Raw genomic sequence first — 72,089 nt, forward strand, 5'->3', positions numbered from 1 at the left:
CTAAACACACTAAGTTTAAATGCTTTGATTTATTATACTAATGTGTTTGTTCAATGTTGAGTTAAAATTGTTTATAAGACATAAAGAATAAAAAGCCCAAGGCCCATACGAAAGTCAAGGCCCAAGTCAAACAGATCAAGACAACTCAGCCCGCGTGTGCAAAACGCTGTCGTTATGTACAAAACGCAGCTCAGCGGAAGAAGGATCGAGAAGACCTTCGTTGAATAACTTCGGAACGAAGCTGCTGAGTTGAATCGACAAAGAGTACAAGACAGCAGCTGAGCAAGAACAACTTCCAGACAAAGTCTTTCCACTTTGGGTAAAGTTCAGAAGACACAGGACGTTGTCTAGTTGACCTTACCATAAATGGAGAGACATTTTTCCAAGCTGACTAAAAGCTGCTCAACACTGACCGAGGACAGAAGATACTCAAATCTGATTGGCCGAGAGCTCTGAGCAAGACTGAGTGACAACGACAGGAAGCCATTTCCCTCCAACGGTTATTTCGAAATTCGAAATGATCGATGTCTCAGACGTCTCTATAAATAGAGCCCTTCAGTTGCTTCATTCCACACAGAACTTTTATCAAGCCATTACGCTGACCAAAATTCTACGCAAAGTTCTGCAAGAAAAAACAAAGCAAATTCTTACACCAAATTCTATATCTTTTGTGTAAAAGTCTAGAGTGATTATTCAATCATCTAAAGTGTCTTAGCAATTATTGTTTAGGACAAATCTTTATCATTTCTAGAGATTAGAAAGGAGAGGTTGAGTACTCGGTTATAGTACTCAGCGTGAGTTTAGGAGTGAGTAGAGGTATAGAGGAAGGTACTCTTGTTATACTCAGCTTCTAAGTTGTAAAAGGTTTGATGCTCTACCGTTAAAGAGCTCAGTAGAGAATTCGAAAGCTCGGAACGTGTTCCGGGGACAGGACGTAGGCTCAGAGGCCGAACCTGGATAAATCTGCTGAGTAACATCTTTCTAACCTTAAACTCCTTAATATATATATTGCTTGCTTAAACAAAACTGACCAAGTAAAGAGGTCAAGCTGAGTTGTGTGTATTGAGTGTCTGAGTTCAAGAATAGACTCAAAGTGCTATCTCCTGACTCAACGAAAGAAGCTGACTTAGTCACTAGTTGACTAAGCTAGTGTCTTATCTACCCAGCGCTCTGTAATCCTTTTTCAAAGAAAAGAAGTCAGCCTTAACGTACTTAAATTTTAAATAGTTCCTATCCCCCCCTTTGGAACTAACTTGTTACGTTATAAGGGACCAACAGAGCTCGCCATAAATTTGTTGGCGGTGGAGAATAGACAAATCTGCTCCTAAATTCCACGCCTCTGATACCTTATCACGGCAGTTCTGTTCGAGTAGCCAAACATTTTCGAAGTGAAATGATCTTCTATTCTGCGTTTGGGGTCTGACCATGATTGACAGTGCAAGTGCCAAGTGATCTGAGTAATGTGCATCCTCGTTCTGTACCTGAGCCATAGGAAACAAGTTTAACCAAGCCGAATTAGCAAAAACCCAATCCAATTTTTCCTCCATAAAATTTCCAGCCCCACGGCTCTTTTCCCATGTAAAATGGTATCCCGTTGTTGTTACTTCAAATAAACCACACACTTCAATAGTCGCACTAAAACCCCTAAGTAAGGGATTAGGGTGTCGTTGTCCCCCCCTCTTATCTGAGTGGGCCATCATGTCATTGAAATCCCCCATTACCACCCAATGGAGGGGAGAGGAAGAGGCCAGAGCCCGGAGAAGGGCCCAAGAATCTGCCCATCTAGACCGCTCAGGAAGCCCATAAAAGCCGGTTAATCGATACTCCGGCAAACCCAGTAGAGACACAGATACATCAATATAATTCTTCGAGAAACTAAGCAGCTTAACAGATGAGGGAGCTTTCCATAAAAGAGCCAAACCACCCCCGTTATTAATCGGATCAATAAAAAACATATCAGTATAATCAAGTCTCTTTCTTATTAATTCAACCTTAGCTCTCATACATTTAACTTCCATCAAAAAAATAAATACAAGTTTAAATTTGGACACAAGGTCCGACAGCATCCGAACTATCCATGGATTCCCCAACCCACGGCAGTTCCAACATAGCGAACTCATACTCCTGGGGGGGTTGTTTCTCAGTGCCCGCCCTAGTTTTGGTGATTGAATCCTGGAACTTGGTAGGTAGTATAGGCCCCTCTCCACTAATATTTCCTCCCTGCAGGTTCTCCTTAGACGCGCTCATCTCTTGCCTCCTGCGCTTAGGCTCAGTTATGTCGATACCATCTGCTTCCTTAGGCAGTGGGGGAGAACTCTTTGATGCTAGAGGTGGTTGCTAGAAGTTCGTTATGTTTGCAAGTCTCGGAGAGGCTGGTGAACTCGTTGGTGGGGACTGAAGGGGCCATTTCGACGGAGGAGGTAATGCTGCACGGTGAACAGGGGCCCATAGCCATGGGCCATAGGCCATTTCCGCAGTACTCGGATTCTCAACTTCTAGTAAAGCCACACAGTACTTATCGGCGTGGCCAATGTGTCCGCAAAAAAAGCAAAATGTCGGGAGACGGTCGTATTTAAAGTGGATCCACGAGGGGTCGCCGCCTGCCTTGCTGATTTTCATCTTCCTTTTTAGTGGCTGAGTAACATTCAGGGTGATTCTGATACGTATAAAGGTGCGGCTCATTCCCGTAAAGTTGTTGCTATCGGATTCCACGAAGGTACCAACAAAATTCCCAATGCTGACAGCTACAATCTCGGACATGAACCCGTGTGGTAAGTCATAAACCTGAATCCATATGTCTGTGCTTGATAGAGTGATGTCCTGGGGCTGTTCCCCTTCGCCCAACTTCTGCGTGAGCAGCAGGTGCTGGTCAAATGTCCAAGGGCCTCCCTTAATGACTCGATCCCGTTCAAAGGGGTGATAGAAATCAAATCTGAATAGGTTCAGATTCAGTTCTTCGATATACAGACCTTTGGTGGGGCGCCATAAGTCGGCTAGGGTGTTTTTCATGATAGGAACGCGGAAGGGCCTATCCGTTAGCAATCGTCCCACTAAACTCCAGGTGCTGGGTTTCTGCTGCTCCGGCTCGCAGCCGGTAATAATCAATCCCGCTGTGTCTTCCTCAGCTAGGGTCAGTAGAGAACCTTGATCAATCAGTGAATTCATTATCGGAAAGGAGGAACTGGTAGATTGTTGAACGGCGGCGCCGTAAAAGGTAGGTCATGAACTCGTCAAAAGCGAGAGGGAATATGTTTAGGATTTAGAATTTATATATTAGAATTTAATTACAAAACTAATCTAATCTTAACCTAATCACTTAAATAAATACCAATAGTATTTATTTTATGCAATTAGTTACAATTAGATTAAATTTAATTACCTCAATTAAACAAACAACACTAATTAATAAATTGACGTATTAGTTTAATTAATTATTCATTGAATACAATTTTATTAATTTACAAATTAATTAATTATATTCCAAAAACTAATTAATCAATTAAAAACTCAACTCCTAAAACCATTAATTAATTATCTTGACACAAAGTATCAATTAATCAATTAATCAACCACTAATTAATTACCTTGACATTTTACTGGCAATCAATTAATTAATTTCATCTCTCCAATGTACCATTCTATAAGTTCTAACTCAGATGTTCAATGTGCACGATCCTATGGGACTGTCCTTAGCTAGTAGTAGGCTCACGGCCCACAGACAGTAAGTGGGTTCTAGCAAACCATTACTGCCCCTAACGAAGATAGAGTTTCAGCAATCTAAAGATGCAGAGACCCTGTAGTTATCTCTTAATGTCTTTTACCAATTGATATCGATATGATAAACTAGAGGCATTGCGGCTGTCATCCTTTCTGTTGTTTATGATATTTCTTGATCTTAAGTAGATTAATGAATCAGATAAGTAAACTACTTATCAGGGTGTGGCCACACACTTATCAATCTCACTTTTGGCATGTAATATCGTCTCACTATTATGTGAGTGGTAATTCCATCACTTCACTATCAATACTAATGTTTTCACCTGTTTACCCAATCGTACCCGTATTTAGCATCCTGTTATAGACCCGTTAGGCGTATGTCAAAGTGAACCGGATCCCACATTGATATTATAATGAAATCTGGTTTGAAGAATATTAGAGACGCCTTAAGAATCCACAGGTAGTAAGATCTCTGTAGCCAGATGCACGAACAACTATTGAGCTAGAACCGGTGCTAGCCAAAGAACGGATGAAAAACTGAAGAGAAAAGAATTTTTCCAAAATCCCACTATCTCAATTTTTGTGTTTCTGACGAATTCACTTTTGTGAATATGTGTAGTGGCCGAAAATCTATTGTGTGTTTTTTTAGGTTAGGAAGTTTAATTTATATATATATAGTGTATTTCTAAAACTAGTTGGTTTAGGGTTAATTGGTTAATTACAAAACTAATCTAATCTTAACCTAATCACTCAAATAAATGCCAATAGTATTTATTTTATGCAATTAGTTATGATTGGATTAAATTTAATTATCCCAATTAAACAAACAACATTAATTAATAACTTAGCGTATTAGTTTAATTAATTATTCACATTGAATGCAATCTTATTAATTTACAAATTAATTAATTACATTCCACAAACTAATTAATCAATTAAATACTCAACTCCTAAAACCATTAATTAATTACCTTGATAAAAAAAAGTATCAATTAATCAATTAATCAACCACTAATTAATTACCTTGACATTTTACTGTCAATCAATTAATTAATTTCATCTCTCCAATGTACCGTTCTATAAGTTCTAACTCAGATGTTCAATGTGCACGATCCTATGGGACTGTCCTTAGCTAGCAGTGTGTTCACGGCCCACAGACAGTAAGTGGGTTCTAGCAAATCATTACTGCCCCTAACAGAGCTTCAGCAGTCTAAAGATGCAGAGACCCTGTAGTTATCTCTTAACGTCTTTTACCAATTGATATCGATATGATAAACTAGAGGCGTGGCGGCTGTCATCCTCTCTGTTGTTTATGATATTTCTTGATCTTAAGTATATTAATAAATCAAATAAGTAAACTACTTATTAGGGTGTGGCCACACACTTATCAATCTCACTTATCAAGTGGCATGTGATATCATCTCACTATTATGTGAGTGGTAATTCCATCACTTCACTATCAATACCAATGTGTTCACCTGTTCACCCAATCATACCCATATTTGGCATCTTGTTACATACTTGTTATGCGTATGTCAAAGTGAACCGGATCCCACATTGATATTATAATAAAATTTGGTTTGAAGATAGATAGAGGCCTACTTAAGAAAACTAATGATACAACCACCATGTAGTTTTCTCTTGCAGATCGATCTAGTCACATGTATACAACATGTACCCATATTCAGAACTGACTTATCAAGTGCTATGGCTAGTATCAATTACTACCATACAATCGTCGAATATACAAGTCTGTGGTCCTAATCATTCCCATGATAGAATAGACTTGGGATATGGTTTTACGATTATCAATCAATGGATTCACTATTCATAGTATAGTACAATATATAAATAAACTAGATTAATGCCTTTATTAATGTAACACAAATAGTGTATCTATGCAAGAATAATCAAAAGCATAATATAATATACATGAACCAATGCCTAAGAACTAGAGCACACTAACAAATTTTTCCTTGTCTCCAATCATATGGTTAGAGCATCCAGAGTCTACTATCTAATCATCATTGTAATTGATAAATTTATTACTTACAGCGGTAAACGCTAACTCATCCTATGCATCAAATTTGGAGGGCATATGATTGGTACTAGCCGAAGAACGGATGAAGAACTGAAGAGAAAAGGAATTTGTCCAAAATCCCACTATCTCAATTTTGGTGTTTCTGACTAATTCACTTTTATGAATATGTGTAGTGGCCGAAAATCTATTGTGTGTTTTCTTAGGTTATGAAGTTTAATTTATATATATATATATATATATAGTGTATTTCTAAAACTAGTTGGTTTAGGGTTAATTGGTTAATTACAAAACTAATCTAATCTTAACTTAATCACTTAAATAAATACCAATAGTATTTATTTTATGCAATTAGTTATGATTAGATTAAATTTAATTACCCCAATTAAACAAACAACGCTAATTAATAAATTGACGTATTAGTTTAATTAATTATTCATTGAATGCAATTTTATTAATTTAAAAATTAATTAATTACATTCCACAAACTAATTAATCAATTAAATACCCAACTCCTAAAACCATTAATTAATTACCTTGATAAAAAAAGTATCAATTAATCAATTAATCAACTACTAATTAATTACCTTGACATTTTACTGTCAATCAATTAATTAAGGCTTAATGCTTCTCCAGCCCCCTTAACTTGTCCAAATTGGTCATTTTACCCCTCCAACTCATCGAATGTCCTATTTACCCCCTTAGCTCCATAAAAATGGTATTTCTCACCCCCTTAACTTGTCCAAATTTGTCATTTTACCCATTCTCAACTCATCGAATATCCTATTTACCCCCTTAACTCCATAAAAGTGGTATTTCTCACCACTTATAATCATATTTACCCTCTTAACTCCATAAAAATAGTATTTCTTATCCCTTTATAGTAGTCAAAAAAGTTGAAAAGAGAAAGAACGAATAAAAATACAAATAACAAGAACATTAGTATAAACAAGTTAAATACATTATATGTAGGGATAATGTACTAAAATAGGCCTATGATTTTTGGAGAAGTATCAATTTAGGTTCCACTTACAAAATAGCATAAATATAGGTTTAACATTTAAAAAAAAATTATCAATTTAGGCTTCGATAACGGATTGTAAGTGGATGAAAAATACCACTTTTATGGAGTTAAGGGGGTAAATAGAACATTCTATGAGTTGGGGGGATAAATGGACAAGTTGAGGGGGTGAGAAATACCACTTTTATGGAGTTAAGGGGGTAAATAGGACATTCGATGAGTTGAGGGGGTAAAATGACCAATTTGGACAAGTTAAGCATTAGGCCATTAATTAATTCCATCTCTCTAATGTACCATTCTATAAGTTCTAACTCAGATGTTCAATGTGCACGATCCTATGGGACTGTCTTTAGCTAGCAGTGGGCTTACGGCCCACAGACAGTAAGTGGGTTCTAGCAAACCATTACTGCCCCTAACCAAGACAGAGTTTCAGCAGTCTAAAGATGCAGAGACCTTGTAGTTATCTCTTAACGTCTTTTACCAATTGATATCGATATGATAAACTAGAGGCACATTGGCTGTATCCTCTCTGTTGTTTGTGATATTTCTTGATCTTAAGTAGATTAATGAATCAAATAAGTAAACTACTTATCAGGGTGTGGCCACACACTTATCAATCTCACTTATCAAGTGGCCTGTGATATCATCTCACTATTATGTGAGTGGTAATTCCATCACTTCACTATCAATATCAATGTGTTCACCTGTTCACCAAATCATACCCGTATTGGGCATCTTGTTACAGACCTGTTAGGCGTATGTCAAAGTGAACCGGATCCCACATAAATATTATAATAAAATCTGGTTTGAAGACAGTTAGAGGCCTACTTAAGAAAACTAATGACACAACCACCATGTAGTTTTCTCCGGCGAATCGATCCAATCACATGTATACAACATGTACCCATATTCACAACTGACTTATCAAGTGTTATGGCTAGTATCAATTACTACCATACAGTCGTCGAATATACAAGTCTGTGGTCCTAATCATTCCCATGATAGAATAGACTTGGGATATGGTTTTATGATTATCAATCAATGGATTCTCTATTCAAATTATAGCACAAGATATAAATAAACTAGATTAATGTCTTTATTAATGTAACACAAATAGTGTATCTATGAAAGAATAATCAAAAGCATAATATAATATACATGAACCAATGCCTAAGAACTAGGGCACACCAACAAATTTTTCCTTATCTCCAATCATATGGTTAGAGCATCCAGAGTCTACTATCTAATCATCATTGTAATTGATAAATTTATTACTTACAGCGGTAAATGCTAACTCATCCTATGCATCAAATTTGGAGGGCATATGACTGTATCACATGTCATTGGCTCTATAGTTGCACACGAAGCCTCGAAGTCCCAATCTTCCTTTTTTTCATCTTGAGTGTGTGTGGATGTTGTAGTGTCTCCTTCTACTTTTTTGTATCAGCAATCTTGAGCATAGTGACCTCTTTTGCCACAATTATAACATTGATTGTTCTTGTGCCAATGTGTCTTCTCGTCCGCTTGGTTGTGGTTATGGTGAGATCCCCTTTGTTGCCAACTCCCTCCTTGTTGCTTTTTCTCCCATCCATGTTTGGATCTTCCGCCAATTCTCGGTCTCGCGGTTTTTGGATTCTTGCTCTTTTTATTGCTAAAAAGAGATTTATCTTCATCCTTAACTGAGACTTTAGAAATTTGTTTGTCTAAATCCTCTTGATTAGCCAAGATGTTTTCTAATTCATTTAAACTTGGCTCTTTAGCCCATCCACGGACTGTTGTGACAAGTGCGTTAAATTCTGGATGCAACCCATGGACTATAATTATTCTAATTCTTATTTCAATAATTTTATTTTCAGTATCCAATTTTGAAATTTCTTTACATAAAGTTTTAACTTTAGTAAATTATTGACTCACTGTCATGTCGTTTTGTGAGACCGACAGTAACTCGTTCTCAATTTGTTGGAGCTTGGCATCGTTCGATCTTGCAAATACTTCGGCAATAGTGTCCCATGCTTCTTTGGGGATTTTGGCATCTTTGATGCGTTGCAGCAAATCATCCTTCACTGAAATTGATAAAGCATGCATAGTTTTACCGGGTAAATTACATACAAGGTGTACAACCTTTACCTATTTTCACACTTTGGTGTACAACAAAAAATTTGTCACACTAAAGTGTACAGCCAGTCAACGCAAGTCAACATTGCCACATCAGCATTTTGACCACTTTAAAAGTAAAAAATTCACACCTCTAATATGGAATTACTAAAATACCCTCATCCCTTTCAAATTGAAAAAAAAAAGTAGAACTCACTCTCTCTCTCTCCCTTCATTTTCTATATATCATCTCTTTATCTTTCCATTTCTCTCTCACTTGTAATAATTATATAACACTAAAACGATTGCAAGATTTGTCACTAGAAGGTTTGAGTCATTTTCTGCCCTAACTTCTTTCTTCTCAAACTCTGCCATTGATTTTATTTTTTCCTTTCTCGCAGCTCTGCATCTAACTTTGCTTCTCTTGATCGGTAAGTTCATTTTTCTCCAGGTATTTGTTTTTGTAATATATAAATTTGATTTTTCTTGCTCAAATTTGCGCTATTATTGATTCATTTCAGTCAACTATACAATATCTGCTTCATTTTCTGTATTTTAGCATTTTTTTCGTTTATGCACCAGGTGTTCGGTTAAATGTCGATGAGAGTGTGCGAATTTTTTGCTTCAGTATTTAGATAGTTTTTGCTCTTTCTCTATTGTTTGGCTTGAAGTAATGGATTTCGCGCGTAGTATCCAGCAACCTAATGTCTTCCACGGCTGTGATGGTGGTGGTTATAAGTTATCGAGTCAATTGAATTCGAGGTCGAGGTAGAGAAGTTTCCGTTGTAAAGAGAGATTGAAAGCTTTTAGAGAGAGAGAAGAGTTAGAGAGAGAAATGGAAAGAGAGAGATGAGATAAAGTGGTCGAAATGAATATTAGGGGTGTGAATTTTTTACTTTTAAATTGGTCAAAATGCTCACGTGGCAACGTTGCCTTGCATTGACCAACCATTTTTACCAGTTGTACACATTAGTAGGAGATCACCAGAAGGTTGTACACTTTAGTAGGAGATCACCAGAAGGTTGTACACTTTAGTGTGAAAAAATTTTGGTTGTACACCAAAGTGTGAAAACATGTAAAGGTTGTACACCACGTATGTACTTTACCCTAGTTTTACCACACTTGACCTTCCACTTTTTAAGGTCATTTTGTTCCGTCACAAGCGTTGTTTCATTACTTACAATTATTATTATTGAGTTTTTTCAGAGTGTTTACCAAGGTAGACATGTCTATTCCTTATCTCCTTTAATTAACCAAGTTTAGTCACTGGTCAATACTTTCTAGAATCTCGGACTGCGCACTAAAAATACCTCATACCACCACGATCCCAGGTCGCGAACTCCTAGCACTCGGTAACGAGTCTCTGACTGTCCGCTCATACTTGACCACGTACCGATCCCTGACCGCCCACTCTGATACCGCTTGTTAAATATAGGGGACTTAATTCAATAAAGAAAATTTTATTATCAATAACATATGACACAAAAACTCACACTTTTAATTAGGCAAAAAGCATAATTAAGCTCTTAGACTTTACATGTTTTAAGGATCAAGCCCTTGATCAATTATTTTGCCACATTGAACCCTTGATCATTGCTTTTGTTATGGATTTGGTCCTTATTTAACTTTTCCATCGAGTTTAGAAGATGAGAAGATCGATTTGACAATTCTAATGTTGAAAATCACAAAATGGGAGAAGAGAAAATCGAATTTGGACGAATATACTGGAAATTAATTTCTATAATTTCATTTTAGTTTTTAATTTTTATCTATGCTAGTCAATGGGTTCTTATTTTTATTTATCCATGTCAACAAGCTGAATCGCCCTGACGATGTCTGAAGTCCAAACTCGACAAAAAAAAAGATAAATAAGGGTCTAATCCATAATAGAATCAATGATCAAGAGCTCAATATGGAAAAATAAATTATCAAGGACTTAATCCTTAAAACTCGACGTTGCAAGTATTTTATATAAGCATTCTCTCAAATTGGTAAGTATTCTCATGTAGCGAAGGAAGTTCTAGGGGAATCTAAAGGTATCATGCCACCGGGTAAGGACACATCTTGGTGGATCGAAGAAGTGCGACAAGCAATAAACAGTAAGCGAGAATCCTATAAAATATTGGGAAAAAGCAGGAGTGATGAGAACTATGAAAAGTACAAAGAGGCTAAAAGGGAAGCAAAGAAGGTCATACGAGATTCTAGAGCAAAGGTGAATCGGGATATGTATACAAGATTGGATACCAAGGAAAAGGAAAGAGGCATATATATAATTGCCTGTATGAGAGATAGGAAGACATGAGATCTTGGAAAAGTTAAATGTGTGAAGGATGTGGATCAACGAGTCCTGGTTGGAGATAAGGATATCAAGGAACGATGGAAGTCCTATTTTGATAACTTATTTAATGGAGATCGCAGACAAGATGTTGGAGATATAAGTATCCCTCACGATATGATAAATCGTGACTGCATGCAGATAATTCAAAAGGGTGGCATTAAATAAGATGAGATTTAAGAAAGCAGTAGGACCTGGTGGCATCCCTATTGAGATTTGGAGATGTTTGGGAGAGAGAGAGGAATCGAATGGTTGACGACATTCTTCAACAAAATTTGAAGAAACAATAAGATGCCATCAGAATGGAGGAAAAGTATCCTAATCCCTTTGTATAAGAACAAAAGCGATGTCCAAGATTGTGCCAACTATCGAGGAATCAAATTAATGAGTCACACTATGAAACTTTGGGAGCGGGTGATCGAACAAAGACTAAAGAGGACGATGAAGATCTCGAAAAACCAGTTTGGCTTTATGCAGGAAGATCAACTATGGAAGCCATCCATCTAATGAGACAATTAATAGAGCACTATCGAAATAAGAAGAAAGACTTGCATATGGTTTTCATTGACTTGGAGAAGACATATGATAAAGTACTAATGGAAGTACTTTGGTGGGCCTTAATAAGGAAAGGAATTTCGCGAAAATATATTGACATCATAAAGGACATGTATGAGGAAGCGTGCACGAGTGTACGTACCAGTGTCGGAAAGACTGAAGAGTTCCCTATTATGATAGGAGTGCATCAAGGTTTCGCACTTAGCCCGTTTCTTTTTGCCATCGTTATGGATGAACTAATGAGTTCACTTCAAGATGGTATACCATGGTACATGTTGTTTACAGATGATATTGTGTTGATTGATGAGACGAAAGAAGCCGTGGAGAGGAAGTTGGAACTATGGAGACAAACTTTGGAATCTAGAGGCTTTAAGTTGACCCGAAGTAAGACAGAATATTTGGAGTGTTAGTTTAGCAGCAAAAGGAGTAGGGAGGCGGGGACAATCACCCTGGATGGGAGAGTTGTTCAAGCCTCGGATTGCTTTCGGTATTTAGGGTCTATTATCCAAACGGATGGAGAAGTAGATGGAAATATTGCACATAGGATTAAATCTGGTTGGACGAAGTGAAAGAGTGCTACAGGTTCCTTTGTGACCCCGACATGCCTAATAGATTGAAGAGAAAATTCTACTGCACGATAACTAGACTAGCATTGTCATATGGTACGAAGTGTTAAACAGTGAAACACTGTCACATTTATAAGATGTCGATGGCAGAGATGTGTATGTTGAAATGGATGTGTGGTCATACAAGAAAGGATTTGGTGAATAATGCAATAATTAGGACAAAAGTAAAGATTACATCTATTGAAAATAAAATGAGAGAAAACCAACTAAGATGGTTTGGCCATGTTAGACGAAGAGCGCTTGATGCGCCGCTTAGGAGAACTGAAGAGTGGCAAAGGGATGTAATGGTGAAGATAGGATAAGACCTAAGCAAAATTGGAAAAAGGTGATCGAGAGTAATATAAGTTTATTGAGAATTGAGAAAAATATGACAGTGGATAGGAGGGAGTGGAGGAAGAGAATTTATTTCGCCGACACGACTTGATTTCACGATTTTATATGATAGTTCAAGTTAACCCCAGAATCATTTCGGGACTAAGGCTTTGTTGTTGGTGGTGGTAAGTATTCTCATGATATATAAGCATCCTAAGACATTGCAAGTATTTTATTTTATTTAAGAATAAGCAATCTAATCTTTTTAAACTAGGATCAATCAAGTTTATAGGATGCTTATATATCATGAGAATACCCTAACCAATTTGAGAAAGTGCAGATAACTAAACTGCTTTTATCAGCAGAATATCATACACTTTTATACCAAACCAATATATCCTTGCTCACATATAATTAGAGATTTTGGACAGAATGCATAAATGTGCATCTGCATTCAACAAAAGACGCCAGCTAAAGTAGAACAGATACAATCATACCAAGGTGGCATATCAGATTTAGTAGTGTTAAAAAAAAAAAAAAAAAAAAGACTATTAACAGCTCGAGCTTGTGGCAAGGATACTCAAAAACGGTGCAATAATGCAGACACCCAGCATGACTATCAATCTCGAGATTCCTGCTTCCTCCCCCTTTTCTTAGATGCACTCCTCTTACGCGATGGCGTTTTATCATCCTCAGCTGGAACAACGGTTCTGAAAATCAAGCAGTACAAAGTTCAGGTTTACTTCAATCCAATTAACTATAGGAATGTCAGAAACATTTATTGTGACTTAAAACGAAAGAAGCTTTGGAATTCATTCAAATATTTGTTCCTAATCCTCTTGGTATTGGGTTAATATTGCAAAAGAAACAGAAGACCATGGATGAGAACACTGCTGTTTCATATCTGCAAAACAATTCAGTAGCTATCAAAACTATATGCTCATATCTTATTTGTGATGGGCAAACTTCATATTTTCTTAGCTTATGAAATTTGCTAAGCCAAACCCCAAATATAACACAACAGTTTTAAAACAAATTTTTGAAAGTCTCGAAGTTGGCAAGAAAAATGTGCAGTATTAACTATTAAGGGATTTCATACACGCCTATCCATCTATAATACTTAAAAAGTAGTTTCATAGTAATTCGCAATGAGGTTGCCTTTCAAACACAATGTTTGGGTTGCTTAACTCGCAACAGCACCTAGAATTCAAAGGTTAAACCATGTAAAAAGCACATTATAATGCAGAAGAAATACCATATACATTTTTTACCTTCCTAGAGCCTAATATGCAAACACCCTAGTACTCTTAACAGTTAATAGAAACTTTCTTACTGATATCCATTTTCAAGCAATGACAGGGGAAGCAGAAGACTTTTTCATGAAATTCTCAGCAACAAATGATTATTCATTAATGAATATGTACAGAAACAAAGCAGCATATCACATGCAAAAGGATCACAGTGAAAGAGAAAAAGGTAAAGACAGTTGTCTGTCAAAATAAATTTCCAGAGTAGAGGAGACAAGAAATACAATGTCGTCAGTAAAAAGTGCACAACTTAACAAATAAATTAGTTGCCTCTTCAATGGATGACAAGTTTAAGCTGTAAAGCATGAAGCAAATTACTTAAAATGGGAATGAATTCACGTTCCATTTTTCAAAACATCAAATTTAGAACACTGCATAGTTTACAGTTGCATAACCCTAAACTGATAGTATCAGCACAAGTTTCGTTCAGCAAAATCATAGGGGGGAGTTGAGTGGCAAAATAAAAACACAAAGACCAAGGAAACAATTTTCATAAGCTCGAGATGAAATAAAAAAATAATAATAAATATGCTAGCATGTATAATTAGCTACTCACTCTCGACCATGCTCCAGAAATTCCACAGCCCATTTCATAGCATGAAGATACATTTTCTTCACCTGTTTCAAGACGCAGCAAGATAAACAAGTGCATAAATGATCCTAATTAACAACATTATGAGTATAACCAATTTATTTGTGAGAAAAGAAATTAAAAATTAAAGAAATGGCTGGATTTAGGTTACAGTAATCAGAGCCATAAGCAGAAGATTCCAGATATCAATATCGGATGGAAAAGCTCTGATGATAGAGACATGGGAAGACCATCCAAAACCCAACCCTCTAATAAATGATAAATATTTTTTTATTGTGTTATGGACTAAATAAAGATCTTTTTTTATTCTTACCAAAAAAAAAAACCATTCCTAATGATGACGACAACAGCAACAAAGGCTTAGTCCCGAAATGATTCGGGATCGGCTAACATGAACCGTCGTACGAAACTATGAAATCAAGTCGTGTCAGCGACATAAATTTCTCTCCCTCCATTACGTCTTATCCACTGTCATATTTTCCTCAATCCCCAATAAAACTCATATCACCCTCAATCACTCTCTTCCAAGTTTGCTTAGGACTTCCCCAATAAACCATTCCTAATGACATTTTACTTTAATGATTTTTAATTCATATTTGATGTAAGAAGGGACTGAGGAAAGTCCAAAATAAAAGAATGTACACTGACAGCACTTAAATTTCTAAGAAATAACTAAAATAGAAAAGGAAAACTGAATAATAAAGACATAAAAAGGACACAAAAGAATTTAAGATGATAATATCCAACCAGTAGCCTACCCTATAATGAAAGTCCGAAAACATATATTTTCCAATATAAAGAAAGATAAAAGGACGAACGAACGAACAAAAAAAAAAAAAAAAAAAAGATAAAATAAAGAAACTCTATCAACAAACCAAGTAATGAAGCATTTTACATCACAACCAACATTTCTATAGCCATAATGCAGTCCAAAAACATAAAGTGCAATATATATTTTTAAACAAATATAATTTAGGGACCAGTTATACCTCCAATTTGTCTTCCTTAGATAGATGATTTGAGGGAAGTGCACGAAATTCCTCAGTCAAACGAACACACTCACCAACATTTTCAGGTGAAACAAAGTCCAATGCTACCTTTATGCATGACTATAGCAGATGGAAAAATGATAATTAGGCTTACTGGTTGAGCATAATGAGCAAACATGCACGCCCCTAGGGCAAGCCAATTGGCAACAAAAAGCAATCAACCAACAAAGCAGCAAAAGCTTCACAATTTAATTATAGGCTTTCTAAGAAGCATCAACGTCACAAACTTTCAATTAGGATGTAATGAGATTAAGCCAACATCGGAGAAGTAAACAGAACATCTCATAGTTACTTCTGACTTCTGATACATGCCTGACTCTTAAGAACCAAGCCTCATTGTTTAACAAAATCTTGACAAACAAAACTATCAAAATTAAATTCAGGACCAAATTTTCACATTTTTTGAAGCAAAGATTCACCAATTTATGTTACCTTCAAGTTCCGCACTTGATGAGGACAGCCTGCTGGGATAAAGACTGCATCTCCAAGTCTCTGGACAAATGTCCATGGCTCAATTCCTGTACACATTTAAGAACCAATAACTAGAACACTGAATTTGAAAAATGGAATGACAAATATTTAAATTTAGCAATGAAATAATGTTTGGCTCACCATATTCCTCTTTTAGCTTCCTCTTATGCTCTAGAGTCAAATAAAAGGTCTGATCATGAATAGGATGAGCAACCTGCAAAAGGGAGAGAAGGAGAAAAAAAAAGGGTATAAAAGACCATCTTAACAATGGCCACAGCTGCATATTCAGCTCACAAAAGTGCTGCAATTAACTACATGTCCTCATTTGGACAATCAGTCACCATTGATCATCCCAACTTTCATAATCAAATAAAGAAACCTACATTTCCCTGAAGCACCCATCCCAATAAAAAATATCATTTATATTACAGATCCTATATTTCTAGATATGCCGAGCTTATCATTACATAATTATTAATCATTGTGTTGTCGGACAGTTTTTAATCGCAAAACCCATCCATTTTGATTCGATGCGTAATACTCTTGCCTCGATTTGGAAACCAGTCAAAGGCGTTACGGTTTCGGATACTGATGTTGAGGGTCGGTATCTCTTTCAATTTTTCCATGAATTGGATGCTAGGAGAGTTCCTGACGATGGTCCATGGACATTCAACCAAAATGTCCTCATTGTTCAGGAATTATCTGAATCTGAACAGTTTTCTAAAGTTGAATTGATTAATCTAATGATTTGGGTGCAGATTCTTGATCTTCCTGTTGGCTTTCAAACTGAAGAAATATGTAAAGTTGTGGGAAATCGAATTGGTAAGTTTCTTGATTCAGACCCTAAGAATTTTTCAGCACCGCGCCGCAGTTTCCTACGAATCAAAGTGGTTGTGGATATTCGAAAGTCGATTAAGAGCGGATTGAAGGTAAAGCGCAGTGGGGGCGAGTGGCTGTGGGTTCAATTCCGCTATGAGAGATTGCCTGGGTTTTGCTTTTATTGTGGCATTATTGGTTACCTGATATGAATGTGGAAAGACAATTTGGGTCCTTTCTTAGGGCACTTAGTAGGAGAGCAACAATTCAGATTGGGAGAGAATGGCTTAGGGACTATTCAGGGGAGGAGGAATGTTTTTGGAAGGAGGATTCAATGTTGAATAGGGGAGAGAATGAGGGTATCAAGCAAGGTAAGTCTGTTAGCAGAGGTAGAAACATTGGTGATGGTCAAGGCACAACCAAGACACCACATATTTCACTTAGCAGCAATACTAGTGGTTCAAATTCTGATTCAGGGGTGATAAGGGAAGAAGGTATCATACTGGACCCTAAGAGACCAAGAGTTGATAGTCCTATGGATTATATTCAGGATAATCAATCAAAAAAGGAATTCAAGGTGGGACCTGGTTTCCAGGCCCGCCAGGCGGGCAATCCGCGAACAGTTAATGTTTTGATGGACTTGGTTCAGGTCCATAAGCCCATGTTTGTGTTTTTGATGGAGATTATGATCAAGAAAGATAAGGTGGAGTTAGTGAGGAGGAAGTTGGGGTTTGAAGGATTGTTTGTGGTGGAAGGCTTGGGGCATGGTGGTGGTATTGCTCTTCTATCTAAGGAAAAGAATATGGTTACTTTGCTGAATACTGATATTAACTTCATTGATGTGCAGGTTCAGTTATTCCATTATGGCGTTTGACGAGATTCTATGGATTTCATGAACGTCATAGACGACAAGAATCGTGGGATCTTCTTAGATTTTTGTCAACATGTTCTTCTCTGCCTTGGTGTTGTGTCGGGGATTTTAATGATATCCTCCATGTTTCTGAAAAAGAGAGGAGGGAATAGACAAGCTAACTGGCGATGGGTTTAGGTCTGCTGTTACTGATTGTAATCTTTCAGATTTGTGTATGACTGGTCATCCATTCACGTGGGAATCGGGTTGTGGTAGTCAGAAATGGATTGAAGAAAGACTGGATAGGGCGTTGGTAAATGCTAGCTGGCGTAATCTGTTTTCTGGTTCAACCTTGAACAACATTGCAACAATCTGTTCTGATCATTCGGCACTTTGTCTAAAATTCAGAGTATGGATTGCATGATGTTCGGTTAAAAGGTTTAGATTTGAGAACTCCCGACTTAGGGAGGAGCAATGCGCTTCAGTTGTTCAACATGCTTGGGAGGGTAGTGGTAATGGTTCTATTTCGTATAAGCTAAAGCAGTGCACTGCTGCTTTATCTAAATGGAGTTCATCTTTGGAGAATAATTTTCATAAGGCTCTGCAATCGGCAAGGAGGATGTTGGACAGATATAAAGGCAGAATTGATTCTTTTGGGTTGCTCAATTTAAAGAGGCATGCATCATCTCTGTATGCTAAAGTTCTCCAGCAAAAGGAGGACTTTTGGAAACAAAGCCAAATTATTTTGGCTTCAAAATAGAGATTTCAACACCGGTATTTTCATGAATATGCGTCTATCAGGAAAAAGAGGAACAATATAAATCAGCTCAAGGATGAATCGGGGTCATGGTGTACGGTTGGTAATGGTCTTGAGGAAATCATTTTGGATTATTTCTCATCTATATTTCAATGTCGAGCGTCGTTCTGTTGATATAATTCCATTGGTTAATCAACTTGTGTCTGAAGAACAAAATTTGGATTTGTTGTTACATGTTATTGAGGATGAAGTAAAGATAGCTTGTTTTTCAATGCATCCTAATAAGAGCCCCGGGCCCGATGGATTAAATTCGGCATTTTATCAAAGGATTTTGGTCTATTATTGGCAGAGATGTAAGTAAAGTGTGCTCAAACTTCATTGATCAGTATCACTTTCCTTCTAGTCTGAATGAAACTTCGATTGTATTAATTCCCAAAAAAGAAGCTGTTGAACGGGTTACTGATTTACACCCCATTGCATTATGCAATGTTCTATTCAAGATTGTGTCAAAAAAATTGGCTAATAGGCTGAAAAAAGTTCTTTCCTCCATTATTTCTGATACCCAGAGGGCGTTTATTCCTCGTCGGCTGATCTCGGATAACATAATTGTGGCATATGAAGTTCTTCACAAGCTTAAATGCCTTACGCAGAGGTATAGGGGGTTTGCGGCTCTAAAATTGGATATGAGTAAGGCATACGACAGGGTTGAGTGGGGTTTTTTGGAGCTGATGTTGTTAAAAATGGTTTTAAGGAACAATTCATCAAATTGATCATGGTCTGTATCTCAACTGTCAGTTATAAGGTTTTGCTACAGGGGATTGAGTTGGGGCCAATTGTGCCTAAACGAGGGCACCATTCCTTTTTCTTGTTTGTGCTGATGGTCTTTCGATTCTTCTTAAGGATTGTGAAGCCAGAGGTGTATTACACGGGTGTAAAGTTGCTAGATCTGCTCCCCGAATCTTCCATTTATGTTTTGCGGACGATAGCTATCTTTTCTTCAAGGCGAATGTTTTGGAAGCTTCGGTTGTGCAAAGCAGTCTAAAAAGGTATGAATTGAATTCTGGTCAATGCATAAATTTTCTGAAATCTTCTTTGTCCTTTAGCAGTAATACCAGAAGAGAGGATAGGGATATTGTCAGTCACCGGAGGTTCAGGAGGTTTTAGATATGGGCTTTTATTTGGGTGCTCCTATTTCTGTTGGCAGAAGACACAAACCTTAGGTTTTTTGAAAGATAGGATATGGTCCAGGATGAATAACTAGAAGGAGAAGTTCTTGTCTAGAGCCGGAAAAGAAATTTTTATCAAGGCTATACTTCAATCTATTCCATCTTATTTGATGAGTATCTTCCTTCTTCCCTTAAATTTCTGTGACGATATCAATAAATTGTTGAATAAATTTTGGTGGAAATCAAATGGCAATTCACCTACTGGCTTGTGTTGGCAACATTGGGAGAAACTTTGTATACTGAAGATTGAAGGGGGTATGGGGTTCCGAAGTACCCATGAATTTAATTCGGCCTTATTAGCGAAGCGGAGTTGGCGTTTAGTAACAAAGTCTGGTTCTCTTGTTTTAAGGGTTCTTAAGGCGCGATACTATTCCTCTTCAAAAAAATTACAAGCTGGTTTTAGGCATAATCCCTCTTATGTGTACAGGAGTATTTTAGCAGGAAGAGAGTTGATTATCAAAGGTCTGCTGCGAAACATTGGTAATGGGATGGAGGTTAAAATTTGGGAGGATCATTGGCTGCCAGATATCTAAAATCCTAGACCAACTTCTATTCCTCCGGCTGATTTGCAAAACGAATTTGTTTATTGTTTATTGGATCAGCAGGGGAGATGGAATGTGAATCTTAGCCGATCCATTTTTTATGATAGGGGTTGTAGCTTAATTCTGTCTATTCCAAGAAGGCGTATAGGCGATGTTGACTCGTGGTTATGGCAACCCGATAGACGCGGTTTGTATTCAGTCAGATTTGGATATCATCTGGTGATGGGTTCGTTTGATCGGGTCAGTTTGCTTCATTCACAACCTAATTGGAAACATCTTTGGTCTCTTGGGGTTTCTCCAAAGCTTAAGAATTTTGCTTGGCGGTGTCTTAAATTGTGTCTTCCTACCAGAAGCTGTTTAGTGGCACATCACCTACCAATTCATAATGTTTGTCCGGTGTGTAATGTGGCAGGTGAGTCTATTTTACATGCCTTAATTTCCTGTTCTTTTGCACAATTGGTTTGGGAGATTTTTTTCAAGGATAATAGAATGAGTTTAATCTCCTGCTTTGAATCATGGTTTTCTGATGCTTTAAATATCATGCCAATGGATATTTTTGGGGAGATTTTGGCGGTAATCTAGGCCATATGGTCTCATAGAAATCGGGTTTTTTGGGAGAATAAGTGGAGTTCTGCAGGACATGTTCTTAATTTGGCTCGACAGGCTTGGTCGGAGTGGGTTGCTGCTCGCACCATCCATGCTTCAACTGCTCAACAGTGTGCTTACATCGATCACTGGTCTCCCCCGCCAGTGAACTGGTTGTGTGTTAATGTGGATGCTGGGTTATGTTGTGATGCTGGTTGTAGTTCATACGGGTTCATTTTGCATGATCATCATGGCAATTGTATAGCGGGTGTTAATGAGCCATTTGAAAATGTATTTGATGCTTTCACTGCTGAAATTATGACAATTCATGAGGCTCTAAGCTGGCTTAAAATGAGAAATCTTCATATGGTTTATGTTTAATCAGATCAGGCAATCTTGTCTTCGGAACAGGATTTCTCGTATCGGTCGGAGTTAATTGAGGATTGTAGGGTACTCTTAAAAGAATTAGTAGCTTGTTCTATTTCTTTTGTAAAGCGTTCAGCAAATATGGCAACTCATGCTCTTGCTAAAGCTGTCTGTTCCGAGTCTGTTCGCAGTTATTGTGGGACTGTCCACCTTCATTTCTTGTTGATTTGTTAAATGGTGATTCTTAATAAATAGTTTTATTTCAAAAAAAAAAAATTATTAATCATTGTGTTCAATTATTACTACACTGTTCCTTCTTCAGATTCTTCAAAAGGTTTAACTTCACCATGACAAATAACCACAGGTTATTAAATTATCACACTACCTTTGCTAGAAAACAAACATAAATAGCAAAATCAATCCACAAATCACCTTTTGCAATGGGCAGCAGTGAATATGCCTAAATTCTCTGAAGTGTTTTTTTAGATACTCCTCCAACTTAGGAACATCTTCTCTCCGGAATATGTCCCAAACTGCACCTCCGTCATCTTGCTTCTCCAATTCATTTGCCTTAGCAATGTTCACATGTATCCTACTCCCAGAATCTTCCTCTACCATTTCATTACTTCCAAAAAGTTCTTTTTTGTCTTGCTCCGTATGCTGCTTTTTCAAATCCTCTATGGCTGTAAGTTTCTCAGGCTTAAACGTCACTTCAGTTATATGTGTCAAAATATTCACCTGAAACCATCAATTCCAGCATAGATTAACAACTCAGATTAGAAGACCAATTTCAAGGCTAAGCAATCATTTCGGGACCTCATCTTGATGACATAGCACCTATAAATGACCATACAAGCTCTACTATACTGAAATACTGAGCCAAATTTCAATGCTTGTATAATTGAACCTGCAATAAATCATCTATTCGAGCTAGGCAACTGAAAAAAGAAAGAATTAAATGAAATATCCCACCTAATAAGTAGATCCTAGGAACGGGAGTTTGATCAGTCTTGCCTTCAAAAATATATTCAATCAAGACACACAGCTCTTAGGCCTTACGACTACAACCTCTAGGTTGCACGTTAGATGACCATTATACTATTATATAATCCCAAAAAGCACTGACTCTATAGGGTAATACGTAATCAGCCGATGGGAACAATGGGGCACACTTTCCAGTCATGTGAAGAAAAAAAAGATCAAGACTTTCATGATGTGCACCAGATCCCATAAATAAAGGAAGCCATTAGTTAGTAAACAAGAGCTAGATCTGTTTTTCATAACTTAGGTAGAATTCAATATATGGGTATCCGTGGAAGAAGAAACTCCACAACAACAACAACAAAGCCTTAGACCCGAAATGATTCAAGGTCGGCTAACATAAACCGTCATACGAAACCGTAAAATCAAGTCGTGTCAGCGACATAAATTCTCTCCCTCCACTCCGTCATATCCACTGTCATATTTTCCTCAATCCCCAATAAACTCATATCACTTTCAATCACCCTCTTGTAAGTTTGCTTAGGCCTTCCCCTACCCCTCACCATTGCATCCCTTTGCCACTCTTCGGTCCTTCTAACCCGCGCATCAAGCGCTCTTCGTCTTACATGGGCAAACCACCTTAGTCGATTTTCACTCATTTGAACAAGAAACTCCTCAAGAAAAAATAAAGACGTGGGTGGAAGCTCCAGATATATTGATGAAAGATGAACAATAGTGAAGGGAAAACCTTTTGTGAGCAAATAACAAGAAGTTAAAATCGCACAAGATTGCCACAAAGAAAGCATTGTTATCCAAAACGATGCAACTAGATAACAAAACCGGGATTAAAAACAAGACCTTGGGCCAGTTTGTTAACACATTAACCTATTTTAGTTAACATCCAAAGAAAACCACTTGAAGCATTGTTGTCCAAAATGATGCACTAGACAATCGAACAGGGATTAACAATAAGACCTTGGGCCAGTTTGTTTCTGACTTTTATCCAATTTTAGTTTAATCCGAAGAAAGTCAATTGAACTGGCTGGTTAACTAGCACTTTTCACTGTTCAAGCAGCAGATAACTGAACAATGTGACAAGGCAGCTTCTCCAAGCTACCACACCAAATCACTTGAAAAACATGAGCGTTTCCTGCATGCTGAATACATAGGTTGTAGAGAATTCTTCAGTGTGTTAACCATTTGTACAGCAAAGAAGTGAATTTCCGTATACTGATGTTATTTTAATTTCTTTTTTTCTCTCATCTTAAAAGATAAAACGCTTAGGTTGATGACTGTCATTTTTTAGTTGTGGTGCATAGCAAAGATGTTCATATGATGGAAACCGATATTGAAACTAATATATGTGTGTGTGTGTAGAGAGAGAGAGAGAGAGAGAGCTTAACACACCGCATCAGACATGTCACAGTGGAGTTTTGTAACTGAATCTCCACGCCCAAACTCTTCAGCAAATCCATAGGCAATATATGTCTTCGGGCCCATATCTGGTTTCAAAGATTTCTCAGGCAATCTGATAGCAAGATTCAGTTGTCCTTTCTGAGGATGTGTGTACTCCTTGAATGGCAAACAGCGAATAAATTCAGCACCGTGTCGAGGCAGACGCTCATCAAACATATCAGATGGTGGCCAGTCTTTTAATTTCAATATCTGAGGCCAATCCTTTTTATCATATCTACCATTCACGTATCCCGCAAAGAATTCACGAACATTAATGTCAACCTGCATATTGCCATTCAGCATATCTAATTAGATTGTACCTAACAGCAACATTTCAACAGGACTCATAAAATGATATGGGAAAAATAATCAGCACAAAGACAGGAATAAAAAAAATGTGGTCAATAAGGACCCTCTAAGTTTGAAGAGATAAATTTTTTAAAAAAAAAAATTTAAAAAAAAGAGTATGCATGATCATGTTGAAGAGTATTAGAGAAGAAACCAAGCAACAGTTTGGAAGCAAATAATGGAAATAAACATTTGGGTCAAGGTATGGGGACGAGTTGACTAACCCCAAACATTTTTATACATCCGTTTTACCACTAACAGAAAATGTTCAAAAAATGTATAATACTTGGAACATTTTTAATTATAAGGATAACATTTTGAGCCAATAATAAAAGTTGCAATAGTAAGATAAATATACTAACCGCACACCAATCCAAGCATTCAATGGCCTTCACGTCCAAAAGTGTATCATGATTTTCATTTCTTATCTGGCGGAATGCACGCCACATGACCATTGGCTCCCAACTTAAGCCAGTTCCAGTTTCAAGAACATTGCTAACAATCACAGGCTCAGCTCTCATCCAATGGTACTGAAAATGCTTCAAATCCTTCTCTTTGATGTCTCTAGCCCTTGGGTAGTACAAATAATTGTCATCAGTATTCTCACGGGATGCAGCTTTCAATAACTGACTATTTCTGATATCAGCATCTCCTTCAAGATTAAAACATTCACATTGCTCAGGAGGAGTGATAGCCATGTCGAGTCGAAGCCTTTCTGCAACATTTTCTGCTCTCTTTACTAAGTCTGAAACCAAATTTACTGAGAACATACTTTTCAAATCTAGATTGCTCAAACCACAACGACAAAGAATGCTTCCACCTTCATTTTTCTTCCATTGAAAATTTGATCTCTGAAGATCCTCAGTGCAAGTATCAGTTGGCACACTAGAAACTTCTTTAACTACTCCCTCTCCGCCATGTAAATAGTCAAACCCTCTGTCAACATAATCCACAACCTCCTCTTTGACATTACCCTGCAGGCACCCTTCACGGATCTCCCGACAACAAGCAAGACAGAGATCAGAGCACCCTGAACAGCTTCTATGATAATCAAAGATAGAGGTTCTGCAGCTGTCACTGCAACCAAAATCTAACAAGTGAAAAGGGAGAAAAACAGTAAAACATGATCCAACTTTAATAACTACAGAACTTAAGGGGGAAATATTAGAATCACTTACCAGTACATGCGTTCCTCCTCAGGACAATTAGCATTTTGTATGTCTAATTCTGCAGGTGATACACCTGCACAAATGATATTCAGCCAATTAATAAACATCTACGTTTTCACAGAAGCCCACACACAAACGCACTTCAAAACATTAATGTCAGGACGCATGCAGACAACCACGTGAGCAGGAACCCACCTGGTCCTACATAACAAAGTACAGTGCCATAAAAATACATACTTCCAAACAAAGCTGAGGTCGATATGCTTTAACATAGCTCAAAGTATATATCATACACGCCAGAGTACCTTGCATGCTAGCTTCGGTTTTTCTCTCCATCAACTGTTCTTCATTCAACTGCTTCAGGTATGGAAGAATCCATTGGAGCAAATACTTAGCATATGGTACTTTCTTTTCCTCATCGACATTCCATTCATTTAGACTCTTAAGGTACTGCCAGGAATAAGCAAAAAGGGAACAAACAAATGTATGAGGTGGAAGATTAGTTGTAGCATATGCAGAAACACTGATGAACAATTTTTCCAGGCAGAAGAACTGACCTCCTTTGAAGCATCACGCATGCAAGCTTTGCAATTACAGTTTCCAAGACAAACTGGACAAGCATCGGCAACTTCATTAGCTGTCATCTTGGGATACCTACGCAATTTAAGAAATAATATTAAGAAGAAAAAAATGGCAAAAACGTGTTATGCAAAATATGGTCCTATTCAAACATAAATGTCATAATCTATGTTATGCAATTATTCTGCATTTAAATCTAAACAGGACTTAAGCTTTATCTTTTCTTGGATATCTCGATCTAAATAGATTAACATATCTACCAAGGTTTAAAAGTACAACAACAACAAAGCCTTAATCCCAAAATGATTCGGGGTCGGCTAACATGAACCGTCGTACAAAACCGTGAAATCAAATCATGTCAGCGACATAAATTCTCTCCCTCCAGTGTCCTATCCATTGCCATATTCTCCTCAATCCCCAATAAACTCATATCACTCTCAATCACCCTCTTCCAAATTTGCTTAAGCCTTCCTCTACCCCTCACCATTACATCCTTTTGCCACTCTTCAATCTTTCTAACCCGCTCATCAAGCGCTCTTCGTCTTACATCGCCAAACCACCTTAATTGATTTCCATCATTTTATTCTCAAATGATGTAACCCCTACTTTCGTCCTAATTATTTCATTCCTCACCCAATCCTTTCTCGTATGACCACACATCTATCGCAACATACGCATCTCCGCCACCGACATCTTATGAATGTGACAGTGTTTCACTGCCCAACATTCCATACCATATAACAATGCAGGTCTAATTGTCCTACGGTAGATTTTTCCATTCAATCTATTAGGTATGTCGGGGCAAAGGAAACCTGTAACACTCTTCCACTTCGACCAACCAGATTTAAATAAACCTACATTTCCCTAAATAATAGACCCTAAATAACGGAAGCAATCCAAGCCCTAGACAACCCTCCCATCCAAGGTGATTGTCTCTGCCTCCCTACTTCTATCGCCGCTAAACTTACACTCCAAATATTCCGTCTTACTTCGGCTCAACTTAAAGCATCTATATTCCAAAGTTTGTCTCCATAATTCCAACTTACTTTCCACGTCTTCTTTCATCTCATCAACCAACACAATATCATCTGCAAACAATATGAACCATAGTATAGTGTCTTGAAGTAAACTCGTTAATTCATACGTAACAACAGCAAAAAGAAATGGGCTAAGTGCGATGATATTGCTTCTCCAAATCTTGTTGAAGAAAGTCGTCAACCATTCGATTCCTTTCTCTCCCAAACATCTCCAAATCTCAATAGGAATGTCATTAGGTCCTACAACTTTCTTCAATCTCATCTTTTTTAATGCCATTTTGACTTCATACTTTCGAATTCTCCACATGCAGTCACGATTTACCATATCATGAGGGATACTTCTATCTCCAACATCTTGTCTGCGATCTCCATTAAATAAGTTATAAAAATAGGACCTCCATCGTTCCTTGATATCCTTATCTCCAACCAGGACTCGTTAGTCCACATACTTCACACATTTAACTTTTCCAAGATCTGCAATTATATATATGCCTCTTTCCCCTTCCTTCGTATCCAATCTTGCATACAGATCCCGATTCACCTTTGCTCAGGCATCTCGTATGACCTTGGCTTCCTTCTTAGCCTCTTTATACTTTTCGTAGTTCTCATCACTCCTACATTTCCCCAATATTTTATAGTATTCTCGCTTACTATTTATTGCTTGTCGCACTTCTTCAATCCACCAAGATGTGTCCTTACCCGATGGCATACTACCTTTAGATTCCCCTAAAACTTCCTTCGCTACTTCCTTTATACTATGCTCCATCTTAGTCCACATTGAATCTATATCTAAATCCACATTACAAGACCGAATATCTTTTGTGGCCATCTTATCCACAAATTTTTGTTGGTTCTCCCCTTGCAATTTCCACCACTTAATCTTAGTCTCTACTCGTGGTATTCGTTTTCTTATACATCTCCTACTTCGAAAATCAAGCACCACTACTCTATGTTGAGTTGTCGTACTCTCACCAGAGATCACCTTACAATCAATATAACTTTCTACAAGCACTCCTTAAAAATAAAAATAAAAAATTCTCAAAATAAAGAAAAATATGAAAGTATGCTTAAGGTCAATGCATAATAACTCGTGCTATCAAGTACCAAGTAACACCTGAATTAATGAAATCCAAAGTTGTTAAGGGTAATAAGAAAAGAAGTGTCATCTTTAAAAACTAGCAAAGGAACCAATTAGTATTTCTTTTTTATGAACTAGTTAACCTACAATAACAATTCATTGTGTTACCCTTTCTAAACAATTTTAGATATGTTATCCATTGCATTGACAAAATACTAATTATCTAATTGCAATTATCTAATGTTGTAGAAGTCTTGTAGAATTCAATGAACTTTTTCATATGGTATAATAATAGGAAATCAACTCAAAAGGATTTAGGTAAGGGATATTTGTATTGATATAGCCCCCTCTCACACAAGAATGGCTCTAGGAAAAGAGAAACAATACAATAGAAATTGAAAAACAGTAAAAGGTAAATGAATCTGAGGAACAACCTATAGGCCCCCTCTGATCCAAAGATGTAGAGCCAAACATGAAAACTCAATATAATTCTTCCTACCTACCCACAAACGAGAAGGAGACCATTTAAACTAAGTCGATCAGAGAGCAAAAACAAGGGTAGAACTTCAATGCTCTTAGTCTTCCATTTGACTAGCTAATACACTCTTTGAATTTGTCAAGTAGCCAAAATCTGTTCTGGAATTAAAGAATCAGCAGCATCCAAATCCAAATTCAATTACACTGGCAATTCCAAGGAAGATATATGGGGACCCAAAGCTTTCTTCAGCAAGAAAACATGGAAAATAGGGTGAATTTTAGATGTAGAAAGTGAAGCGTATAAGCTACAGCTTAGACAACACCTAGGAGCGTGCTGAAAGCTTGGGATGGATACGATATGACGCATAACGGAATGCTGCCTATAGGGACGTAGATTCAAATAAACCCAATCACCAACCTCAAAATAGACCTCACAACAATGTTTATCAGCCTGAACCTTCATCTTTTGTTGTGAAGAGTGTAAACGAAGCTCAAGTTGCCGCAAAGCTTCATCTTGATGAGCTAATTCTCTAGCAACAGCCTCCAAGGCAACAATTGATGACCTCGGTTTGCGCATCAAATTCTGAATGGTAAGCAAAGGTGTGACGAAGCAGAGTACCTTGCAACTTGAATAATTCCTGCCAAAATCGACTGAGGGTCTTGATATCTGAGGAAAGCCATGTAGGCAAACTATTTCTTTTACAAATACTTCAATCACTTATTTGGCGGTATAAGGGTGTTTCAAAGGGGAAAAATGGTTGTACTTGGACAATCGATCCACAACTACCAAAATGGCCTCATAACCCTCCCGTAGGAGCCAAGGTAGACGCCTTACATTGTTGACAAATACTACATTTTGCACAAACTTTTGAACATCCTTTATCATAACCACCTAGTATAAATTAGGAGCAAGACACATGTAAGTTTGATAGTAAACGAAATGCCCACCTAAAGGAGTGTTGTGAAATTCTGCAAGCAAAGTGGGAATCCACTTGGAAGAAGCAGAGATGACTAAACGTCCCTTATAGTATAACAAACCTTTTGTCAATTCAATGCTTAGTTTATCTTGAGGATTCTACTAGAGGGCATTTATAATGGACAAGAGATGGGGATTAGATCAGACTTCATTAAGCAATTGATGACCAGTGGGCCAGCTTGGAGAAAAGACCATAGTCAAGAGTTGGGAATCAGAATGTGACTTATGTTGGCAAGACAAGGTGTCAGTCGTTCGAATAGTGGTACCGGGCTTATACTGACCATCAAAATGATACCTCGTCAATCTACTCAACCAATTATGATGATCGACAATCATAATTCACTACTGCAAAGGCGTCGAAGGCTCCATTAATTGGTTAGTACAATTAAATGTCTTCCAACAAGTAGGGTCTCCAATGTTGGATGGCCAAAGCTAAGGCCATGATTTCCTTTTCATGAGCGGACTTAGCCAAATTACGCTCGAAAAAAGCCTTGCTGAAATAAGCAATGGAATGTTTATTTTGCATAAGGACAGCACCCAACCCCTTGCCAGATGCATCACATTCTATGATGAAGGGTTGGTTGAAATTGGAAAGAGCTAAAACAAAACAGAACTCAACATATGCTTCAATTCGTCATATGCAGATTGTGCCTGAGGTCCCCACTGAAAATTATCCTGTTTCGTCAGCTAAGTAAAAGACTTAGCGGTTTTTCCAGTCACGAACAAATTTCCAGTAATAGTCGGTGAGTCCCAAAAATCCTCGCACACTTTTCATTGAAGTTGGAATTGGCTAATGCACGACCAAATGAACACTTCTTCAATTTTACAATAATGGCTTGAATATTTCACTCATTAGAGATTGAAAAGTGGAAGGACCATTTGTGAGGCTAAACGGCAAAACCAAAAACTCGTAGTGGTCGTCATGTGTGCGGAAGGTAGTCTTTTCCCCATCCCATTCTCGTATACAAATCTAGTAAAAACCCAATTTCAAATCAATTTTCGCATGAATACTTGACCCATGGAGCTCATCAAGCAATTCATCAACGACCGGTGTAGGGTATTTGTCGGGAGCAATGGCTTTATTCAATGCCCTATAACCTACAACACACAAATAGAATGATCAATCATTCGTTCAGGATGCATGCAGAGTAGAAAAAATCAAAAAAAAAAATCATAATACCACTGTATGATGGAGTTTAGAGGTGGCTGCCCTTAAGAAGCTAATTGTCCCTATCCCAAACAATCTCCACTATCAAGTGCTTGCTCAATGCTATGTATCAGATATTAATATGAAGTGGACCTTTAACTATCAGCTTGAGCTTTTAGTTCAATTAATTTCATGACATGTTATCAGAGAGATTGATCAAGTGGTCTAGGGTTTGATTCCTGGCAGCCCTAATTGCAAACATGGTAATATGGGCTTGTGTTGTGCACGCTTCACGCCCGATGGGCATTCGCGTGAGGGGTGTAGGTGTATCAGATATTTGAGAGGACCTAATGATTTGTTGAACTTCGCTAATACCCTTTAATTCATACTGTTGCCGGTTACTCCAAAAATGCACAAGTTTGGTGTCCCGGTTGTTAAGGACATCCCTCAAAGTTCTCAGCCAAGCGATACCTAATAACAAATCCAAATCTCGCAAATTAAGCACATGAGCCTCGATCGAATAGGTGTAAGAACCCAAAACCTGATTTCCAACTTCACATTTTTTTACTAACGTCAATACAAAAGCCATCGCCCAATTTAACCTTGAGTTGCGGAATGGGTGTAGTTGGAAAACCCATAGCCTGAGCCAATTTATCATAGATGAAGTTAAGTGTGGCCCCACTATCCATCATAACCAAAATAGGGATGTGGTATTAGCGCATCATCATCAGAAATCCCATAGAACTCAAGGACCTTACATTCTCCACCTTCATCTCTCATGGTCATTAGTGGTCGTCAATGGTGCGGTTTAGGTCTTGAACATAACCCATTTTCTATCTCAGCCATGGAGAGTTTACGAGTTAGTACGGATTGTTTACCTTAGGATTGAGAAGTGGCGTGTTTAGGTCTCGAACATGATCCGTTTTCTTTCCACCCAATTAAACCCATGGGTTTTGGGCTTGTTAAAACTGATTGTCTCTAACATGCAACCCATGTGATGTTGCTAGCATGACTAGAGGTAAGTGATGTGGGGCCCACCTCTATAACTTGGATTTGTGTAACGACAACAATTGAAATGGTGGATTCAACATGTCACACTAATTTCATGGCTTGAATGCGCGTTTCAGGAGACAAAACACGTACCCAAGGTTTTATCTACTTACGCAAACCATTAAGGAACACTCCCACAAATTGTTCATCTGGGCAGTAGCTCAAAAGCTTCAATGCATTAAGCAACAATTCCTCTCTATTTTAAAGAGCCTGATTCTTCAACAGAGTTAGACCATTAAACATGGACATTAATTCACGTGGAAAGTTCTCCCAAGTGATTTCTGGATGTCAATCTAAGAGTGGAAAACCAATTAACAGCATGGCCGCCCATACACATTTAGGCTTGAGCCAACTTCATAGTTGAGAAGGTACTTCATAGTTGAGAAGGTTTGGTTGATGCGGAAATACAAATTTGCTTTAGTAAGCCAACCGTGTGGATCAATGTCGAAAAAGGAAGGCAGCTTCACTTTTTGAAAGAGAATGGTTGATCAAAAAAGTGTTTTACTTAAACATGTCACCCATGGTCTGTGGCCCACGATGAGGAATGTGATTCCCAATTTGGTGGTAAACCTACCTTGATTCTCATCTGCAGAAGGGTGTTCTAGGTGGACACTGGAATGTTGAATGTGTTTTTTTGCCTAATTGCTTCATCCAACTAGAAAACCTAGCTTTGAATTCTTCAACATTTTTTCAAGTGAAGTGAGTCTTGCTATATAGAGGACATAATGGAAGAGAGGTCGTGTAGATGTTGATACAAACCATTCATCCTCTCATCTTGTGCGTCTAAACGAGCTTGTTCCGGCTTCCCCATCATGAATCCGACAGGCCAAACCAATTAATAGGAAATGAACTCAAAAGGATTTAGGTAAGGGATACTACAGAGGAATGGCTTTAGGAAAAAACAAACAATACAACAGAGATTGAAAAACAGTATAAGGTAAATGAATCCAAGGAATAACCTACAACCTCCCCTCCCCCGTCCAATCCAAAAATGCAGAGCCAAACATGAAACTCAATATTATTCTTCCTACCTACTCACAAACGAGAAACAGGCCATTTAAACTAATAATAAAATACCCCTAAACAGCCAGCTCACTACCCCTAGTAGTAAAAAGCATAACTAACTTTTAAACAGATGTGTTGTCCTCAATTCTCTTTTCTTTTCTTTTCTTTTTTTTTTTTTTTTGTCAAACCACGAGGTAATCCTGGAGGGTCCGCACCACCACAGATGCACCTTTAAGCCATGTCTACATCCGGACTAATCCACATTCACTGGTTGGTAGGCACCTCAAATGGGTGGGACAGCTGGCCCAAGGATTTAAGACTGATCCATGCCTAAGGTGAGGTTCGAACCCTCATTCCTTGGTTAGGGGTGGACAAGGCCTTACCACTTGACCGCATCCCTTGGAAGTAAGCAATTCTCTACCCTACAATAAGTGCAATCCTATCTCATTATAGAAAAGACGGGTTTTAAGTAAACCCAACCCCCGCATTAAAATCTCAGAAATAGTGGAAATACTTATTATTCAATTGCAATGGTTTAATGTTGTAGAAGTTTAGTACTCGATGAACTTTTTCACATAGTGCAGTTTGAACTACATAAAAAATTCACTGCCTCATGACACAAAAAAAAAAAAAAGTAGGACTGTAATATTCCTACCTCATAGTAGGAAAGGCTCTGATGTGAAAAAAAATGGAAGAGACTAAGCAATTCATGTATAAATGTATACCAGGTACCCAAGCAATGAGAGCAGTAGCGCTTTCTCTTGCACTTCTGGCACCGAATGACTTCACATCCTCTGTCATTTCTCTGGCACTGATGGCACATTAAGCAAACTTCTTCTGTATACTGCAAATTCCATAAAGAGAAAAACAAATCAAGAAAGATAAACAAACAGGCATTATGTAACGACCTACTAGGCATACAATATCACCACCTGCTTATTGCGCTTCACAATTTTAACTTCATCTCCATCATGCTGCATGGCTTGTGAATCACTTCTGCACCCTTTACCACCAATATTCTCCTCCTTTTGTGTTTTCTGACCTCTTTGCCTCCTTTTCTTTCTATTTCCTTCATCCAAATCTCTATTTTCATTAACTGTTTCAGATTCTAAACCTTCCCTTCCTGTGAGTATTGTAGTTTTTCTAGGTGGCTTCTTCTCCACCAAATCATACACTTCAGAGACATCAGCATAGTTCGCCTTTCTATTAGGTCTCAGCATCTTTGAATAACTACCATTCAATCCCATAGAACCATTCTGTTGCCTTGTCTCAGTATCGATCTTCTGCTTTCTACCCTTCCTTTTAGAGGGAAGGTCATCTGGCATGTCCTCTAGCGTTTCAGCAGAAGTGGTTTCTTTGTCTCCATATAAATCAAAAGCCATTAAATCATCCCCCTTCTCACCATATTCTTCATTATTCTTACCTTTTCCATCATTGTCCTGCAATTCTTCACCATCTTCTCTTTCTTTGTCAGAGTCTAAAGCATTTTCTATATGATTTTGGCACGTAACTTTACTGCTACCAGCTGTTCTTCCCACTTCACCACCTGTTTCACAAGTATGGCTCACACCAGCATTTTCGTCTACAAATTTGCCTTCCATATTCTCGGCAGTAACTAGGCTCGAATCTTCTACCTTCTCGCCACTCTGCTCATCAATACCACCGTTTGTTGGCTTCCTAACACAATTTTTTGGTTTCCTACCACGTTTTTTTGCTGAGCTCCTACCTCTGTCTTTATCATAAATAATAGTTTCCAGCTTTTTATCACTACTTTCCTCCCCTGTTCGCTTACTTTTAATTGCCTCCTGATAGTTCTCTTCTCCAATTTTAGTAATTAACTTATTACCTGCGATACCGCCTGGAGATTCTTCCAGATGAGCACAAAATTCCATTGGTTTCTCGTCAATTCCTTTCAGTTTATTGCTGTTTGCTTGAACGAAATGAGTCTCCTGTAATTGTTCTACCATAGATTGCTTGGTTCCCTGAGGCATAACACCGCCAGCCCAAAGTTGAGCCTCTTCACCTTCACCTTCACCTTTTCTTTTCATTGTCTTAACGACAAATGGGTTCTCCTCTTTCTCGGCCTTCACATCCTCGCCCATCTGCTCATCAATTCCAGAGTGAGACTCCTTAATCTGCAAAGCTTCCGCCTTTCTTTTCTTATCACATCTATCTTTGCGCTCCTCACCTTCAAACTTGGGTTCAAGATTTTCCACAAAATCTTGGGTCTCCTCTTTAACCGTCTTCACCTGCTCACTGGTTCGAGAATCAGACTCGTGTATCTGCAAGGTTTCCACCTTTACTTGCTTTTCAACAGCCTCCTTCCGTATCTCCGTAATTTCCATATCCTCCAAATGGTTTCCTTGTCCGGATTTAGCAATAAACTTGTTATCTAAAACCTGACCTTGAAATTCCTGCACAGCAGCACAGTTATCCATCCGCTTCTCGTCGATTCATCTGAGAAATTTGCAGTCTCGATGAACGACCGTAATCGGAAGAGATTAGAGGGACGAAGGAAAAAGAGAGAGGACGTAATTGAAAAGGAAATAAGAAGAAGAGATAGGAAAGGAATGTAACGAGGAGAGAGAGATAGAAGAAGAAACAGTGGGTGGGTATAAGGAATTTTGAAAAGTGGCGCCAAAAAAAGTGATTTTAGGGTTCTTGGAAAATTGCGGAGGGAAAATGTTGGGCGTGGGTTGTGATAAAAACTACAGTATTGTTTAGAAATGAAGTGCAGCTTTTTTCCAGTTAGATATGATAGGCAGCTGTCGCAGAGATTAGGACAGACTTTTCGTGTTCCTTGATTTCCAACTTCCGATCCCTCTGACGTTTTTCATATGAATTGTATACTACCAATAAATAATAGAAAGGTCTGGAATTTGACGCATCCTAACATTCCTTTTTTTTTTTTTTCTTGTCCCTTCTTTTTTTCCTGTATCAAATTAAATATATTAATTAACGTTTTAGTTGAAGTATAACTTATAAAAAAAAAAATTGTGAATTTAACTTATAAAATTTTGTGAAAATATTGATTTAACTGTTATTTAATTATTGATTTAACTGTTATTTAATTATCACGTGAGATCTTTCAAGCATCAATTATATTTAAAATATTTAATTTATTACGAATATTTAAAAGCTAAATTTGTAACATATAACTTAATCTTAATTTTTATTGTCAAAATATCTAGAATGTTTACTATATTAATAATATAGTCATAAAAACAAAGTACGAGACCTATTCAGTTTATCGATAAATTTGTTTGGAATGATGATCCGGGCTCAAACATATCACTAAAAAAAATTCAAAACGTCAAAAAAAAAATCGAAATTAAATAAATATTATTACATGTCTATTTTTTAAAACTAAATCCTACGTTGGTACAATTTTTTATAACGTTGCAGAATAGGTTCATTTTCTATGCTTACAAACATATCTTTCTCTATGTATACCATCATACTATCATTCAAATATTTATCTCCTATCTTGTTACACAAATCAGTCTTGATAATGTTCATTGCTAAAAACACTCGCTCAACAGTAGTCGTCGCGACAGGTAATACCAATGATAACTCAATAAGTCGATAAACTAACGGATAAACCAATTGTCTATTCGTCGCAACCATCTTAATAGCAAGCTCCCTAATATCTTTAAGCTCAGATAATTTTTTATCATTTCTCATATCAAAGATAAAATTGTTCAATTGATTGATCAACAACTATCGGTCCATTTCTAATAAATCTTCCGGATAAAATTGAGCAAGAGTTTTACTTGATCGAAACTTGAAAATGTGTTTCTCGGATCAAGACAACTCATGCATAAAAGTAACTCTGTATTTCCTTATGTGAAACGATCATCCATCTCTCTACCAATAATAGCAATAACCTAATAGACGAAATAGAAGCAACTTAATTAAGCCGAAAACAAAATAAGTATCCTAAATCTATTACATGAATTCCTTTGTTATAAAATAAATTAAAAGCAAATTAATTCACATGAGACACTCAATCAATTTTAAAGTCAAACGGTAAAAAAAAAACTAACCTCATACAAGATTTCATGACGATATATGTGGAAATAAGTAACGCATTATCCTTCACGCCTCGATTTACCACGTATTTTCAACGTGTCTTCCATATCGGACACATCAATAGAGTTTTCAATACAAAATTTGGATACATCTTCTAAGAAATTCTCCCATCGACCATCTCTCATCGCTTGCAACTGTAGCTTCATAGATCGAACTATTGTCATAGCATTGACAATATTCTGAGTCTTTTGTTGTAAAGCTTGTAACAAGTCATTGGTAATTCCTATAATACCTTTCATCAAATGCAATATAAACACAAATTCGAATGACTCCATTTTTTCAAGCAAACCTTTGGCAATCCCTTTTTGCTCAGGAATACTAGCATCTTGATGTACATGATCAAGCACTTCAACAATTGACGATCACATATGAAAACAACGGACTAATGTTCGATGATGTGAACCCCACTGTGTATCTCCTGAACATGTTAAGGATCTTTCTTGATTCTTTCCTTTGCCATAAGAAATTTCACCACTTTCCAAACCATCAACTAATTTTTCATGTTGCTTTTGCAGAAGCATGTCTCGCCTTTTACATGAAGCTCCAACCAAATTCACAATTCGAGATAAATGATCAAAAAAATCTCCCGCATAAGGTGACCATTTTGCTATAGCAACCACTGCTAATTGGAGTTGATAAGCAAAACAATGAATATAATACGCATATGGATGTTCTTTCAATATGATTGATTTGAGACCGTTGAATTCACCTCTCATGTTTGCTGCCCCGTCATAACCTTGGCCCCGTAATCGGGATAGTGAAAATCCATGTCTAGAAAAGAGCCTATCTATGGAAGTTTTCAGCGATTGAGATGAAGTATCAACCACATGTTCTACCGAAATAAATCTTTCTATCACCTCACCGTGCTTGGTCACATATCTTAAAACAACAGCCATCTGTTCCTGTACAGATGCATCTCTAGACTCATCAACCATAAGTGAAAAAAAAAGCTATCCCCAAGCTCAGCAAAAATATCTAATCTTGTCTCAGCTGCACAAGCACTTACCAATTCCTTTTGTACGTTCGGGGAAGTAAGCTGGTTGTTTTTAGGAGCATTACCAAATGAAACTTTTGCAACTTCTTCATTTTTAGCACAATGAAATTCAAGTATCTCGAGAAAGTTCCCCTTGTTCGAAGAAGTAGAAAACTCATCATGCCCGCGAAAAAGCCAAACCTTGGTGTAAAATTAATCGTATAATATCTAACACTACAGTCAAACTGGTCTGATAATCAACCTCCATTTCATGTCTTTGTGTAGATAATATGTGTGATACACTTTGCCTCTGATTTTTAATGTCTGACATTGTTTTTTAACTTCATTGTGAGAGCTACTAAAAGCACCAACATGTTGTCTAAATACATCTAATGCCTTCTTCCAATTGCTAAATCATGTTGTTGTAAACACAGCTAATACCAGAATTATCCCCCCTATTCGTCTTAAAGAGATAACACCACAAACAATATGCTTCATCTTTAACAACACTGTATTCCAACCAATTAAATTCTGCGAACCAATGCTTTTGTAAACTTCGATTTATTTTGTTAATACACCTTTTTGGATAGGTAGCATCAGAGGGTTGATAAGGACCCTTAGCGAGATAGGCCCTCCGAACTTGATCTCTAATATTTGGATCGTAGTTGTCAATTGGAATTCGAAGCCCCGGATCTGAAATAAGATCTTCTGGATTGAACTCTACGGATACTGTCTCAACAACAGGCGTTTGTAAAAAAGTATCATTTGTCGATGTCCTTGGTCTTTTAGTTATGAATTTGTCCATTCTGAAAAGACCAATATGCAAGTGGGGAACCAGAGTTTTAGAATTAAATACAAACAGCAATTCAACTAAGCTTTTATAAAAAACAAAGTGCTGAAACAACAACTATGAAAATGGGATTAGACATGAATGTGCTGAAACTAAGATTGGAAATTGGCATTCAATTCAAGAAACCATCCTAGCATTCAATGATTGAGACAAGATGCAAAAGCGAAGTACCAACAAACACATCAGAAAGAAATTAGCATTCAATTCAAGAAACCATCCTAGCATTCAATCAGCTTACTTCCCCGAAATTGGCATTCAATTTCAATCCCAATTCATAAGCCCCAATTCATAATCCTAATTTCAATCCCAATTCAATCCAAATTCATAAGCCCCAATTGGCATTCAATTTCAATCCCAATCCAAGAAGACTCATTTCTCTCTCAGATATTTTATCAAACATATAAGCAAGCAGCAAAAGAAAAATCACCAAAATGTATGTACTCAATCGAGAGAGGCCGTGACAATATTGGAGGTTGATCCAAAAGCATTAGCTAAGAAAGTAGAGCAGCAAAAGAAAAATCACATTCCCCAGCTGTAGACACCGAGTCGGAGGACCTGTGACGTAAACCTGTAACAAAGCGGTCGAAGCGGTTGTTTCTGGAAAAATTTTAAAAAAAAGAGAGGAGAAAAATATATAATAAGAAAAAGAAAGAAAGAAAAGGTCAACGGAAATCACGGTCGTCAAGTGGACGGCTCGCGAGGGCTCAGCGACGTGGTGCGAACGCCTAGCGACAGCCGACGTGTGTCCGACGACAGTTGGACGCACGCCCGGTAGCGCGGAGCGTGCGCTCGACGTCCGCGGGGCGCGCACGTCCGGCGGCGCGCGCTCGACGACCGTTGGGCGCGCGCACCTGATAGCGCGGGCGTACGCCCGACGATAGTTGGGCGTTCGCCCAACCATGTTGGGCGTCCGCCCAACTAATATTGGGCGTTCGCCCAAAACTTTCCGGGACCCGTTGCCTATTTAAGGCACGGATCCCCATGCAATTGGTGAGGACTTTTTGGGAGGAGCTCCTCACTCTAAACATTTTTAGAGAGAGAAAATCTCTTTTTTTGGGAAAAAACATTTTTTTTCCTAAAAATTCCAAATTTCCTAAAAGTTAAAATTTTTACCAAAAACACAAAAACACCGGAAAAGCACGATTCGTGGAATCAACCGACTTCAACCGTCAATACCGAACTTGAGGTATTATCCGAGGACTAGACTCGTTTTATTTATTTCATTTATTTTATTTTCTTTATTTATCTTTATGTTATAATTTTATTTATTTAGTTATTCATTTATTTATCACGTTTTATTTAATTCTTCGTATTTATTTATCCCGTGTTAAATAAAAATTCGGTTTTGTTTTAAAATAAAAAAACCTCGTTTTAATATCCCAATACGAACCATGATCCGATTAAAAGGTAGTTCGGGTATTAAAAACGTTGTAATTATAAGTTTTGAAAAGATATTTCCGAATAACGTTTTAAAATAAAAACGTCGTTTTAGGAAACTCCGTTATAGACTATGATCCATTTTTGGTAGTTCGGAGATCCAAAACGATTGAACTAGATTTAATTTAAAGCTTTTGAACGAATCTGGAAAGTTTTGGAGTGCTGCTGTAATTCTACCTTTTCTGTCACTAACAGCAGATTGGCGACGGATTTTCCGTCGGTAATCTGCTAGAAACCGAAAATCACCATTTTTACCCTCCTTTCCCCACTTTTTGACATTTCTACTTGCATATATATGTATATTATTGTGTAATATGTTTATAAAAATTATTTTTTTAATCCTATAACTATTTATTATGTACTATATATTTATTTATTTCATGTTGAAATTTAATTCGTTTGGATTTAATGTTATAAGGTAGTATATATGTATATATATAGTTTTCTTTGGCATTTGAATTATATTAGCTATCATAGGGTAAAACTATTTTGGAAATTAAATGTTATTTTTAGTTTTTATAGTTTCCCTTATTTTTACATAGTTGTAATTAGGATAAAAAGGTATTATATGTATTACTACTTTCCTTATCCTATATTTAATCTATATATATATTATTACCATTTTTACTATTCTTACATATATGTATAAATATGTATATTTATTCTCCATTTGGATTTCCTATAGGTATATATTCTTTAAACATGTTTGGTTGGGTGAAGTTGAATTTAATTTGTTAGTTGTTGTAATTATATTCAAGTAAGGATTGATTGAGTGAAAAAGGGGAAATTAAATCACAAAAAGAGAGTTTAAGTTGTTTATTTAAATTAAAGCTTTTCTAGACACTGCTAAAGTGTAAATAACGTTTTCTTGACATTTTTAAAACCATTTCTTAAAACATCACGTTTTAAAACCTTAATTCGTTCCAACGACGGATTAGGCGAACCTTGTAATTAAAATTGTTTTCATTATAAATAATAGAGTTTTGAATCGTTTTCTTAAACGGTTTGTACAAAATAAATTGACTTGTATGCTTAACCACGTTTTCGGATTAAAATTCTTTATTCCACGTCTTCAAACGCTCGAGTCGTTCCAACGGCGATTCGAGTAGATGCCATGTAAATTAACGGGGTTTTGAAACGTACCTAAATCGTTCCAACAGCGATTAAGGTACGAACCATGTAAATAAACTCGTTTTCGGGGAGCGAGTTTAGTGTAGAGTTAACATACGAATCGAGGCATAAGACACACTGTAAATAAATTAATTCTCCCTTCTCCCACTCTCTCCTTTATAAATTTATGCAAAATGGGTGATTCTTTACCAAAGTGGCTTTCAATAATATATGCTCAAAACGGTTTTCAAAACGAGAAAGAAAAGGTTTCAAACGAATTTTAAACTTAAAGAAATATGCGATTAGTCCGTTATCGCCTAACACGCTGAGTAGGAGGCCGGTGGTTCATAACCGGGCGATGTTGGGGTGCCTAGTAGCCTTTCTCCGGAAAGGAGCTAGCCTTCTCGGCTCGTACCTAAGTTTCCCGAACCCTCACCGGTCTCCCGCAAGGGATCGGTGTTCATTTTCCCATTCGTGGGTGGCGACTCTTCCATACTCCGAGCTCTGATCCTGCCGAGCAGCTTGATTCCACGATTGGTTGCTTTCGGCGCCAATCACCGCATACGTCGCCATGAGGTGTCCACCCCCCGGTCCGCCCGGGAGATTAGGCCGCGGCACCTCGTCTAACAAGTGGCGACTCTGCTGGGGAAGCGAGAAATTTGATTCCGGAAGGCGTGTATTAAGCCCTTAACGGGGACGGATCATATTATTTCTTTTCGTATGCATTCATAAGCATTATTGCAAACCTTTTGGGTAATTTCCGCGAAACCTCTAGCGAGAGTCCATTCGTCGCTCGAAAGAGGCTAGTGTAAGTTCCCCCTTACAGTAAGGCGCCAAAGGGTCCCCATCCATTCGTTAGGGGCGAATTTGTGCGGTCCTGTGAGGTCCCGCGATCAGCTGTGTCAGCATATAATAGCCTTAGAAGTTGCCATAGGATTACCCGTTACTATTTTTGACGTGATGAATGAATCAGTTCGTGTTTTCAAATTGCCATGATACGTGTCTAATCCTAAAATATGTAAAGAAAATGAAACGATACGTTAATATATACTCTTAAACCGATATACAAACTACCCCAAAACATCGAAACGATTCAAACTAAAGACGACTTAGTCATTTCGTATGAATGAACTTGTGCGACCCGCCTGGTCCCTTTCCGTGTCCCGAAGAAGGCACATGTTCAGGAAATGCGCTATGACGTAAGCACGTATTAGTATGAATTGGTTTGGTATTAAGGATAGTTATATCTCGATTCAAAAGACTATATTAACGGTAGCCGTTATTCACATTCTTTAAATAGGTTGGGATAAAACGAGATTATGACAAAACGAAAACAAAGAACATTTCTGTTTCGAATGACCCCGTTGTAACGTAAAGAGTTTCGCAAACGTGGCCCGTCCCTTCCGAATAAAAGATGAGCTCTTACGTTATGCCTCGTGTCGTTCTTAAGAGAAATGGACGTGTCCGCAAAAGTGACTAAGAAAATAAAAGAAAAGCAAAAATAAACAAACGACCAAAGTCATTATGTATCTACGATGTATGTCAATCCCGAGAGTAGTTAAAGAAAATGAACCAATGCCGTTGAATACATGCCTCGAACGAGTGTATACGCCGTTTAAAATCACGAAGCCGAATTAAGCTAAAAAACCGCATTATCGCACCATATGGACGAGACTGTGGGTTTGACTAATGGCTCGATCATTTCGACCGTCACCAAAACTACAAGAAATATGGCCCGGTATGTGCGTTTGCTTAACTCGTGCCTAACTGAAAAAGAACGGTGATATCCCTGCTTCGAATAAACATGTGATTCAACGAAACGTTGATTTTCTATAACCACGCTAAGGTGATATATCCCGTAGATTGGAAGGAATAAAGAGTTGTTGTTAGCCGAAAGATTACCGTGCGCTCAAATAAGACTCGCCGTCTTTTTACGTAGCCAAAACGAGCAAACGGATTCTTAACGCTAAAAACAAACACATTACGTGATGAGTCCGTTCCTTAAAATAAAAAGTGCTTTCATCACTGAATGAACACGTGGTTACGTCTCTCGATAGATCCAAAAGATCCCGTCGTAATCCAAAAATCGAGACACGAACCCACGCGAATAAAAGGGAACGAGTCATTGTCAATAACGAACGATTGGACTGAAAGAATAACTCGTACCACGTCTAAAAACCGAGATGCGCTCAAAGGGAGTCAAAACCCGAACTAATGCATCTCGCAAAATGACAAAAGACGAGTTATCCCGAAAGAACAATCCAACTTGGTCGATATCTTAGTCACTGAACGCTGATACGTCAAAAACGAACTGTATTGTCTGATGGATGATTTACTTTTTCGCAATAATCGATGGCATCACGCGTGCCCTGGACCGCAATGTGAGCCCCAAACCAAAATCCTAGGAAAAAGACTTGGACCATCGAGTGTGTGGAGGAATAAGGGTGGAAGAGAGATGTTGTGATACGTGTAATTAGACTAACGTTTGTTATTCTTATCTTATATATCCGTAAATAAATAAACGCACACACCACGAATCATGCATATAAAATCATGCATACATGCTAATGGATGACCGTTCGCGCAGACTTCATCATTAAGCGGTTGTGGTTCCGCGAGAGTAATCGGCTAGTTAGGCAGTTTGATCAGTCACGGATCGTCAGTTCCGAATCAGCAGTTGTAACGTCCGAATCATCGTTGTCCGAATCAGCTCAGTCTTCGGTCAGTATGTCTACGCCAGATGAGAGAATATCAGGGTTAGAAGGAGTGGTAAACAACCTCAACGATCAGTTAACCGCAATTTTAGTCCAGCTGGACGAGCTTGCAATTAAGAGTAACAAGAGTGGCAGTAAACCAGCTAAGAGCATTGTGAGCACGGGTCCCCGTTTTGGAAATAACTATCAGGATGGCGTAACAAGCAGTTTGGGAAAGAGAAAACAAAGGGAAGAGCAAGGGAAGCAGCACATCACTCAGCAAGTGCATGATCTATGCGGGGTAGGCTCTGGGAGTCAGGATTTTTATAACTTGAAGAACTGCTTATCGGCGACTGCTTTGCCTTTGAAATTCCAGCTCCCGAACATGAAGAAGTTCGATGGAACTGGGGATCCTACCGCCCATGTGAACCAATATGTGGCAGTAATGAAACACATAATTCTGACGGAGGAACAAATCCTAGGGTTGTTCAGCGCCTATCTGGAAGGAGTTGCCCTCATGTGGTTTCATGCATTGCCACTAGGAACGAAGAGAGATTGGAAAGAACTAGCGAAGGTATTCATCACCCAATATAGCTTCAACACTATGTTTGAGGTTACTTTGAGGGAGCTAGAGAGCACCAAGCAGCAAGCTGGGGAGTCTTTGTCCGACTTTGTGAGTAGGTGGAGAGCTAAGGCAGCAGTTATGAAACAAAAGCCGTCGGAGCAGGATCAGATCCGGGTGGTAATCAGCAACACTTTGCCGTATGTTAAGAATGAGTTGCGGTGCATGCCTTTCACCAATTTTAATCAGATGTATGGCTACGCTTTGACAGTTGAGGGGGATGGAGAGCCGAAAAGAGCTTGTACTAACTGGACGAAGTCGGGGTATAGTGTCGGAGGGCCAAGTACTAATATAGAACCTACCGTAGTGAAAGTGCTTGAACTTAACGCTATCGGGAAAAGGCAGTTCGCCCAATTTGATCTGACCTATGCAAAAGTTTTCGAACGATTGCAGAAAAAGGAGTCGCTGAAAGCCCTTACTCCCAAGAATAAGACAGGACCTACACCACGGATGATAACCAGGGGGTATTGCGAGTTCCATAGTAACTACGGGCACACCATTGAAAATTGTGAGAGGCTAAAGCATGAGATCCAGGATCTGATTGATAAAAAGAAAATAGTCGACCCATCGTCAGCAAACCCTCCCCTTAGGGTGAGCGCAATTGGATCTGGGTTGGAAGAGAGCTTTGTGGTGGAGTCATTCTGCGAATTTAAGGAGGAGCTGTTGGACTCCAATGAGAAAAGGAATGTGGGAAATGGTTTATACGTGTCTGTTTTGGAGGAAGAGCCAACGGAAGAAGTGATGGACGATAGAACTAAAACTGAGGAAACCGAGGAAGTATCATCTCGGAGGATCATGCCTGTGTTGAAATTGTTTAGTGGGGTAGAAGACCCCGAAGCTCATTTGTATGGATATGTGTGTGCTATGTTTGGGGAGCCATACAAAGTGGAAAAAGTCGCTCCATGGTTCTATCTTTCGCTGGTGGGCGAACCTTCGAAGTGGTTTCAATCGCTACCTGACTCGACTAAGCATGATTGGTCACTGATGTCAAGCTTGTTTTTGATGAAGTATCGAAGAGATAAAACACAGGCAGGGGAACATAGCGCGATGCAAATTGGGCCTATCGAACGTCCGTTTCTGACTGTCAGCAAGTATAATGAAGGGAAGGACCCCATGGAGCACCTGCATTTTTATCTGTCGGCTATGGGTCCTCTAGGTTTCAAAGAGGAGGAGATTACGAGCTTGTTTTGCAACTCGTTGGCGGGAGAGTCACTAGTGTGGTATATGTCTCTTCCGATGAATGTTAAAGTGAATTGGGCTGAAATGACTAAGAGATTCATCAAGAAGTACACTACAGGGGGATGCCCAGAGGAAGTGCCGATGTTACCCGATGAGGAGACACCTGAGGCGGTGTTAACCATGGCTAAGTACAAAGGAGGTGAGAACCCCATCGACCACATAAACTGTTTCCGTGCCTACATGTTTGACGCAGGACTCTATCGAAGTGAGTTGGTTCAGCATTTTCCAAAGACACTCGTAGGAGAAGCTTTGATGTGGCACCGAATGCTCTCGGCAAAGGCAAAAGGGGACTGGGGGTCCCTCATGGAGGCTTTCGTGCAGAGATATGAGATGTACATCCCGTGGACTGGGTCGTTGGAAGATTTAGAAAGGATCAAGCAATTTCCCGAGGAAGCATTTGTGGATTATGCTAGGAGATGGAGGTTCAAGTATGCCTCATGTCGGGTCACCTTGAGCGATCAGGAGCAACTCATGTGTATCTGAAGGGGTGCTATTCCACTCGTGGCTAGAAGAATGAATGGAGTGTTCCTCAGGGACTATGAAGAACTGATAGGTTGGGCGCGGTATGGATCGTCGGACCCTTCCTACGTGAATCCGAACGTCCCTCACGTAATGGATCTGATGGTCATGGATATTTGGGGAAGTTCCTCCGATGAGGATGGTATCAATCAAAGAGTTCCGATCAACATCTGGGATGAGTCTGATGATGAGCTGGAAATGGCTGCTAGCACCGAAGGAAAGATTATGCAAGGTTTTGAGATCTTCAATGATGTTACCGACTGGGGCAAAGGAGAAGCAAGCTGTTTCATCGAGGAGATCATGATGTTAGATCTTAATACCGAGGAGCAGGTGATCACTATTGAGGCCACCATGGGAGCGGTGGATGAGCCCAGTACCTCTAAGACTTATGAGAAACCCGAGAACCCTGTTGATGACAACTAGATTACCCCTTTGTTTGAATCTGATGATGTAATCACCAATACTATCAATGGAATGAATTCTGATTTTGCTTACTTGCTTAATGTTGATTCTGATCATTCCATGCATTCTTATTCATATAACATGCCTACATTTGAAATCAATGCAATAGAAATGTCAACTTTAAATCTTGGCACGGATGAAAATCCTAAACTTATACAAATTGCTCAAGAATTAACTATTGAAGAGAGAAAAGAATTTGAGAGAATAATAAAAAAAAATACGAAACAGTGTTTGCTTGGACGTACGAAGACATGCCAGGAATCGATCAATCAATTGTAACTCACCGTATTCCAATATACCCCGATGCTAAGCCCGTAAAACAGAAACTTCGACGCATGAGGCCGGAATGGGCGGATAAGATCAGAGAGGAAGTGAAGAAACAATTATAAGCAGGGTTCATCGAAGTAATCGACTATCCCCCTTGGGTGGAAAATGTAGTGCCAATCGCAAAGAAGGACGGCAAAGTGCGAATGTCCGTCGACTATAGAGATCTCAACAAGGCTTGCCCCAAAGAATTCGCATTGCCTCACCTCGACGTATTAATCGACAGTGCTGCATCGAGCATCTTGCACACAAATGTTGACGGCTTCATGGGCTATATGCAGGTTCAAATGGCAGAAAAGCACAAGGCAAAGACCTCGTTCACAACTGAGTGGGGAACGTACTGCTATAGGGTAATGTCGTTCGGTTTGAAAAATACTGGGGCAACTTATCGACGGATGGCTACGGCACTGTTCCATGATATGATACACAAGGAGGTGGAAGGTTATGTGGACGACATGATAGTCAAGTCGGAGACGAGAGAGGGGCATTTCGCTGCACACGAGAAGTTTTTGGCCCGAATCGCAGAATTCAAGCTAAGGTTGAACCCGAAGAAGTGCTTCTTTAGTGTTTCATCGGGGAAAATCTCAGGCTATATGATCAGTAACAAGGGGATCGAGGTGGATCCCGACAAGGTAAAGGCCATACAGGAAATGCCGGCACCGAAGAATGAGAGAGAAGTGAGAGGATTTCTGGGGCAGGTTCAGTATATCAGTCGGTTCATAGCACGACTCACCATGATCTGCAAACTGCTGCGGAAAGATCAACCGACGGTTTGGAACGACAAATGTCAGCAAGCCTTGGAGAGCATCTGGACCTATTCGATTAACCCGCCAGTTTTGAGGCCACCCAAACTCAGAAAACCACTTCTCCTATATGTAGCGATCGAGGAGCGATCCATTGGAGCAATGTTGGCCCAGGAAGGGGACACCGGTGTGGAGCATGCGGTGTATTATCTGAGTAAGAAGTTCCTGGAATACGAGCTTAAGTATAATATGATCGAAAAGACATGCGTGGCAGTAGTATGCCTAACGAAGAAGCCGCGACACTATTTTCAGTCTTACAAAGTGGTCATTATTTCCCGGATGGATCCCGTGAAGTATCTGTACCGAACTGCATCCTTAATCGGAAAGCTGGCCCTATGGTTGTTGCTTCTGTCGGAATTCGACATCGAATATGTAACGAAGAAGGTTATCAAGGGGAGAGCCGTAGCAGAATTTCTGGCCAATCAGCCCCTAAGTGTGGAAGAAGAGGAGACGAACTATGATTTCCCCGACGAGCATTTGAGCGCCATAGAAGTTATACCGTGGAAAGTGTTCTTTGATGGAGTGGTTACCTCGAATGGAACCGGGGTAGGAGTGCTACTTATCTCACCAAAAGGGGAAAGGATCCCAATGGCAAAGAAGCTATCCTTCCTTCTCACCAATAATATGGCCGAATAGGAAGCGTGCATCTATGGGTTGGAGTCATTAGCAGCGCTGGGAGCATCATGTGTTTAAATTTGGGGCGACTCAAAACTGATTATCGAACAAGCGCAGGGAAACTGGGAAGTAAGGGAAGAAAGGTTGCGTCCATACCTAGACCAGTTGGAGGGATTGGCGCAGAGATTCAGCGAGTGTCGTTGTTATCACATTCCTCGAGCGCAGAACCAGGCAGCGGATGCTTTGGCCACTTTGGTATTAGTATGGGATAACCCTCGGAACATTGCCTCAAAGCCTTTGGTATTGAGGAGGTCTCACAAACCATGCTACGAAGATGTAATGCTGTTGGGGCAGATGAAAAGCCATGATATTTCGATATCGTAAATTTCATGAGGAGTGGAACATACCCGGCAGAATCAGAACTTAGGGATCAGGCTGTGATTGGAAGGTTAGCTCAGCAGTTCGTCATCCACAACGACTTGCTTTACAAAAGGCACACCGATGGTTTACAACTGAGGTGCTTGGATGCGGGAGAAGCCCGTGAGGCAATGGAGTCAGTACACTCGGGGATTTGTGGGGCCCATATGGGAGGAGCGGTATCAGCAAAGAAAATCATAAGGCAAGGCTTCTATTGGCTCACCATGGAAAGAGATTGTAACGAGTATGCGAAGAAACGCCATGATTGTCAAATCCATGGAGATGATAATCATTTACCAGCTATGGAACTGCACGTGTTAGCACCCGTTTGGCCGTTTGAAGCTTGGGGCATTGATATCATCGGTGAGGTGAGGCCTAATGCATCAAATGGACACAAATTCATCATAGTTGCCATTGATTACTTCACCAAGTGGGTAGAGGCAGAATTATTTAGTAAGCTAGGATCGAAGCAGATGAGAAAGTTTATTGAAAAGCATCTAACCACCAGGTTTGGGGTGCCTCACCACATGATCACGGATAATGGGATCCAGTTTCAAGGGGAAGTGAAAAGTCTCTTCCAAGAGTACGGTATTGAGCATCATAGATCGTCTCCATATCGCCCACAAGCTAACGGGGCAGTAGAAGCGACCAATAAGAACCTTAAGAGGATTCTCGTAAAGACAGTAGCATCGCATCGGAATTGGCACGAGCAGCTTCCGCTCGCTTTACGGGCTTATCGCACGATGGTTAGAGCGTCAACTGGGGCAACGCCGTTCTCCTTAGTATATGGGGCAGAAGCAGTTCTGCCTATTAAGGTTGAGAAGCGATCGCTGAGGATCGCGGCAGAAGTAGAGATTCCTAAAGCGGAATGGGTAAAGAAGCGTTATGAACAGCTGGCATTGGTAGACGAGAAGAGGATGGAGGCCCTTTACCACATACAGCTATATCAAAGGAGGATGGCCCGGGCTTTCAACGAAAGGGTTAAGGTCAGTCCTATCAAAGAAGGAGACATGGTGCTGAAACAGATCCGAATGACGCGCACCGACCCTAGGGGCAAGTTTAGGCCAAACTGGGAAGGACCGTTTCTCATGAAGAAGATCCTAAGCAAAGGGGCGGTGAAACTAACCACGATGGATGGCATTGAGTTCTCCAAACCTACCAATCTAGATAGGCTTAAGAAATACTTTTCGTAAAAAAAAAAAAATAAATAAATAAATAAAAATTCCCGATAGGTCGAAAACCCGCAAAGGGCGACCTATGCAACAATAAGGGACATCCTAATGGGTGAAAACCCGAAAGGGCGCTCATTTGAAAATTCCGGGATAGTAAAAGGAGAGTTGAAAAATCACTGGGATCTGAAAACTGAAAAAAGGCGGGTCCTGGTAACAGTAGTTGTATCTTGAGCAATTATAAAAATAATGTATAAGCGGCTAAGTATTTTTGTTGTTTGTAAATAAATAAAGGCATGAATATATTTGAAGAGAATGATTGGAATTATTATGATCGACTGAATGCATGGTATTGTAAGTCATGAGTTATACATTTCTTTTCCCCACCACCAAATAAAAAGCCTACTGTTAGACGAGGTGCCGCGGCCTAATCTCCCGGGCGGACCGGGGGGTGGACAACCTCATGGCGACATAAGCGGTGATTGGCGCTGAAAGCAACCAATCGCGGAATCAAGCTGTTCGGCAGGACCGGAGCTCGGAGATATGGAAGAGTCGCCACCCACGAATGGGAAAATGAACACCGATCCCTTGCGGGAGACCGGTGTGGGTTCGGGAAACTTAGGTACGAGCCGAGAAGGCTAGCTCCTTTCCGGAGAAAGGCTACTAGGCACCCCGACATCGCCCGGTTATGAACCACCGGCCTCCTACTCAGCATGTTAGGCGATAACGGACTAATCGTATACTTCTTTAAGTTTAAAATTCATTTGAAACCCTTTTCTTTCTCTTTTTGGAAACCATTTTGAGCATATGATATTGAAAAGCCACATCAGTAAAGAATCACCCATTTATGTTTATACATACACAGAGAGGGGGAAGAAAGAAGTGATTTATTTACAACCGTATTTAAATGTTATGTTGTGTGTCTATTCTACATTAACTTATTTCCCCAAAACGATGTTTATTACATGGTTCGCACCTTAATCGCCGTTGGAACGATTTAGGTGCGTTTTAAAACCCCGTTTGATGAAGCTTACCCGAGTCGCCGTTGGAACGACTCGAGTAATTGGAAACGTTAAAGTAAAAGCCTTTTAATAAGAAAACGTGGTTAAACACACAAGTCAATTTTATTTTGTACAAATTCATTAAGAAAGCGATTCAAAATCTCCATTATTAACAAAGAAAACGATTTTGATTACAATGTTCGCTTAATCCGTCGTTGGAACGGACTAAGGTTTTAAAACGTGGTGTTTTGAAGACGATTTGAAATATCAACCAAAATGACTCTATTTATCTACATTAGAGATTTAAGAAAGCTCATTAGCTTAAATAATTTAATCGAAAACTCTCTTTTTGGGACTTATTTTCCCCACTTATTTAATGGACTCTCTAACTATTATAATTACATCAATAAACACATTTAGGCCCAAAAATTAATTTTTCCAAGTGAAGCCCATTTGAAACATGGACTTATAAATGACCAAAAGAAATAAAGAAGATAATATAGGTATATATTTACACATTTTAGCCCAAAAGACATAAAATAAGAGTAAAAGAAAATATACTATCTAATACATATATAAGAAAGAATAATGAAAATAATATATTTATACTTTAAACATAAGAAAATAGTGAATGAAATTCATAAATAGGAAAATAGCCTTTATCACTCAAAATAATTTTATTTAACAATAATTAAGATAACCCAAATATACCCCAAAACTATATATATATACATAACTAGTATAATCCTAATGTTAAAAAGATTATATGTTCATCCCCCAATATCTACTAATTATTTCCCAAAATGCCCAAGTAAATAACATTTAAAATAGAATTTAATGTAATTTAAATGAATAATAATAAAAAAGAAAGTAATATGTACATATCCAAAAAATTAGAATAAAAATGGAATACCAATCTCCTAAAATAATTATATATGTTAAAGTCTTAAAACAATTTGAAAAGAATATATTACATAATTATATATATATATATATACTAAGGATTAAAAGTCTAAAAGCTAAGAAAAAGGGACTGAAATTGCATTTTTTACATTTTGACAGATTTACCGACGGAAAATCCGTCGGTAAACAGCATTTAGTGACAGAATTGACAAATTACAGCAGCACTCCAATATTTTCCAGATTTATTCAAAAGCTTTAAATTAAATCTAATTCAATCGTTTTGGACTTCCGAACTACCAAAGATGGATCATAGTCGAACACGGAAGTTCCTAAAACGATGTTTTTATTTTAAAATGTTATTTGGAAACCTCTTTTAAATAAAAAAACTTATAATTACAACATTTTCGATACTCGAACTACCTTTTTATCGGATCACGGTTCGTATTGGGATATCCAAAACGAGGTTTTTATTTTAAAACAAAACCGAATTTTATTTAACACGAATCGAAAATTAAATAAATACGTTAATTAAATAAAACGTGACAAAATAAATAAATAACTAAAGGAATAAAAATTATAGCATTAAAAAAAATAAATAGAAGGAGAGAATAAATTAAATAAAATAAAGAGTCTAGTCCTCGGATAATACCTTTAATTCGGTATCTGACCGTCGAAGTCGATTGATTCCACGAACCGCGAGCTCCCGTTTTTTTATGAAAAATTTAGTAAAAATTGAACTTAGGAAATTTAGAGATTTTCAATTTTAGGAAAAAAAAATGTTTTTTTCCTAAAAAATCCACTTCCTCTCTCTAGAAAAATATCTAGTGTGAGAAAGCTCTCCCAAAAAATCCCCCTTTTTCACCTTGGGATCTGTGCCCTTATATAGGGAAACGGATCCCGGAACAATGGGCGACGCCCAAAAAAAATTGGGCGTCGCCCATTGTGGTTGGGCAGCCGCCCAACGGCGTTGGGCGCCCGCGCCCAACCCTCATCGGGCGTCCGCCCGACGCGGTTGGGTGCCCGCCTGGCGACCCTCGGGGCGTGCCCCGTGCCGTCGGACACGTGCACTCCGTGGCCGCCGAGCGCGCGTTCCGCGCAGCTAGACGCTCGCACGTCGCGGCCGCCGAACGCGGGCCCCGCGCTGCCAGGCACGTGTGCTCAACGGCCCACGAGGGCGCGCACCGCCAGCGGTCCCAGGCATTGCTCGGGCGTCGAGAGCGTGCCACTCGCGGTGCATCCGACGGACGCCGCGCGCACGTCTCGAGCCGTCAAGCGGGCGTTCGACCATCGTCGTCCGCGTGCGGGATTCCATTGTGTGCCCGCGCCGTGCCGTTAATTTTCCTCAGCTTATTATTCTTTATATATTTTTCAAAACTTCCGGAATCAATCGCTTCGACCGCCTTGTTTCAGGTTTTCGTCGTAGGTCCTCCGACTCGGTGTCTACACCTACCCAAATATCTTTTTCACATATATCCGCCATACATCACGGTAGTACTAATAAAGTTGTAAACCGAAATAATGACGGGACTATCAATGAGAAGGAATCCCAATGTCCCAAAAGACCTCAAACGAATCAAAGCCTCCGAAGTAAGGTTCCCGCTCATCGGCAACTCGGCGGCTCTCCACTGCAATCCGCAAACTCCCCTCAGCAGCTCGCTCGGCTTCCACATCCACACGGCTCCTCTCCTCGGCTGCTCAGCCTCGCTCCTCCCAGTTGGAGCGCTCATCCTCCCTATCCCGACAACGACGTCCGATCTGAGCGTCAACATCCAGTAGCCACTCCCCTTGCCCAACCGCCACGTTCTCCTGTAATCTTCGGTCAATAGAATGGAGGTCTCCCTGTAAAGAAAATAGGAGGGAAGCAATGTATAAAAAAAAGAAGAGAAAAAGAGAGAAAAATATTCATTCATAATCATGTGCATACATATCACTACACTAGGTCATACCATAAAAATATTCACCAGGTGATGGGCGTGACTCAAGTCAAGCCGCATGCAGAAATACGCGGATAGCTCCAAGAAATCCGTGTGAGTTTAGGCAGGCTCCGATAGGTAAATTAAAATTCGATCAATGGGCACAGGCCCCGCTATGGACTGTGGTCTACGGCATTATCAATGGGCACAGGCCCCGCTACAGACTGCGGTCTACGGCATCATCAATGGGCACAGGCCCCGCTACGGACTGCGGTCTACGGCATCATCAATGGGCACAGGCCCCGCTACGGACTGCGGTCTACGGCATCATCAATGGGCATAGGCCCCGCTACGGACTGCGGTCTACGGCATTATCAATGGGCACAGGCCCTGCTACGGACTGCGGTCTACGGCATCACCAACGGGCACAGGCCCCGCTACGGACTGCTGTCTACGGCATCACCAACGGGCACAGGCCCTGCTACGGACTTCGGTCTACGGCATCATCGACTCCGATCAAATGCAGACGATCCTGGTAAAAAGAAGCGACTGCGGTCACAAACTCTCGGACGAGTGATAAAGCCCGAATATCAAAGTGACTGCAGTCACAAACTCTCGGACGAGTGATAAAGCCCAAATATCAAAGCGACTGCGGTCACAAACTCTCGGACGAGTGATAAAGCCCAGCTATCATCAATAAAGGATGCCTGCAATCGATGTAGAGATTAGGGTCGAACGGTTGATTTGGAGATGTGCAAACGAAAGGACGCCTGCGATCGATGTATAGATTAGGGTCGAATGTTCGATTTGGAGATCTACGATACAAGAAAACGCCTGCGATCGATGTAGAGATTAGGGTAGAGCGATGGATTTTGAGGTATGCAAAACGAGAGGACGCCCGCGATCGATGTATAGATTAGGGTTGAACGGTTGATTTAGAGATATGCAAAACGAGAGGACGCCCGCAATCGATGTATAGATTAGGGTCGAACAGTTGATTTGGAGATATACAAACGAAAGGACACCTGCGATCGATGTATAGATTAGGGTCGAATGTTCGATTTGGAGATCTACAATACAAGAAAACGCCTGCGATCGATGTAGAGATTAGGGTAGAACGATGGATTTTGAGATATGCAAAACGAAAGAGTACCTTTGGTCGAGATAAAGACTAGGGTCGCTAGAAAAAGCAACTTTACCTGCGGTCCAGATAAAGACTAGGGTCGCTAGAAAAAGCAACTTTACCTGCGGTCGAGATAAAGACTAGGGTCGCTAGAAAAAGCAACTTTACCTGCGGTCGAGATAAAGACTAGGGTAGCTGGAAAGAGCAATTTTACCTGCGGTTGATGTAGAGACTAGGGTAGCTGGAAAGAGCAATTTTACCTGCGGTTGATTTAGAAACTAGGGTAGCTAGAAAGAGCAATTTTACCTGCGGTTGATTTAGAGACTAGGGTAGCTAGAAAGAGCAATTTTACCTGCGGTTGATTTAGAAACTAGGGTAGCTGGAAAGAGCAATTTTACCTGCGGTTGATTTGGAGAATAGGGTATCTAGAAAGAGCAACTGTACCTGCGGTCAATTTAGACTAGGGTCGCTAGATAGAGCTATACACCTGCGGTCGATTTAGAGACTAGGGTCGCCGGAAGGAGCGTTCGTCTGCAGTCGATTCAGAGGCAAGGACGGGACAACCAAGGCGAAGATCGAAGACAAGGTCGGAGCATGCGGCATGGAGATCAGGTATTCTTCCTCCTACTCTTTACGTGTCTCTTACTTTTATATGTTTTACATTGCATGTGTTGCGTTAGCAAAAAAAACGTTTTCAAAACACACACATCACTGTCAAAATAGGAAAGTAGGGGCAACTGTAGACACCGAGTCGAAGGACCTGTGATGAAAACCTGTAACAAAGCGGTCGAAGCGGTTGGTTCCGGAAAAATTGTAAAAAAAGAGAGAAGAAAAATATATAATAAGAAAAAGAAAGAAAGAAAAAGTCAACGAAAATCACGGTCGTCAAGTGGACGGCTCGCGAGCGCATAGCGACGTGGTGCGAGCGCCTAACGGCAGCCGACGTGTGTCCGACGACAGTTGGACGCACGCCCGGCAGCGCGGGGCGTGCGCTCGACGTCCGCGGAGCGCGCACATCTAGCGGCGCGCGCTCGATGATCGTTGGGTGCGCGCGCCCGATAGCGCGGGCGCACGCCCGACGGCCGCTGGGCACGCACACCCGGCAGCCGTCGGGCGAACGCCCAACATTAGTTGGGCGCGCGCCCAACTGAGGTTGGGCGTCCGCCCAACTAATGTTGGGCGTTCGCCCAACTAAAGTTGGGCGTTTGCCCAACATAAGTTGGGCGTCCGCCCAACTAGGTTGGGCGTTCGCCCAACCTGTTTTGGGCGACGCCCAATCTTAGTTGGGCGTCGCCCAAAACTTTCCAGGACCCGTTGCCTATTTAAGGCACGGATCCCCATGCAATTGGTGAGGACTTTTTGGGAGGAGCTTCTCACTCTAGACATTTTTAGAGAGAGAAAATCTCTTTTTTTGGGAAAAAACATTTTTTTTCCTAAAAATTCCAAATTTCCTAAAAGTTAAAATTTTTACCAAAAACACAAAAACACCGGAAAAGCACGATTCGTGGAATCAACCGACTTCAACCGTCAATACCGAACTTGAGGTATTATCCGAGGACTAGACTCGTTTTATTTATTTCATTTATTTTATTTTCTTTATTTATCTTTATGTTATAATTTTATTTATTTAGTTATTCATTTATTTATCACGTTTTATTTAATTCTTCGTATTTATTTATCCCGTGTTAAATAAAAATTCGGTTTTGTTTTAAAATAAAAAAACCTCGTTTTAATATCCCAATACGAACCATGATTCGATTAAAAGGTAGTTCGGGTATTAAAAACGTTGTAATTATAAGTTTTGAAAAGATATTTCCGAATAACGTTTTAAAATAAAAACGTCGTTTTAGGAAACTCCGTTATAGACTATGATCCATTTTTGGTAGTTCGGAGATCCAAAACGATTGAACTAGATTTAATTTAAAGCTTTTGAACGAATCTGTAAAGTTTTGGAGTGCTGCTGTAATTCTACCTTTTCTGTCACTAACAGCAGATTGGCGACGGATTTTCCGTCGGTAATCTGCTAGAAACCGAAAATCACCATTTTTACCCTCCTTTCCCCACTTTTTGACATTTCTACTTGCATATATATGTATATTATTGTGTAATATGTTTATAAAAATTATTTTTTTAATCCTATAACTATTTATTATGTATTATATATTTATTTATTTCATGTTGAAATTTAATTCGTTTGGATTTAATGTTATAAGGTAGTATATATGTATATATATAGTTTTATTTGGCATTTGAATTATATTAGCTATCATAGGGTAAAACTATTTTGGAAATTAAATGTTATTTTTAGTTTTTATAGTTTCCCTTATTTTTACATAGTTGTAATTAGGATAAAAAGGTATTATATGTATTACTACTTTCCTTATCCTACATTTAATCTATATATATATTATTACCATTTTTACTATTCTTACATATATGTATGAATATGTATATTTATTCTCCATTTGGATTTCCTATAGGTATATATTCTTTAAACATGTTTGGTTGGGTGAAGTTGAATTTAATTTGTTAGTTGTTGTAATTATATTCAAGTAAGGATTGATTGAGTGAAAAAGGGGAAATTAAATCACAAAAAGAGAGTTTAAGTTGTTTATTTAAATTAAAGCTTTTCTAGACATTCCTAAAGTGTAAATAACGTTTTCTTGACATTTTTAAAACCATTTCTTAAAACATCACGTTTTAAAACCTTAATTCGTTCCAACGACGGATTAGGCGAACCTTGTAATTAAAATTGTTTTCATTATAAATAATAGAGTTTTGAATCGTTTTCTTAAACGGTTTGTACAAACTAAATTGACTTGTATGCTTAACCACGTTTTCGGGTTAAAATTCTTTATTCCACGTCTTCAAACGCTCGAGTCGTTCCAACGGCGATTCGAGTAGATGTCATGTAAATTAACGGGGTTTTGAAACGTACCTAAATCGTTCCAACAGCGATTAAGGTACGAACCATGTAAATAAACTCGTTTTCGGGGAGCGAGTTTAGTGTAGAGTTAACATACGAATCGAGGCATAAGACACACTGTAAATAAATTAATTCTCCCTTCTCCCACTCTCTCCTTTATAAATTTATGCAAAATGGGTGATTCTTTACCAAAGTGGCTTTCAATAATATATGCTCAAAACGGTTTTCAAAACGAGAAAGAAAAGGTTTCAAACGAATTTTAAACTTAAAGAAATATGCGATTAGTCCGTTATCGCCTAACACGCTGAGTAGGAGGCCGGTGGTTCATAACCGGGCGATGTCGGGGTGCCTAATAGCATTTCTCCGGAAAGGAGCTAGCCTTCTCAGCTCGTACCTAATTTTTCCGAACCCTCACCGGTCTCCCGCAAGGGATCGGTGTTCATTTTCCCATTCGTGGGTGGCGACTCTTCCATACTCCGAGCTCCGGTCCTGCCGAGCAGCTTGATTCCACGATTGGTTGCTTTCGGCGCCAATCACCGCATACGTCGCCATGAGCTGTCCACCCCTCGGTCCGCTCGGGATATTAGGTCGCGGCACCTCGTCTAACACCAGCAAAAGAAAAATCGCCTTCCCCAATATTAAGCTTTTATAAAAAAAAACCAAAACAACAATTAGGGGGATTAGGGGGTGGCGACTGACCGGTGGCCGACCGACGACGACTCTTCTTTCTCATGCGTTTTGCACCGGCAGTGGAGACTGGATGCTCCTCTCCTCTTGTGTGATTCCCTTGCGTCGGCGGTGTAGGATTCCCTCTGCGCGTGATGCTCGACAATGAATTAGGGATTAATTAGGTGATTTGATGTGATGTGCCCTTATTCTGCAATCAATTTTCATTTAAATCAAAACGATGTCGTTTTGATATAAAAAAAATTCTCGTCCGGCTTCCGGGGCTCGAGCCTTCCCACCCCCTAGTTCCGCCCCTGAATGTCTAATGTGACAGTTAAATAATAGTAAACCAGTTTTTTCAAATTTTCGATAACTTGTGGCTAAAATTAATTTTTTTTAAAACGTTAGAGCTAAAGTTTACATAATTTCATAGATTATGGTTAAATTTGCACTTCTTAAAAAACTGTTAGGATCAATTACAAACCCTCCATCTTCCCTCTCACTATTCCATTTATGAATGTTCTTTCTATTCTTTCAATTCTCTTATATATATATATATATATATATATATATTAGCGGAAACAGAGAAAATTATAAAAAAGTATTTTAGAGGCTTTTTCGCTTCATTGTTATCGTAGGAAAAAATAGATGAGTTTAAATTATCTATATTAATAGTAATTAGAAAATTTCAATATTATAACTGCTATAGCTTATACAAATTTCATCAAACAGTTTCATCAATTCAAAACATTCAATTATAAATAGCATCTCATTTTCATATGAAAATTGAAATATCCATCATTTGAATCTTTTAGAAATTTTGTTTCATTATTAATTACTAATCACTTTGTGTTATTCTTCAATCTCTGACTCTGTCATTTCTTCATCACTTGATGGAGATTTTGATGAATTTAAGGAATTTCTATTAACAGATGCAATCGACTTATTTTATATTTCTAATCAATCTTCTTATTCTTCTCAAAAATTGTAAAGTAGCTACTACTGGTTGGGTGATTATATTTGGTTGATTACATGCAAACTACAAGGCGTGAAGTGGTGGATTTCTAGGCGACAATGGTGGTAATGGAAGCAAATGAGGATAACAACACGCTTTTGCTATTGAGGACCAGTCTTATTTTTCTTCTCTTACATTAACTTCATTCTAATGAATTTGTATTTATGATTTTCTAATTCTTGGGTGATTGCTTACGTTTGTACACTGTTATGATTTTGGATTTGTTAGATCTTTTTTTTTAGTCATTTTTCTTTTTTGAATCAAGTAAGGTTGTATCAAATATGAGAATACATCTTTATGTTCTTATATTTTTTTTCTTTTCTTCTATTAAAACTAATAAATCTTTGATGATTAATTTGTTGAATGTAGGCGTTAATGGTGATGAAAGAGCAAGAAGATGAATATGGTAATAAATGATGAGAGAATGAAAGTGATAACATAACATGTTTTTATTTGATGGTTTTCACCTTCCATTTCAAATTTTTAATTGACATATTAACTATTTATATTTAACTTTTTAAATAAGTTTAGGGACTAACATGATACCCTTTAAAGTTCAATACCAGTTAATTTTTTCTAGACCAGTTCAGCCAATTAATATATTATTATTATTATTATTATTATTATTTATGGAGGTTATTAGCCATATCAGTATCTATGGTTCATGTAAAAATGAATTCAGAATTGCAGTTAGTGAAAATTAAATCTAATATTTAATTATATAATTTTTACATGTAAAAATGTATTATAGTTGAAAAACTAGAAACTAACAAGAGAATTAGTAGTGTATTCTTTATAGTTGTGTGGACATTAATAACACCATTTGTCAATCGCAGCGTTGTGAGAATCGCCTTCCTTATCTAATTAGGGTTTTTATCATCCCTCGTCGGTGTACGAGTTTTTTCTCGAATTGATCCTTTGTTGTAAGTGTTCCCTACTGTGCTGGGGTTTGTGTGTGTTCTCTACGCATTTCCCTGCTTTTCTCCTTGGGCGTCGATCGGTTCTGTTTCACGGTCTTTGTGTATTTTGGTTCCTCGTGTTCGAAATTGGAGTGAAATCAGAATGGAAGGGGCAATGAGGGGTTTAGTGATTGCAGAAGAAGAGCAAGTCGAATTGGATTTCCTTGGGGATTTACCAAAGTCGGGAGATACAAGGTCCAATCTAATCATGATCAGAAGATTCCTCAAGAATAAATCTATTAATTATCCGGCAATGAAGCACAAACTGGCGGACTTGTGGAGGCCGGGAAGAGGCTTCGTGATAGCCAAATTAGAAGATAACCGTTTTTCGTTTGAATTTTTCCATGAAGTTGATCGAGACAGGGTGGTAGCGAGTGGCCTATGGTCTTTTAACAATCACCTGTTAGTTTGGGATGAATGGCCGGCAGACAAAGGCGCCTCATAAATTCAACTATATCAGGCACCGTTTTGGGTGCAGGTCTATGACCTCCCGGTCGGGTTTATGTCCGAAGTGGCAGGCAGACAAATCGGAGACTTTATTGGTGAATTCCTCGAATATGATAGCAACAACAGTATGGGCGGAAGAAGGCAATACATAAGAATACGAGTGACGATCGACACTCGAATCCCTTTGAAGAGGTGCAAACGAATCAAAAAATCCGCAACAGAGGGGGTTTTCATACAGTTCAAATATGAGAGATTATCAATGTTTTTCTATCTATGTGGGATACTGGGCCACTTTGATCGTTTATGTGAGAAGCTTTTTAAGGAAAATACAGATGGCCTTGAAAGTGGATGGGGGGAGTGGCTGAAAGCCCCTTTCCGAGGGGGCGCTGGCAGTGGATCAAAGTGGCTGCGTGAGTCGGGCACAAGTGCTAAAGCAGGAATAGGCAGTAGAAGCGGTTTTAGAGGAGGTTCACCTTCGGGTAAAGAGAATCTGATCCCTCAAGGAGGTAGCAACAACAAGAGTTCCGTTTTGAGAAAACCTACTCAAATACTGAAAGTAACTAACAATCACCAGAACAATACTCCTTTTACAACCGTGAAAGACAAACAGAACAATAATGGGGACGTGGATATGGGACATACAAAAGTAGAGGAATTGGAGTTGATTGAATTGAATAAGAGAAGAAGAGAGGGCATGGAAACTGAAACTGAGAAAGGCCCCCAGACGTGTGATATGCCAGGATCGATTGAGAAAATTTCTTCACAAAGTAGCACTGATAAAACTTGCTCCAATACGAAGACAACGACGAGGCCTACAATCAGGCCCACCGGCCCCCAATGAATTGCTTAAGCTAGAACTGTCGGGGCCTGGGAACCCCACGCATAATTTGTTTTCTAGATGATCTTATTCGAACACACAATCCCAAAATTGTCTTTTTAATTGAAACGTTGGTGAGTAAGAACCGCATTGATTATCATAGTAGAAAGTTTAATTATACTGGTTGTTTTACTGTAGACTGTGATAGTAGAAGTGGTGGGTTGATGCTACTATGGAAGGAGAGTGATAACATTTCCATAGAAGGCTTCTCGACTCAGCATATTGAAGCTACTGTCCATTGCTTTGGGTCTGATAATTGGCGTTTGGTGGGGTTTTACGGGTTTGCAGATAGAGCTAGATAAAGGGATTCCTAGTCTCTCCTGAGGACTATTGCTTGTAAGTCCGATCTGCTATGACTTGTAGTGGTCGACTTCAACTGCATCTTCGCCCAGAAGAGAAGAAAGGTGGTCATGCTTATCCTGCTTACATCATGAGTGCCTTCAATCAAGCAATTGCCATTAATTCACTAAGCAAATTGATGCTAACAGTGAGTGCCTTTACCTAGGAAAGAAGTAGGGGTACGACTCACTAGGTTCAAGAAAAGCTGGACAGAACTTTCGCATCTTCGGAATGGCTTAACAGGTTCACTGATTACACTTGCAGAACAGTTTCAACGGCCTATTCTAATTGTTTTAAAATCTGTTCATTCTGGTCGGACAAAGTGCAGGTTCCGGTTTGAAACAGCTTGGACCAATGAGGAAGGTTTTGATGATTTCGTGAAACAGAACTGGGGCGTCGGGAGCTCAGACACAATAATGACAAAATTGGCTGCATGCTCGTCGTCGATGGAACAATGGGGTAGCGAGTTTCGAAAGAAGTTTCAGCAGAAAATTAAGGTGTGTAAAAAAAGTCTGACACGGTTACAGAACAGAAGCGATGAAACCTCTATCTCTAGTTTCTTTCAAGCAAGACGAGAATTGAACTACTCGTTTTGGAAGAAACACTCGAAAAAATGCTGGCTGAAAAGCGGGGATAATAATACCAAGTATTTCCATGCGTGCACGAAGGAGCGAAGAAAACAGAATCTGATCCAGCAGTTGAGGGGTGATGATGGCGTATTGTATACAAACCAGAATGATATGGGTAATGTAATCAAATCCTATTTTACACAGCTATTTGCTGCTCCTCTCCCTATTCATATGATTCAATAAATGTGGTGCCGACATTACTCCGCAATGAGGATAATCGACTGCTTACTTCTGATTTTTTGATTGAGGAATTCAAAACCGCTGTATTTCAGATGCAAACAGACAAGTCTCTAGGGCCGGATGGGTTGAATCCGGGCTTTTTTCAGCATTATTGGGATCTGATTGGGGCAGAGGTGTTCTGTGCTTGTAAGGGTTGGTTGGACAAGAACGAGTTCCCTGAAACGCTGAATGATACAATTATTATACTTATCCCGAAGAGTGACAACCAGAATCAATGAAGGATCTCCGGCCTATATCACTATGCAATGTTCTGTACAAGATTATTGTCAAAGTACTAGTTAATCGATTGGAAGTGCTGCTTCCTAAGATAATATCAGAATCTCAATCGGCTTTTGTCCCTGGGCGGTCTCTGATTGGCAATGTGCAGATAGCTTTCGAATCCATTCATTACATGAAGAGGCAAAAATGAGCTCGAGTTGGGGAAGTGGCTCTGAAACTGGATATTAGCAAAGCATATGACAGGGTTGATTGGGGATTTTTAAGGGTAGTCATGACTCGAGTGGGGTTCTAGAACACATGGATAAACTGGATTATGTGGTGCGTTTCTTCGGTCCAGTATACAGGTTCAAGCAGCGGGATGACTATGGGCCCATTTCAACCAGCTAGAGGTCTCCGACAGGGTGATCCTTTGTCCCCCTACCTCTTTATTCTGTGCTCAGAAGTTCTCTCTAGACTTCTTCGGCAAGCAAAAATTGCAAGACAACTACATGAATGCTGTGTAAAGGGAGGTGTCCTTAGAGTCACCCATTTATTATTTACTGATGACCGTTTCTTGTTTTTCCAGGCTACTACAAATGAATGCAAGGTTATAAATGGTATTCTGACAGAATATGAAATTGCCTCAGGGTAAGCTATTAATCATATGAAATCTGGCATTTTCTTCAGTTCAAATGCTAAAGCACATGATAGATAAGCAATTAGCTCCGCCCTCCAGATTCACGCCCCTCTGAACATGGGTAGATATTTGGGCCTCCCGTCACTAATTGGAAGATCTAAGAGAGCAGTTTTCCGCTTTCTAAAGGAGCGCCTTCGAAAGAGATTTAATAGCTGGAGTTTTCGTTTCCTTTCAATAGCAGGTAAGGATGTGTTGCTTAAATCAATAGCACAAGTTATATCTACGTTTTGTATGAGCACCTTCCTGATCCCTCGCTCTATCTTAAATGATCTCGAAAAAATGATGAACTCCTTCTAGTGGGGTTCGAAGGACAATGGAAGAAAGAATATACACTGGTTTAGGTGGGATAAATTGTGTGTTAAAAGAGACAAAGGAGGTCTAGGTTATAGGGACCTGCATGACTATAATTTATCGTTGCTTGGAAAAAAATGGTGGAAATTGATCCACAATCCTCATAGTCTGATTAGCCGAATCTTCAAAGCAAAATATTTTGCAAATGGTGCTTTCCTGTCTTCTGAACTTGGAAACAATCCCAGTTATGTTTGGAAGAGTATGTGGAGTGCAAGGTCAGTTATATCCCTATGAGTGAGGTGGAACGCGGGCACTGGTGAGTTGATCGATGTTTGGAAAGACCCTTGGTTACTACGGGCGCCCAAATTTAGAGTACAAATAGCGAGTCCACCATGGATGGAAGGAGTGAGAGTGCAGGAGCTGATGTTGGAGGGAACCAGAATATGGGACAGAGGCAAAATCAAGACACTATTTCCACCACATGAAGGCGAGCTGATTAGAAAAATGGTAGTTCCGCACACCTCTCGTGCAGACAGGAAGATCTGGCAACACACTAAAAACGACATCTATTCCTCAAAGTCGGGTTACAATCTACTGGCCGACGGTCATCACGCGCAAACCTCCACACCGGCTGAGGGCTGGACTCAGCTTTGGAAGTTGAAGCTCCCTCCAAAAGTAGTCTTCTTCATATGGAAACTCTACTCTAAGGTAATACCTTGTCGCTGCGGTTACAGAACAAGCATGCCCAAGTCCCATCTACGTGCCTTCACTGCCCATCCGACATAGAATATGATTTTCATTTGTTTTTGGGATGCCCATATGCTGTAAGTTGTTGGATTGTTGTAGGTCTGAACCCACCAGTGTGCGATTTTGAAGAGGTTAGTGAATGGTTCTTGAATGTTTGTATCACAACCATGGCAATCAAAACCGGACCGATCAAAGAACCGGAAAGGACAAAGGGTCAAGGGTTAGAGGTTCAATCGAGGTTTAACCGAGGTTTAACCGGTATTAAAAAAAATTATGTAAAAATTAATATTTTATCCATATTTTAACTTATAAAAATTATATAAATAAAATTAAAAATATTAAATTTATAAATTCAATCATGAATTAAAAATATAATAAAAATTCAATTTATAAAAAGACTAAAAAATATAAATTACATATTTTTCAAAACTAAATAATTAGTATTATTATTAACATAACATATAAGTATAATAAAATAGTTATTATATAATTTTTTAGAGTTTTAGATTTTATTTTATGAAATATTTAAATATTAATAAAATATTATGAGTATTGAAATAATAAAATAATGTTTGTATAATATTTATAGAAATATAAAAAATTTGATAAAAAAGAAATATAAATAATAAATAAATAAATAAATAATATTTTAAATATTTACTTTTTATAATGATTATATATATCTATATTGTTAAGATTAAACACAAGTTAATAAGTGATCTAGTGGTTAAGCAATCATTTCTTATTCAAAGGTGCTATGTTTGAATCCCTGGAAAAGCAAATTTTTTTTATTGAGTTTAAAATGTAACCCGACCGGGTTAGAAGGTTATGGCTGGTTTTCAAACATTTAAAAACCGAACCACCTCTGACCCGAAATGATGATCGGTTCCGATCGAACCGGGTTGAACCGTTCGGTCCGGTTCGGTTCTTAAAACTATGATCACAACTGATTGGAGAACGGCACATGAAAAACCAGCAACGCACCAACAGGTTGGGTTGGCTAATCGAGGTAGAGAGGTGGTCCGTTGGAGGCTGTCGGAGTTAAACCAGTTGAAACTGATGCACAAATCGTGGTCAACAGCCTTACGTCTAAGGCTCCCGATTTCTCTGATTATGGCTTGATGAGTTTACTGTGTCCGATTTCTTGTGTTTCGTTTATTTTCCCAAATTGGCTTGAAAGCGCTTATTAATAAAGTTTTCACTTTCTCCAAAAAAAAAAAAAACTAACAAGTGAAATCAAACAAATTTATGTATAAAATCAATGATACAGATTTATCAAGAGTTAGAAACGCGTTATTTAATAATTAAATGGGATGAAAATGAAAATTATGAACTATAATTTATCAAGGATGTTTCAATAATTAAGTATTCATAAACATGGTTATCAAAAGTTCTCTTCCATGATAATTATTTCCCAATACTTTTTCCAATCAAATTCAGAAATTACTTCAATTTTCTAATTAATTAAAGGTATGCTCCAAAAATTTATGAAGAAAATTATGATGAACCCTAATTTTTTTTTCCAATTATCAAACACATTTTCTTCTTATCTTTCAAGCTAAGTTCCCAAGACGAATTTTTTCTTTCTTCATTTTCATATTTTCTTTCTTTTATGTGTTTTTATTTCTAATATCATGAAATTTAAATTATAATTATTGGAAAATCTTGACATTTATGTTTCTAAATTCAATTTATCATTTTAGAAAGTTAGGACAAGACACAACATGCTATCATAGAGTCAATCTTAATAAAATATAAGATGCGAACACAGAAATAACATGATATTCAGATGCTAATTTCATGTTATAGAATAGATATGATTCCTTGGTGTATGTTTAAAATATTAAAAAATTGATCCTAAATTTATTTTAAAGAAAGATAAGTTGGTTAGACAACATTATATAGAAAGAAAATTAATATTTCATTAATGAATCTTGAAAACCAATAGTATAATTTTATAAAACAATTATTATTGATGACACCCTAACACATTGAACTTTGAAATCATTTTAACATAAAATATTAATATCATTATATTCAATGATGTGCAATTAAAAAAATATTACAATTTTCAATTTCTATATAAATAATTTATTGCATAATACTCGAAGCAAAGAGAATTTACAAGAAGCGTTTTAGAAGCCTTTTGGATTAGTTGGTATCGCATGATTAAAGAGAATGTATGAGTTTACATTATCTCTAACATCATAAATATTATATTAATATCATAAATACTAGGATTAAAAAAATAGATGAGTTTATATCAAAATATATGAGAAGGGGTAGTATTGTCTTTTCCCGATGCTAAGTGTAGGAATTAGTAGCTAAGAATAGTAATCCACTTTCAACCACTAATCTGTAGGATGAAATTGGGGTAAATTACACCCATGGCTACTGAACTATACCCATTTTCATATTGTGGTCACTTAACTTCATTTCTTCCCGGTATGGCTATTGAACTTTACATTTTGTTACACCGATGGCCATTGTGACCATTGACCAACGTTTTTCAACCTTTGACTCTCTTTTTAACCGGCTGTCTCTCTCCTTTCACCCTTCTAAAACCTAAATTCTCATTTTACCCATATATTCCTTCAACCTACTCTTTTTTCTTCATCTTCATCTTCATCTCTTATAATGGAAAGTTCATTCTGAGAAAATCAATCCACTATTTCACTTTCTTACTTCTCTCTAAACCCTCTATAATTCAATCTTTTAATCAATTTCCCCAAATTTCATCTCCTTCTTTCTCTTCTGTTTTCTCCATTTTCAATCTCCTTTTCCTCACCTATATCTGCAACTCATTCTTTATCGTCTCTGCCAATGCAACCGCCTTCACTTTCTTATTCCTCTCCGACAGAGAACGACCCGGCAGTGACGATCAATTCAATGTTATCTCTCTTTTTCCCACTTTCCATCTTCAATAACTTTCTCTTCTTTTGTAAATTGAAGATCCAACAACCCTTTTCTTCTTCTTCTTCAATTTTTCTAAAATTTCAGCAATATAACAGGTCATCTTCATCTTCATCTTCAACGTTCATTTTCATCTTTCATATAAACACTTTCCCCAAATCTATCTTTCATCTTCATCGATCCAAATCCCTCCAAATCCATCTTGATCTTCATCGATTCAAAAATCAAAACTTGATCAATTTCGATTTGATTTTAACTGGGTTTTAGATTTCATTTGAGCTGTTGAAATAATGAAGATGAAGAAGAAAGTATTTGTTCTTCATTTACAGAAAAGATCCATAGCAAGAAGAAGAAGAGAAAGTCTTGGAAGTCCAAAAGGTTACGTATTGAAGATTGAGTTAATCTATCTGACTCAATACATAATAAGTAAAACTGGTGACTCTTCACTTGACCAGGGGCAGTTTGGTCCTTACGCAGGGGTGGAGGACATTTTGGTCTTTCACTCATAATTAGGGCATTCTAGAAGCAGTCCACCAGCTTATAATGATCACCACCTTACCCAATCAGCTCTTAAGAAGATCATCACCATTCATCATATCCAGACTTGATCAATGGTGATGATTCAGCCACTTGGCTTGTCCTTTCTTACTTAGCCACCAAGATTACTTGTTCAATACACCTAGAAACAATATAAATGTAATAGTTAGCAAAGTTTATTTTTAATGAGAATATTGAGAATTTTATCCTAAGCTCATTCAAATTAATATGGTATCAGAGCAAAACTAACCCTAGAAAAGGCTATCCTTTCTTTCGGGGTGAGCCATGGCCGGACAAGTAGCTCCGATGATCACGTCGAGCAGCCCCTTTCATCTTCCTCAAAACGAAACTCCAGCGCTATCCCTAGTTTCGCAGGTCCTAACTGGACCAAACTATCACCACTGGTCTAGAGCTGTCAAGGTAGCTTTAATGTCCAAGAATAAGTTCGCCTTTGTAGATGGCACCATCACAGCTCCTGCAATCACTGATAATATGTATAATCAGTGGGAGAGATGCAACAATATGGTAATATCTTGGATTCATCATGCTTTATCACCTTCTATAGCGAGAAGCATAATGTGGTTGGACAAGGCAGACCAAATCTGGGCTGATCTGAAGGAACGTTTTGCGCAGACAGACTCGTTGCGCATACTGGAGCTACGAAGGGAGATTCATGGCCTGAAACAGGGAAATGGAAATGTCACAGAGTATTACACAAGTTTGAAAATACTCTATGATGAACTTTCTAACCTCAGACCTATGCCAAAATGTGTATGCAGGACACCATGCAGCTGCGATGCTTTCAAAGTATTGCGAGATCAGCAGGATGCAGATCAGGTTATTACTTTCATTTAAGGGCTAAACGACTCTTATTCGACTGTTTGCTCACAGATCCTGTTGATTGAGCCCTTGCCATCCTTGAACAAAACTTACGCCTTAGCCATCCAACACGAGAGACAGATATGCCTTGCCCCTATCAAAGGAAACGATGGAGGTGACAGCAACATGTTTGTAGGTTTCACAAACACAAACACAAACAACAAGCAGAACAGGCAAAACAACAACACAAAATATAATACACGCAAAGGTAAAAGCTCAGCATTGTGCAATTTTTGTGGCTACACAGGACATACAGAGGACATTTGCTTCAAAAAGCATGGTTATCCACCCAACTATGGCAACAAAAATAGAGGAAATCCTTTCAGAACCAATCAGCCCAAGGCCAACTCAGCAGTGAATCAGGGCAGAGAAGGTGGAGACTCTGGGGAGGAAGACAATAGGCAAGCCAACACAGAACCGTTTTCTCTAACCAAGGAGCAGTATCAGACACTTGTTGCCCTATTGCCACTGAACCATCCGGGGAAGGTTCTAGCCTCGAGCAGCAGTGTCAACACATTTTTCAAGGGAGACAGTTATGGTAACAGCCTAAAACCTAACCTTATCTCATCATGCTGGATAATTGATACAGGGGCAACAGATCACATCATTTGTGATGTGCGAATATACAGCTCATATGTCAAGATAGACAAGTGCTGGGTAAATTTGCCAAATGGGGAAAAGGTTAAGGCAGAGTACATTGGCACTGTGATACTAAGTCCACAGTTTATCTTGCATAACGTGTTGTGTATACCTGCTTTTGATTACAACCTTATTTCTACTAGTAAACTGTTAAGTGCTAGCAGACTGTGCGTCGTAATAACAGGATTAATGTGTGTGATACATGACACCACAAGTTGGAAGAGGATTGGCTTGGCTAAAGAGTATGAAGGTCTTTATTATTTGGAGTACCCATTACCAAATGGAATTTCTGTTTTTTTCAATTAAAACAAATGTATGGCATTTGCGCTTCGGCCATCCCTCTTATGAGAGATTGAAAGGCCTAAGCATATCATGTAATGATTTTGATTCCCACAAAGCAATACCATGTGATGTTTGCCAGAAAGCTAAGCAAAAGAAAATTCCCTTTTCACTAAGTCATAGCCTAGCCAAAGAATGTTTTGACCTTGTACACATGGACATATGGGGTCCGGCACAGGAATCACATTCTAACAAACGTTATTTTTTTAACCATTCTTGACGACCACTGCAGGTATACATGGATCACGTTAATGCAAACAAAAGGTGAAGCAAGCACAGCAGTACAACAATTCTGCAACTATGTTAACAGACAATTTAACAAAAATGTCAATGTAATACGGACAGATAACGACCCTGAGTTCATCATGAAGGATTTTTTTTCGAGAAATGGAATTACACACCAAACTTCATGTCCAGAAACACCACAACAGAACGACAGAGTTGAAAGGAAACATCAAGACATTATGAACACTACCAGGGCACTCATTTTTCAAAGCTCGTTACCAAAGGAGTATTGGCCAGAGGCAGTCAGCCATGCTGTCTACCTCATAAACAGGCTGCCATCACAGCCTATTCAAGGGCAAACGCCATATGAGCGTGTATATGGCACAGTAGCAGATCTCGAGGAATTAAGGGTGTTTGGATGTTTGGCATATGCCTCCACTCTGGACAGGCATAAGAGCAAATTCACCGAAAGAGCAATCAAGTGTGCATTCATGGGCTACAAACATGGCACAAAGGGATTCAGGCTTTTAAATCTAACAGATAATGTGTTTTTCTTTTCCAGGAATGTGAGATTTTTCGAACAATACTTTCCTTTCTCAGAAAAGGATCAAACGACAGAAACACCATATTGCAGCGAAGAGGAACTAGACTCCCTACATATGGCATCTATCAATGAAGAAGATGATGAACATGACAACACAGGAGAGCAAAACACATTATCAGAAACAACACAGCATGTTGATGCAATTCAGACAAATGATGAAAGCCATGAAATCCCGGAACAAATCGAAACAACAGTACAACACAATCAGCCAAATACCACAAGACCTCAAAGGACAAGGAAAGTTCCAACCTATCTCAGGGACTATCACCTTGCACTAGCACAAAGCTCCACTTTGCCTTGCCTCACAAACTCTCCGCATTCATTATCCAAACACCTCTCCTATGACAAGCTCTCTCCGGCAAAAAGGGCATTCACGATCAACCTCACTTGTCACAGGGAACCTACAACATATCAGGAGGCACAGTCAGACAAAAATTAGGTAGAAGCCATGCAAACAGAGTTAACAGCCTTAAAAAATAATCACATATGGGACATAGTGCCATTACCTGCTGGTAAAAGACCCATAGGCTGCAGATGGGTTTACAAAATCAAGCACAACGCAGATGGAAGTGTGGCTCGATTCAAAGCTAGGCTGGTGGCAAAGGGGTACACCCAGCAGGAAGGCGTGGACTTCACAGCCACCTTTGCACCTGTAGCAAAATTTACAACGATTAGAACTCTTTTGACACTTGCTATTGCATAAAAATGGCACATTCATCAACTGGATATTGATAATGCATACTTACACGGAGAGTTATGCGAGGATGTGTACATGGTGATGCCGCCTGGGATGGGTGACACTCAACGAGTATGCAAGCTCAACAAAGCCCTTTACGGGCTTCGTCAAGCAGGGAGGCAATGGAATGCAAAATTATCAGCCACCATCAAAGCACTGGGTTTTGCTCAATCTGTAGCGGATCCATCCTTGTTTACCAAAAGCGAAGGTGGTAGTATGACCACATTATTAATATATGTGGATGATGTTATTCTCGCAGGAAACGACATGCAAGCCATCGCTTCGGTCAAAAAACACCTGGATGAGGCTTTTAGCATCAAGGACTTGGGGGCCATACACTATTTTCTTGGCTTTGAATTT

At 38.8% G+C, this 72,089-nt stretch overlaps 1 protein-coding gene across 1 annotated transcript; it reads right to left on the reverse strand.

Moving 5' to 3' along the window:
* Positions 1 to 13,131: 13,131 nt before the first annotated feature.
* LOC136224929 (lysine-specific demethylase JMJ29-like) lies at positions 13,132 to 35,392 on the reverse strand. Its single transcript, XM_066013355.1, has 13 exons — positions 33,494 to 35,392; positions 33,287 to 33,405; positions 25,770 to 25,866; positions 25,518 to 25,662; positions 25,222 to 25,285; positions 24,406 to 25,120; positions 23,648 to 23,977; positions 21,692 to 21,997; positions 16,259 to 16,331; positions 16,079 to 16,164; positions 15,587 to 15,706; positions 14,562 to 14,623; positions 13,132 to 13,408 (listed from the first exon to the last, which is right to left on the reverse strand). Exons 1-13 carry the CDS (start codon positions 34,997 to 34,999, stop codon positions 13,318 to 13,320), a joined length of 3,714 nt encoding a protein of 1,237 aa, XP_065869427.1. The 5' UTR covers positions 35,000 to 35,392; the 3' UTR covers positions 13,132 to 13,317.
* Positions 35,393 to 72,089: the final 36,697 nt, after the last annotated feature.

The sequence above is a fragment of the Euphorbia lathyris genome, chromosome 3 (genome assembly GCF_963576675.1).
Source record: "Euphorbia lathyris chromosome 3, ddEupLath1.1, whole genome shotgun sequence".
NCBI lineage: Eukaryota > Viridiplantae > Streptophyta > Magnoliopsida > Malpighiales > Euphorbiaceae > Euphorbia > Euphorbia lathyris.

Excerpts from the sequence above, each read along its gene's own strand:
- LOC136224929 (XM_066013355.1), bottom strand. The coding sequence starts at position 34,999 with ATGGATAACTGTGCTGCTGTGCAGGAATTTCAAGGTCAGGTTTTAGAT. Across the intron at positions 33,406-33,493 it reads TTGTGAAGCGCAATAAGCAG|TATACAGAAGAAGTTTGCTT; the intron begins GTGGTGATATTG and ends TGGAATTTGCAG. Across the intron at positions 21,998-23,647 it reads ACTGTGACATGTCTGATGCG|GTGAATATTTTGACACATAT; the intron begins GTGTGTTAAGCT and ends TGATGGTTTCAG.